Raw genomic sequence first — 72,089 nt, 5'->3', positions numbered from 1 at the left:
AATATGCACAAATTATCTCTCTGTGCCTCAGTTTTCTTACCTGAAAAATAGAGACAATAATACTACTATCTCATAGAGTTGTGAGGATTAAATGTAATGCATGTAAAACCCTCAGAACAGAGGGCCCTATTCCTCCCTGTATATCTAGATCTTATGCCTCTAGAGGCCCCTGGGATATTTCTCTCCACCTATTAATCCCTAGTATTTTGGCATTTTCAATCTCATTCTTGGCTTTAAAAAAAAAAAAGGATAGAGTACAGTCAGCTCTGCAGGACCCCATACTCCCTGTTCTCCCAGATAGCACATTGTGCCGGTACTTGATTACCTCACTACATTTAGTGGGCTCTAATATCTTGAATGAAAATAGAATCTTTTAGTTAAGACCAATAAATGCCTTGAAAATACAACTATAAACTGATCTTAGTTAATTAGCCTCCTAATTATTCTTTCCTGAAACCATTTATTTTAGTTCTTCTACAACTATGATCAGAAACAAAACATCAGAAAATAGTAAGAGTACTCTTTTCTTTGCTATCTTGGCAATTAAGGTTAATCAAGTACACAACTGATCACATAGAGATCAGTTACTAATATTTGGAAAGTATGTTTCAGCAATATCATACATAAATTTTCTACCGAGTTTTGAAAAATAGAAGCAAGGTGGGAGGGGAATCTTTCTGTATTCTCAATAATGATGTAATGATGAGTATCAGCAATCTAAGTTTAAATTCTAAAAACCCAAATTAAAATATCAGAAGTATACCTTTTTTATAATGTTAATTGTCCTCTTTATTGGGGTCTAACCAGCCAAGTATTTATTTTCACCAAGTGTTATTTTTAACAATATATTTTAGGATTGATGCTTCACCCCCAAATGCCATGTTGATGTATCATTTTACAGTAGTTATAGGAGCCTGTGAATTTGTACCTCTTGACCCTCCCATGAGGGCTAGGTCAGATTAATCATGGCACTATTATGTCATGCATTCTAACAGTCTGCCTCTGGAAGAAAGTCATGTCTGCTGCTGTACAATTATCTAAGACTGATGATACAGACTAAAGTCATTATATTGCATTTATCTGGCACAGATCCTCTCAGCCATAGTTCCAACCTCACAACCCAGTTAGTAGGCACGTAGGACCCTCCTAAGCAGGACTACATTTTCACCATGCTGGTAGAAAGCAAAGGATCTTCAATGGACATACTGCATGCAAAATAATATATTCCTTTTAGCAAGGGAAGACCGGGAATGTTGCTTACTGGAGATGGATCTACATCATGAGTATTATTCCTCCATCAGCTGGAGAGAGACCAGATCTGGTGATTCTTAAGAAAATCAAACAAAGACCTATCAATAACCAGGGTAGAAGAACCTCCATTTCCTAATTTCTCCACATTGAACCTCTAGACAGTTGCGAAATATTTGTGAAGTTCAGATATGAGAAAGTAAGGTGGGATGATAATCAATGGTCAGCAATGTGCTATTCCCCCATGGACATCATAGGAGGAGAAGGGCCTGAAAAACCACTGAGAGCACGAAGAGGGTTCACCTTGTTCTGGAGTTTCCTGCTCATCCCTTGACCCTCACCTGTTTCAATTTAACCCTTTATTCATTTCTTGTTGACTTCTATAATGCATTGTACTCTCCTCAACTACCAGCCCATCCGGGACCATCTCTCAGAAGACGTTATTTTTTGTTTGTGGAACATTTGAGGTTATCAGACATGGCTACTTCAGATTCTCATGAGTCCACCTCAAATTTCCCAATATCCTGTCATCACTCTCCAAGTCCCATACATCCACCTGTACTCTGGATTCCAAGCCTCTGGAACTTTCCCTTCACCAAAAATCCCCTAGAATTTTGGAATCTTCAATCTCTTCTTTCTCAGTTCTCTCTCTCTCTCTCTCTCTCTTACACACACACACACACACACACACACACACACACAGAAGCAATTATAATTGCATCCCTAAATCTACTATAGCAAAACAATAATAAGTAGGAGAACAGGCAATAAGCAAAGGAGTAATCAAGATTGAGTAGATTTCAGCCAGCAAGGAACACAGGAAGAAAATAATCCTTAGATAACTTTATTGATGTATAATTTATATATTATTAACTATCAATACATCCATTTAAAGTGTACAATTCAATGAGTTTTGACAAATATATGTATCCATGAAACTGTCACCACTATCAAGATACAGAAAATTTTCATAATTCTCCAAAATTACCTTGTGTCCTTTGACCAACCATCCCTCCCTCTACTCCTGGCCATAGGCAACTATTGATCTGGTTTTGATTAGATTAGTTTTCTGGATAGATTACATTTATATAAAATGCTATAGAGAATGAAAACTAATCATACAGCATGAAATCTTTTGTATCTGCCTTCTTTTACTTAGCAAAATCACATTGAAATTTATTCATATTGGTGTATATATCAGGAATTCATTCTTTCTTATTGCTGAAAAATATTCGATTGTATAGATATACCACTATTTGATTATTTATTCACCAATTGATGGACATTGGATTATTTCCAGTTTGGGGCTATTTCAAATAAACTGCCAGGAACATTACACACAATATTTTGTGTGGGCATATATTTTTCTTCCTTTTGGGTAAACACCTAGGGGTAGAAAGGCTGGTGGTATGGTAGGTATATGTTTAACTTTTTAAGAAACAGACAGTTTTTCAAAGTGGTGGCACCATTTTACATTCACACAACAACATATGTGAGTTCTGCTTGTTCCACATCCTTGCCAACATTTAGTATTATCAGCCTTTAATTTCAACCATTCTAGTGGGTACGTAATGGTATCTCTTTGTAGTTTAATTTGCATTTCCATGATAACTAATGATTTTGACCATATTTTCATGTGGTGAGGCCATTGTATATCTTCGTTTGTGAACTGTGTATTCAAACATTTTGCCTATTTTCAGAATTGGGTTGTCTTCTCATTGAATTATAAGGATTCTTCATCTATTCTAGATAAAAGCAGTTAAAAACATGCATTGAAAATATTTTCTTTCATTTTGTGGCTTGCCTTCTAATTTCTTTAAATTATCTTTTGAGGAGCAAAATTTTTAAATTTTAATAAAGACCAATTGTCACTTCTTTTTTCTAAAATCATAAAATAGTTTGAGCTTTGAAATCTGCAACTGCCTCAAGGTCCTAAAGATTTTATCCTATATTTTATTCTAGAATTTTTATAGTTTCATCTTTCACATTTAGGTCTATGGCTCAAAATCACTTAAAAATAATATTTTATGATTAAGAAAGTAGCAAAAGTTATTCTAGAAAAAACACACTAGTGACTCATCATTAATTTTTTATTAATGTTCATGCTTCCAAACATTCCAAAGTTCATGTTGAGTTTAGTTTAGTTTTGTCTTGGAGAAGATGTTAAAGGAGAGAAGAGAGTTGCATATACTATGTAAATCCTTTGGGTTTTTCTATTTAAATTTTTATTTCACATAATTTTTTAAGCAGTTTTTTATATTCCAGCATATGTTAAGGACATTTTCCCACAACTTTTCATATATGAAAATATGAAATAGGTGCAGAAAATCCCATCTTATTAATATACAAAAGTCTATTTAGCCAGTCCCTTTCTTTGGTATTTGTCTTGTTTCCAGCTGTTTACAACAACAATAATAGACCATATTGCTTTAAATATCTTTCAACATAAGTCTTATATCTCTGATCATTTCCTTAGGATAAATTTTTATATGTGGATTTATTAGTTTAAAGGATAAGAAAAAAATTAAAGCTTTTGGTATATATTTCCAGAAAGAATATACCAAATTACAGAACTCCCAGTAGTTTGTGAAAGCACATTTGCACCCTCCTCGATTTGGGGCATTGCCTTTTGTTTTAACCTTAAAAAATCTGTTAGAAATAAATAATAAATTATTGTTGCTTTCATTTGTGTTTCCTTGATTTTAGTAAGCCTGAATTTGTTTTCATGTTTTTCAATCCTTTGTGTTTCTTTTTTGTGGATTACTTGTTCAAATTCTTAGTCTATTTTTTTCTATTAAGATTTTTTAAATGTATTTATTAAGTGCTTCTTATATATTAACTTATACCAATCTATTAACGTATGTTAACCTATTTCTGTGTAAGGCATTTCAAATATTTTCTTTGATATTTGTTATTTAATTTTGCTTATGATACTTCTGCAAATGTTTAAGATTGTATAAAGTCAAATCTACCAAATTTTGGATTAAAAAGATTTTCTGCACCTCTGTATCATACATCTTTATAGATAGATACACTAATATTTTCTTTTTCATCTTTTATGCACTGTTTTTACGTTGTAATGCTCTAATCCATCTATGATGTATTTTAGTATGAAGTGTGAAGAAGGAATGTGAATGAGCCCCAGTTCCTTGTAAAGCAGAGCCTGAGGAAAAGCTTACATATTAGAGGTTTGGGCGGAAAGGAATCCCAGGGCATCAAGAGTGAGAAAAGGAAAATGAGGAAGTAAGGAAGGGAAGGAGGAAAGAAAATCAAACGTGGTGCATTGTTACGAGGCTAGCTACAGTTTCACAGGAAAACACAGCCATTGCCCAGATGCAGGATTTCAACAGAGGGAGAGGCTGACACAGCCAATGCATGAGTCCAATGGAGCAGAGGGGGATGAGGAGAGAGGAACTGATCTGTCCACTCTGTCTCCTTTCTTTTGATGGCCAAGGTTTGTGCTTCTGAGTTGCATTACCTAAACATTCCAGGCAGCTGCTGGGAAGTCTGGGCTCCATCGACTCAGTTGATTCTTACGTGGCTGCTGGAACTGCTATGTCTTCTGTGTGACAGAAAGAGCAATGGAGGCAGTGCCTGGAGCCTGGGGAAGCAGTGCTGTTAGGAGATGAGGGATGGCAGCTCAGGAGGAGGCAGAGGCCAGTAAATCCAGGCAGGCATTTACACTGGTCTAGTAGAGGCTATAACTTATAGTCAACCATTTATTCTGCTTCATCTAGTGGGTACTCCACCATTTTCTCACAAATTTAAATTTCAACTTTACCTTATTCTAGGTTCTTAATTGTACTAGGGTTTCTTTCTGGTTCTAAACAATCTATGGATATACAAATGTACATTTATAATAACTTATAGCTTTCTGATGGTACAAATTCCCTCTCATTTTTTTCAGTGCTTTTTCTTGGCTTTTCATACATGAATAAGCTCATGTATGTAGGTAAAGTTATAATTTTAACTAGTTTTATAAAACAATTGGGGATTTGTGTATAAATACGTCTGTTTGGAGACAATCAATATATTTATACTCTTCTATTTCACCATTCATGAAAACAGCAGCAGCATCAACTTTTTAAAGTTTTTTTAATGTCTCTCAGTAAAAATTTCCAGTTGTTTTTCATGTAGCTCTAACAGAGCTTTTATTAAATTTTTTCCTAGATATTATAACTTTTTGTAATTTTTGTTAATCTGGTGGGCAGAACTGTTTTCATTGTGCTTTTTAATTGATAATTTCTAGAATCTAGTAAATTTTTTCTATATTAATTTTGTAACTGATCATCTTTTTAAACCCTCTAACTAGTCCAAATAATTTTCAAATTTATTCTCATGAGCTTTCTAGATAGACATATAGTCTGTAAATAATAATTTTTCTTTCTTCTCCAATAATTATTTTTCTTATTTCTCTTTTCTGCCCTTTTCCATTGGCTATAACTTCAGAATAGCATAAAATGAATAATTATGATGTCATCCTTATCTTAGTCTTACCTTTAATAAGAATGTTTCTGTTACTTTACTTTTAAGTATTGTAAGTATTGGCTGTTGGTTTCAGAGAGAAATTTTATTTTATTTATTTATTTGTTTATTTTAACATCTTTATTGGAGCATAATTGCTTTACAATGGTGTTAGTTTCTGCTTTATAACAAAGTGAATCAGCTATACATATACATATGTTCTCATATCTCTTCCCTCTTGCATCTCCCTCCCTCCCACCCTCCCTATCCCACCCCTCTAGGTGGTCACAAACCACTGAGCTGATCTCCCTGTACTATGCAGCTGCTTCCCACTAGCTATCTATTTTACGTTTGGTAGTGAATATATGTCCATGCCACTGTCTCATTTTGTCACTGCTTACCTTTCCCCCTCCCCATATCCTCAAGTCCATTCTCTAGTAGGTTTGTGTCTTTATTCCCATCTTACCCCTAGGTTCTTCATGCCCTTTTTTTTTTTCTTAAATTCCATATATATATATGTTAGCATACGGTATTTGTTTTTCTCTTTCTGACTTACTTCACTCTGTATGACAGACTCTAGGTCCATCCACTTCACTACAAATAACTCAATTTCATTTCTTTTTATGGCTGAGTAATAGTCCATTGTATATATGTGCCACATCTTCTTTATCCATTCATCTGTTGATGGACACTTAGGTTGCGAGAGATTTTAAATTGTATCAAGTTAGTACATTTTTATAACGAGGTTACTAAAAGCTTTTTAAATTGATGATTGATGTTTAATTTCTATCTTTTCTCTTGATTAGGCTGGCCAGAACATTGTCTGTTTTACTGGGAAAAGGAGGTTGGAGCTTTTGATCCAATGTTCTTCTTAATTGGACACTGGCCTTCCATTTAGGGCTCAGATGTTTCTCCAGGGAAGGACCCTCTGCTCTGTCCTTCTGATACACAGGACACAAAAGCCCTCCGTTTGGGGTCAGAATGGCCGTCTACCATCTGACACTGCTCTAATGGCTGAGCTGCTAAGCATTCTCACAGCTGTTTAGATTTATGTCACCTCAAATTTATGGTCTGAAAACCTATCTTGCTACAAGCATAGCAGTACAATCTACACTTGGGCTTGGAGTATTTTATTATTTGTTTGTTAATTAGGGGGGCACAATACATTGATTTTTATCCATGGACAATGCTATTCTTTCCCTCGTCTTTGACATTTGGACACTAGTGATTCCAGTCCCAATATATCCTAATGTTTAGTTGCTTGGCTTTTATTTTGATATAAAAACTGTGGGTTTTCATACTTCATTAAAATAGAATATGATCTCTGTTTCACAATTTATTTAGCTGATTGCATGTCCTTAGGAAATTTTTTTTCTTTTTCTGACAGTCAGAAACAAATTTCCCTCAAGAAATTAGGAGGGACGTGGGATTCCATGAAATCCTTCCATTTCTCTATTATGCTTATACCTAGTCAAGCCTTCTCCCAATTCCCAGATTTGCTATTCCACCCCTTTATCCATTTTCTTACTCCTTTGCCACCATCAACCCTCCTCTTTCAGCAAATGAATTTGCCTCTTACTTTACTGAGAAAACCAAGGTTAACAGGTGGGAATTCCCATCATTGAATCTATAACTAATTCTGGAGTCTTCCTTGCCTGGTCGACAATTTGCCCCCTTTCCTCCAGTTTCATGGGATGCACCATCTGCCCTTCAGTATGAGCTCAACCCCTTCAACTATTCTTCATCCAATTCCATCACTTCTCTTCAGATACAGTATTTACCTCTGCTGGACTTTCCACTTGTCCCTCTTTGTTGATTTGTAAATTTTAAATTTAATTCTTCACTTTGTCTTTGAATCTCTCTAGTTCCTTACTTCTTTATCTTTTTCCTGCCTGGTCAAAACTGTAGAATCCCAGCAGTTCCTTCTCCGGCTCTTCTTCCCCTGCCTGTTACTTAATGTTGACACGCTCCCTCTATCCCAAGATTTTATTTTTCGTAATGTTTTTATTTCAGAATACATTGAATGAGATTTCTCCCAGGTAATCTCTTTTACTCCCTGAACTTCTACTGGTCTCTATGTTGCTGAGGCCAGTGTTGTCATTTCTATATCAAACCTCATTCCTAAACTGCATTCTGCTTACTGAACCATCTCAACCTGGTGTTCCACACACATTTCCAAACAATATGCACAAAACTTAACCAATCATATTCCCCTCCCCAAATCTGCTCCTTCTACCACCTCTTTTACTGTCATGAGTGGCATAACTGTCCACCCAGTCACCCAGGCTGAACTGGGAGTCACCTGACCCCCGCACTCGCCCACATATTCAGTTAATGCCTACACTCTGTCTTTTCTTTTTAAGTTCTCCAGTGTCACTTCTCCCTTCTGTGCCCCCTGCTGCAGCTTGACTCTAATCGTTTCTCTTTGGAACTCCGGGTATTGTCGCTCTGCTCTGAACATTTTTTTCATGAACCATGCTTTTTCTGATCTCTAGCTTTCCAACATTCTTCCAGCTGTTCCCTCTCCTTAAAACACGGTCTACTCTGATCTTGACCTCGTGAAAAAATTCCTGAATACAATCATTAACTGAGATCTTCCTTAACAACAACGCAAAAAGTAGTTTTATTTAAATCTCTTTTGTGTTTAAAACCCTCTAACAGACTTCCACTGCCCTTGAGATAAAGTTCAAACCCCTTAATTGGCATATATATTCTCTTCTCTAGAACCTTTCTCTCAACAAACTTCTCCCCGCAGCTTATGTTCTCATCACAGGAAACATCTCACACGTCCCATCTCTGTCATTCACAATGCTATTCTACATCACCATGATCCATACCTCTGCTCAACTTCATTTTTTTCTACCTGCAATGCTTCTAATATCCTCTCCTCTAACCCTGTCTAGCAAACCAACATTTATTTATCTTTTTAAAATTATCTCAAAAATCACCTACTTTTTAAATCTTCTTTGTGTCACCACCTACTTCTTAGAACTAATTACCTTTCTTTCTCACACTCCTTTGTGGACTTTAATCACATCACCTTTAATGGGCATATTTGTTTTCAAGTCTATTTGTCTCCCTGTAATAATATATAAACTTGTTATAGTCTTTCCCTTATTACTTTATCCAAAAAATGTATTTATTTATCCAGAAACTATTTTTAAGCACTGTGGTAAGCATTGGGAACACAAAGTTAGATAACATTGACTCTGCTCCAAAGGAGCACACATAGAGTGAACGCAGAGACCAGCACACAAATATAATGTAGCACGTACCATGATAGTGATAGCCATCATCTATCTATCTCAGCTGCACAGAGAAAGACCATCTAATTCACTTAGTATTGCTAGCACCTCATACTGTGCCTGACATGATACTTCAGTAAATGTGTACAGCTTATTGGGTGCATCCTGATTTGTTGGGAAGGAGAAAAGGAGTGGGCAGTCAGACCATGGAATGACCCAAAGGAAGCTTCCCATTGACTCAGTTCATTTTCCCTATAACTGTTACCTTCATAGTCATTCAATTTTGCATCTGGACCATCCCTTCTGGGGGGCTGATGGGTCCAAGGCAATTGCCAAAGTGTATAACAGCCTATCTGTGGTCTGCAGGTAAGTTTACAGAAGTTCCTGCCATCCTCCGCTTCAACCTGGAACTCAAATCCCTTGCTTGATATTGCAGCCAGAAGATGTGTGGTAAGAAATAGCTAGTCAAGCCGTGGCCTTCGGTTTCATGTTGGAGTCCAATAGGTTAACTACATCCCCCTTCCATCCCACTCAGAATCTGACAAACTATCCAAACCCAAGGGAGCCAAGATGATCTTTTCTAATCTGTGTGCATCTGAGTAACTTATAACCAAAGAGATCTATATCTGAATCTCAGCTTCACCACTTACAAGGTAGGACACTGACACAACCCTCAACCTCTCTGAGCTCCAAATGCTACATCTATAAAATAAGAATAATAACTTTCTTAAAGCTACTATCAAGAATAAAGTGATCTAAAATGCAACACTTGGTGGGCTTCCCTGGTGGCGCAGTGGTTGAGAGTCTGCCTGCCGATGCAGGGGACACGGGTTCGTGCCCCGGGCAGGGAAGATCCCACATGCCGTGGAGTGGCTGGGCCCCTGAGCCATGGCCATTGAGCCTGCGCGTCCGGAGCCTGTGCTCCGCAGCGGGAGGGGCCACAACAGTGAGAGGCCCGCGTACCGCAAAAAAAAAAAAAAAATGCAACACTTGGTATTTACCACACAATAATCACAACCTTCCTTTAACTGAGAGCTTATTCTGTGCTAAAAGAGAAAATGGTTCCCTTTTATGGGTTTGTGGGGATTTTTTGTTTTGTTTTGTTTTGATTTCACTCTGTTTCATTTTCCCTTAATGTTGACTATGACCTCTTCTACCTCTTTTGGCTTAGCATGTATCTTCTCTTCAAGACACATTTAATAAATATTGAATTCAACGTGGCCATAAATACCCACCATTACTTACAGTTCTTTGTGATCTTACTATCCAGCCTAGAAGGGGATTTAGATTGGATTGACCACTCTAGCTTGTCTGGAGCTGGCATAGGGCCAGATTCATTCCTGATGCTCTAAATTCCAATCCCAGCACCACATATTGCCTTACCTAGGTGAATCCACATGCTTTACTTGTGATTATACTCAGCCTTTCACTATATTTCTTTTTTACTCACCACAAATGACCCTGGATAGTTCAAATATATCACTAGCACTGAGAAAAAGGGGACTGAAATGCTTTCTTCCTGTGGCCCTGTATTAAAAATGATTCACTGCTCATTTTGTAAGAAGAGGCAATGAGCAAAGAAAGACAGTAAAGTAGAAGAAGGGAGAAAATGAAAACAAAATATCCAGAGGTAAAGTCATCAAGATGATGACATACGTCATTCCAAACTTCAGTTCCCCTCACAAGATCAAATAAAAACCATGCATAGATAATACACCATTGTGAAAATCCCAGAACCTGGGGGTAAGGCTGAAGTTCTCCACTGAAATTAGTTACAGGATACGTAGTATTAAAAATATGTAAAGTATAACATCAATAACCTAAAATATAAGTCCCCACTTATATTAAACTAAAATTATAGTTTCTGTAAGTTATCAAAAGTAAGTTATTACCAGCTTATATAGGGTGTAATAACTATAAGATTCTTTATGTAAGCATCATGGTAATCACAAAGGAAAAACTTGTAGTAGATACACATGATTATGATAAAGGAGTCAAAGCATACCACCACAAAAAGTCATCAAGCCACAAAGGAAGACAGCAAAAGAGAAAGCAAGGAATGAAGGATCTATAAGAGTCAGAAAATAATTAGCAAAATGGCAATAGTGAGTCCTTACCTATCAATAATTACTTTAAATGTAAATGGATTAAATCTTTCAATCAAAAGATACAGAATAGCTGAATGGATTAAAAAATAAGATCCAATGATATGCTGCATACAAGAAATTTAGGTTTAAAGCTATACATAGACTAAGAATGAAGGGATGGAAAAAGATATTTCAAGCAATGTTAACCAAAAGAAAGCAGGGATAGCTATACTTATGTGACACAAAATAGACTTTAATCTAAAAATGGTCAAAAGAGACAGACGTTCATTTTATAATGATAAAGGTATCAACTAATCCAGATGATAAAACAATTATAAATATTTATGCACCCAACACTGGAACACCTAAATATATAAAGAAAGTACTAACAGAACTAAAAGAAATAAACAGCAATATAATAATAGTTGAGGACTTTAACACCCCAGTCTCAACAGAGGTAGATCATTCAGACATAGAATCACTAAGGAAATAGCAGATTTGAACACTCTAGACCAAATTGAACTAACAGATATATACAGAACATTCCATCCTATAGCAGTGGAATACAACATTCTTCTCAAGTGTATGTGGAACATTTTCTAGGATAGATTACAGTCAGTCCCCTACATATGAATGAGTTCCATTCTGAGAGCAAATTCGTAAGTCCAGCTGGTTTGTGAGTCCAACAAAGTTAGCCTAGGTACCGAACTAACACAATCAGCTATATATAGTACTGTACTGTGATAGGTTTATAATACTTTTCACACAAATAATACATAAAAAACAAACACAAAAAATAAAGTAAACATTTTTAATCTTACAGTATAGTACCTTGAAAAGTACAGTAGTACAAGCTACATCATCACTGCTTTTATGCTTGCTTCCAGACATCCTGGGCTTGAAGTAAAGATACTGTACTGCTGTATTCTATACAGTACTGTACATTAAAATACACAAAAGCACAAGTATTTGTAGAGGATGCATGCATGTAACACTGTACACCAGACATGTGAAATAACTTACATGATTGGACATGTAAACACATGTTCACATCTTTGAAAGTTCACAGCTTGAAGGTTCGTATGTAGGGGACTTATTGTATATGTTAAGCCACAAAACAAGTTTCAAAAAATTCAAGAAGGTAGAAATTATCAAGCATCTTTTCTGACCACAATGGTATGAAAGTAGCAATCAAAACAAGAGGAAAGCTAGAAAATTCACAACTGTGTGGAAATTGAAAACACATTTTTGAACAATGAATGGGTCAAAAAAAATCAAAAGCGTATAAAAAAGATCTTGAAACAAATGAAGACGGAAACACAACACACAAAAACTTAATGGATGCAGCAAAAGCAGTTCTAAGAGAAGAGTTTATAACTATAAATACATATATTAAGAAAAAAAGAAAGATCTCAAATAAACAAACTAACATACCTCAAGGAACTAGGAAAAAAGAAAACAAAGATCAGTTAGCAGAAAGAATGAAATAATAAAGATTAGAGGAGAAATAAATAAAATAAAAAATAGGAAAGCAAGAGAAAAATTAACAAAACTAGAAGTTGGTTCTTTGAAAAGACATAATTGACAAACTTTTAGTTAGACTAACCAAGAAAAAAAGAGAGGGGACTCAAAAAAATTATAAACAGAAGAGAAGACATCACAACTGATATCACAGAAATATGAAGGATCATAAGAGACTACAAAGAACAATTATACACCAACAAATTAGACAACCTGGAAGAAATAGGTAAATTGCCAGACACTCACAACTTACTGAGACCAAATGATAAAGAAACAGAAAATTTGAACAGACCAATAATGAGTGAGGAGATTGAATAAAGAACCTCCCAACAAAGAAAAGTCCAGGACCAGATCATTTCACTAGTGAATCCTACCAAACATTTGAAGAATTAATGAATTTTGAATTAATTTAAAGAATTAATGCATTTTTTCAAACTCTCCTCCAAAAAATGAAAAGGAGGGAACACTTCCAAACTCATGATACAATGTTAGTATTACCCTAATATCAAAGTCAGATAAGGACACTATATGAAAAAAACTACAGGCCAATATCCCTGACAAATGTAGATGTAAAAATTCTCAACAAAATACTAGCAAACCGAATTGAACAGCACAATAAAAAGATCATATTCCATGATCAAGTGGAATTCAAGGAATGGCTCAATATTTGCAAATTATTAAATGCAATACATCACATTAATAGAATGAAAGATAAAAATCATATGATCATCTCAATAGATGTGGAAAAAGCATTTGACAAAATTCAACATCCTTTCATAATAAAAACTCTCAATTTGAGTATAGAAGGAACATACCTCAACATAATAAAGGCCATATATGACAAGCCCACAGCTAACATCATACTCAATGGTGAAAGGTTGAAAGGGTTTTCTCTAAGGTCAGGAACAAGACATAGGCACCCTCCCTTAGTACTTCTATCCAGTATAGTACTGGAAGTCCTACCCAGACTAGTCAGGCAAGAAAAAGAAATAAAAAGCATCCAAATCAGAAAGGAGGAAGTAAAATTTTCTCTGTTTGCAGATGACATGATCTTATACATAGAAAACTTTAAATTTTTTTCTAAGTGTTAAAACAGAAATTTATTAAAATCTATTTATATAGTGTTTTACATACAAAAAAAATATAGAGTCCTCAACATTCAGGCAATCAACTCTATTCTCAAAAGTGTTTTGTGAGGGCTTCCCTGGTGGCGCAGTGGTTGAGAGTCCGCCTGCTGATGCAGGGGACACGGGTTCGTGCCCCGGTACGGGAAGATCCCACGTGCCGCGGAGTGGCTGGGCCCGTGAGCCATGGCCGCTGAGCCTGTGCGTCCGGAGCCTGTGCTCCGCAATGGGCGAAGCCACAGCGGTGAGAGGCCTGTGTACCGCAAAAAAAAAAAAAAAAAAAAAAAAAAAAAGTGTTTTGTGAGAAGACAGATTTCTTTGCTTCCCCCCTAAAAAGATACTTCTGTTTATACTCCTAAAAATGATGCATTTATTACACCACTTCTCATAAGAACAGTCTGGCTGAGATCACAAAACTTCTGCAGAGAGTGAAGAGATATTCGGAGAGAATATTCTCCAGAATGCAATGCCTCATCACAGAGGTGTAGCGCAAGAGATAATAAAATAGTAGCTGCATCAGAGGAGTGTATGTACACGCAGCATGTGGGCCATGAGAAAAGCCTGAGGCCCAGCAGGGTGGCCCCTAGCCACAAAGCATGGCCAGCTGGGATGCATGGCCTCTAGGGCCTCTCCCTCCCTTTCATCTTCTGAGGTGGCCGTCACTCCTGGAGATTCAGGTTCCATAACAGCATTGGTCACTTTACTAGGTGCTTTGTCCAAGGCCCCTGCTGTAATTTCAAACAGAATTTTGTCAATTTCCATTTCTGCTGCTTTTTCCATTTCTTCTTGATCATCTATGCTTTTAAAGTGTTCTCTAACATCTCTCCATGTTCCCATCCTTCTTCATCTCTTTGGACAATGCCTGCATTTATTAATCTATTTATTTTATCTGCATTCTATAATCTATTTATTTCAACTGGATTTATATAATCTTCACAAGACTCTGAATAGCCTTCATCACTTCTGTGCTCTTCTACGGGAACCAGCCTCTCACAAGACCACAAGCTGGTTCTTCATCCCTGTGAGCACAGAATTCATGTGAGCTTTGGATGCATAAAGCTTGCCCACAACCTTCCTTGACCTGATCTCCTCTTTGGCCAGAACTACACAGATATCCTTCTGGCCCTTCTTAGCAGCATCTTTCAGAGATAGTTTTAGTTTTTCTGCTTCTCTTTGAATGTCCATATTTGCCTGTCAGCGACTCTCATTTCTTTTCTTAATCAATATGCAAAAATTGGTTGCATTTCTATATACTAACAACAAACTATCTGAAAAAGAAATAAAGAAAACAATCCCATTTAATAGCATCAAAAAGAATAAAAATACTTAGGAATAAACTTAACCAAAGAGGTGAAAGATCTGTATACTGAAAAGTATAAAACATTGATGTAAGATATTGAAGACACAAACAAATAAAAAGATATTCTATGTTCATGGAATGGAAGAATTAATATTGTTAAAACGTCCATACTACTGAAAGCAATCTACAGATTTAATGCGATCCCTACCAAGATTTTAATGACATTTTAAAAACAGAGATAGAAAAAGAAATCCTGAAATCTGTGTGGAACCACATTAGAGGCCCTGAATAACCAAAGCAATCTTGAGAAAGAAGAACAAAAGCAGGATGCACACTTACAGGTTTCAAACTATATTACAAGCCTATAGTAAATAAAACAGTATGGTACTGGCATTAAAAGCAGACACACAGACCAGTGGGACAGAATTGAGAACCCAAAAATAAGCTCATGCATTTATGTCAACCAGTATTTGTCAAGGGAGCTAAGAATACTCAGGGGGTAAGATAGTCTCTTCAATAATGAAACTACACCCCTACCTTACACTACTCACACAAATTAACTTGAAATGGATTAAGACTTAAATGTAATATCTGAAACTACAGAAGTCCTAGAAGAAAACATGGAGCTAAGCACTTTGACATTGGTCTTGATGATAATTTTCTTGGGTTTGACACCTAAAGCACAAGCAACAAAAGCAAAAATAAACAAGTGGGACTATATCAAACTAAAAAGCCTCTGCACAGCAAAAGAAATAATTACTAATATGAAAAGGCAACCTACAGAATGGGAGAAATATTTGCAAACCATATATCTGATAAGGGGTTAATATGCAAAATATAGTAGAAGTTCATGCAACTGGTTAGCAAAATAAACCCCAAACCAAAACTAAAACCCCAAATAACCCAATTAAATATAGTCAAAGGACCTGAATAGGCATTTTCCCAAAGAAGATATACAAATGGCCAACAGGTACATGGAAAGATGCTCAACATCATTAATCATCAGGGAAATGCAAATCAAATCCACAGTGAGATATCACCTCACACCTGTTAGAATGGCTATCATCAAAAAGACAAGAGATAACAAGTATTGGCGAGGATGTGGATGAAAGGGATCCCCTGTGCACTATTGGTGGGAGTGTAAACTGGTGCAGTATGGGAGAGTACAAAGTTTCCTCAAAAAATTAAAAATAGAACTATCATATGATCCAGAAATTCCACTTTCGGGTACATGTCCAAAGGAAATGAAATCACTATCTCAAAGAGATATCTATACTCCATGTTCAAAGCAGTGTTATTCACAATAGCCAAGGCATGGAAGCAACATAAGTGTCTGTCAATGGATGAATGGGGGAAAAAATGTAATATAGATAGACAGATAGATAGATACAGATATATATAATGGAATATTATTCAGCCATAAAAAAGAAGGAAATCATGCCATTTGCAACAACATGGATGAAAATTGATGGTATTATGCTCAGTGAAATAAGTCAGAAAAAGATAAATACTATATGAGCTCACTTATACGTAGAGTCTTAAAAAAAACCAAACTCATAAAAACAGAGATTGGTGGTTGGCAGGGATTGAGGGAGGTGGGATGGGATGGATGAAGGTGGTCAAAGGATACAAATTTCCAGTTTTGAAATGAATGATTTCTGAGGATCTAATGTACAGCAGGATGACAAAACAGTACTGTATTGTATACCTGAAAGTTTCTAAGAGTCAATCTTTAAAGTGTCTCACACACACACACACACACACACACATACACACACACACACACACACAAGGTAACTGTGTGAGGTGATGGATGTGTTAACCAACCTGATTGGTATAATCATTTTGAAATATACACATATATCAAATCAAATCATCACAAATGTACACCTTAAACTTACACATTATATGTCAGTTATATCACAATAAAAATGGTAAAAAAATTCAAGCAAATATGAACAAGGAAAAAAGAAAACAATAAGGCAAGAAAGCTGGAGATATGTTCCATGTAAGTCTGTAAGTCTTCCAGGACAAAGGGACAGAAGCCAGAGAACTTCCCCTTCCTTTCCCCCGCTGTGACACAAATAAAATATTATAATTTATCTCCTCTAGGAGACCAGAGAATTGCTGTCTCCAGCAGGAACTGGATTCCTCACTAATCTCTGAGACTGTACATTTTTGTAACAATTCTGAACAAATCACTGAATTAATTTCCTTACAAGAAAACTAAATTACTAATATTACCAAAATGTTCTTCCTCACTGGAAAATTCCCCTGATTCTAGTGTTTGGGTTTATATGACTCCATCTGGAGTTGGTTTTAGGAGACATGATTTTTTTTAAAAAGGAAATATTCAGTACTAAAGTTGGTCTAAGTGTTCTACTCCCTGTAGGCCAATATAAGCATTATTTTTTTGTTCTTGAGTTCTCCCTCTTGTAGTTTTTTCACGCTCTGCTTTTATAGTGCTACTTTCCATATAACATTTTTCATCTTTAAAAAAGTTTACAGACTTTTCAAGATAAATGCTGTGCCCCCCTCCCCACAAATACAAACCCTGGGACTCAGATGGATCATTTGGGGTTAACTCATCAGCACCATACGGAAAGCCAAAATTTTACAAACAGCCTCTGGCTTTACAGTCTTATCTGAGCACATTACAGGAAATCGAGCTTGCAGATACTTAAAGCATCTCATGCCCCCACACCCCCATCCCTGTCTTTGTCTACTGGGGCTGCTGTAACAAAATACCACAGACTGTGTGACTTAAACAACAGGAGTTTATTTTCTCAGAGTTTTGGAGACAGGGTAGTCGAAAATCAAGGTTCCGGTTCCTGCTGAGAGCTCTCTCCTGGCTTGTAGATGGCTGCCTTCGTGCTGTGTTCTCACATGGAGAAGAGAGAAAGAGAATGAGCTCTCTGGTATAGCTTCTTATTAGGACACTAATCCTCTTGGATGGATCAGGGCTCCATCCACCTTTATGACCTGACTTAACCTTAATTACTTCCTTATTCTAATTATAGGCACACTGGGGATTACGCCTTCAACATATGACTTTGGGGGGACACGATTCTGTCTGTAGCATCCCCCCAAAACATTATAAAGTTAAAATGGACAAAACCCCACAACAGATGTCCATTTCTTTAAGTCAATTACCCAGTGGCATAAATTCACTATGGAAAAGAATTAGCAAGTTATATCATCCACCACTACTCCTTCTGCCACTCAGTAGGTTGAAAACAATTTCTCTTGTGTTTCAAAGCACTTTAGGAGAATTCTTTTGCTATGTCGAGTCTAACTCTACAACCTTGGCACCTGACACTGCAGAGTGGCGGTGCCTGCTGTGGTTACAGGCAGTGCCACTGAATGCCTGCAAACTCCCCATCTTCTATAATCCTCCTGTCTGCAAGGGCAGAAGCCTCCAGGGAGCTGAGAAAATCTGAACCCCTGAGATGTGATTGGATGATGAGAGAGTCTGGCTGTCTTTCACTCCTTCTTCCAGGCTAAAGGGCACTGCCTGCTGGGGCTTTTCCTTTGGTGTCTTGAATGGGGCTGCTCACAGAACCAACACTGTCATCAGTCCCCTTTCACTGTAATTCTGTGGACCTTCTCCCCCGCATTGGGGGATATAAACATATGATCAGGATATGGTAGTTAGAATGTGTTGGGTTACTACTAGACCTTTCTCTGAAAAGTGCACACTATGAAGGAGCAGAAAGCATGAAGAAATATGAGAACTTATAATGAAAAGATGCTTTCATTCTTCTTCTTACTGCTTCTACACAAACACACACATACACACTCAACAGTTTCTATCTCCACCATCAAATTAGTCTCATATCTTTCCTTCTTTCTTCCTTTCCTCCCCCTTCTCTTCTCTCCCTCTTTTTGCCCTCCTTCCCTCTCTCTCTTTCCTTCCTTTCTTATTTCCTTCTTTCCTCCCTCCTTTCCTTCCTCCTTTCCTCCTTTCCTTCCTTCCACGGCCTCAGACCAATCACCAAGTTCTTGCTCTACATGATATAATCTACTTGCTTTGCATAATTTTTACTAAAATTACACATATACAAAAATAGTTGATGCCAAGTGTTGTTGAGCCAAGAATTAAGAGGCAGTCAGTTAAAGAAGCACCTTAAGTGGACATTCCCCGAATTCAATGTTTTCTTTCTTTTCAAAACCACTCATTACTTTTATTTTTTTATATCTTTATTGGAGTATAATTGCTTTACAATGATGTGTTAGTTTCTGCTGTACAACAAAATGAACCAGCTATATATATACATATATCCCCATATCCCCTCCCTCTGGAGCCTCCCTCCTACCCTCCCTATCCCACCCCTTCTAGGTCGTCACAAACCATCAAGCTGATCTCCCTGTGCTATGCAGCAGCTTCCCACTAGCCATCCATTTTACATTTAGTAGTGTATATATGTCAGTGCTATTCTCTCACTTCGTCCCAGCTTCCCCTTCCCCCCCATGACCTCAAGTCCGTTTTCTACATCTGCGTCTTTATTCCTGCCCTGTCACTAGGTCCATCAGTACCGTTTTTTTAGATTCCATATATGTGAATTGGCATCCGGTATTTGTTTTTCTCTTTCTGACTTACTTCACCCTGTAGGACAGACTCTAGGTCCATCCACCTCATTACAAATAACAATTTCATTGCCTTTTATGGCTGAGTAATATTCCATTGTATATATATGCCACATCTTCTTTATCCATTTGTCTGTTGATGGACATTTAGGTTGCGTCCATGTCCTGGCTATTTTAAATAGCGCTACAATGAACATTGTGGTACATGTATATTTTTGAGTTATGGTTTTCTCAGGGTATATGTCTAGTAGTGGGATTTCTGGGTCATATGGTAATTCTATTTTTAGTTTTTAAAGGAACCTCCATACTGTTCTCCATAGTGGCTGTATCAATTTACATTCCCTTCAACAGTGCAGGAGGGTTCCCTTTTTTCCACACCATCTCCAGCATTTATTGTTTGTAGAGTTTTTCATGATGGCCATTCTGACTGGTGTGAGGTGATACCTCACTGTGGTTTTGATTTGCATTTCTCTAATGATTAGTGATGTTGAGCATCTTTTCATGTGTTCGTTGGCCATCTGTATGTCTACTTTGGAGAAGTGTCTATTTAGGTCTTCTGCCCATTTTTGGATTGGGTTGTTTGTTTTTGTGATATTGAGCTGCATGAGCTGCTTGTAAATTTTGGAAACTAATCCTTTTCAGGATTATTTTCTCTCATTCTGAGGGTTGTCTTTTCATCTTGTTTGGATTGGAAGAATCAACATTGTGAAAATGACTATAGTACCCAAAGCAATCTACAGATTCAATGCAATCCCTATCAAATTACTAATTGCATTTTTCACAAAACTAGAGCAAAAAATTTTATAATTTGTATGGAAACACAAAAGACCCTGAATAGCCAAAGCAATCTTGAGAAAGAAAAACAGAGCTGTAGGAATCAGGCTCCCGGACTTCAGACTATACTACAAAGCTACAGTAATCAAGACAGTATGGTACTGGCACAAAAACAGAAATATAGATCAATGGAACAGGATAGAAAGCCCAGAGATAAACCCATGCACATATGATCACCTTATCTTTGACAACAGAGGCAAGAATATACAATGGAGAAAAGATAGCCTCTTCAATAAGTGGTGCTGGTAAAAATGGACAGCAACATGTAAAAGAATGAAATTAGAACACTCCCTAACATCATACACAAAAATAAACTCAAAATGGATCAAAGACCTAAATGTAAGGCCAGACACTATCAAACTCTCAGAGGAAAACAGAGGCAGAACACTCTATGACATAAATCACAGCAAGATCCTTTTTGACCCACCTCCTAGAGAAATGGAAATAAAAACAAAAATAAACAAATGGGACCTAATGAAACTTAAAAGCTTTTGCACAGCAAAGGAAGCCACACATTACTTTTAAACTGAGTCTAGTGCCTGCATGTGGTTTAATGGGCTCTGAATCTTTCAGCCTGGGTGGAATTCAGCTCCACCACTTCTAACTCTATGATCCTGAACAAAAGGCTATTAGTTCTTCACCTCTGAAAATGGTGATAATACTGCTATCTCATTAAACTATTGTGAGGATAATATTAATCAACACATATAAAGCAGTTATAAAAGGACCTGACATCTCTCAAGTGTTTAACAAATATTATATATTATCATTAAATTAGTCTTAAGGTTTTATTGAATACCTATTATGTGCCTAGAACTTTGCTAGGCAGGTGAGGTGTGGGAAAAATCTAATTATTGTTGAATGACCTTTCTTACTGAATTGATTGACCAGGTAGATGTTTCAGAGCCCTATGAACAAGGCCTTGCAGGGCACCCATTGTGCATCCCAACTGTGAGGCATGTGACACCAGAGTTTGAGATGCCATTGTCATGACTAGTAGCTGTCATCTTGAGCATCTGTGATTCCTTCCGATTACATTTGATTCCTTATGAAAACCTTAGAGACCACTGTGCAATAATCTTCCTCATGAAGCAACACTGAGATGTACTTATAAAGAATACTGGACTTGAATATATCCACACCTTCCCATCATTTTCAAGGACAGCCTTGATTCCTTCCATCTTTTCAACTTATGGCCAGGGGGAAGATCACTTCACCCAGCCTGCTCAAAGTGTACCCCTTGTGCACTGGTCTAGGGAAGTGGGAAAGCAATAAATGCCTGTTGAATGAAACCATTAGGCTCGCAGGCCAACTGAGGTAACACATTTTCAAACACACCAGGAAATTGCTTCTCTGTCCCATCACTCCCCCAGGTAGATGGCTCACATGCTTGCTGCCTTCTCTGGTAGAAATCCTCTTGCATTCCCTCACTGACTGCCTCAATACACAGCAAGAAGTGCAGTCCAGGCAGCATCCAGGCCCAACCTTGATTCTGCTCAGAAACAGTCCCACCAGCACACCTGCTACCTCCTCACTGGAATCAGCTCATCAGAACGACTGCTTACCAATAGGCCATTGGTCTCTCAAGGGTTTGGAAAAATGCTTCTTCTTCTTCTTTTTGATTTAAAATTAAATTCTCCACTTTTTAATTATTTTTATGATTACAAACCAGTTACTTTATTTATTATTACCTTGTGTTTTTATAATTTTTTTGAATGAAAGATTCTTTAAATTCTATAATTCTTCACAATTTTCAAAAGTTTCCCATCGATTTCATATAATCCCATAACAACCCTTTTTTGCCCCTACCCCTATAGTCCCTCCCCGCTTCCCTCGCCTCTGGTAATCACTAGTTTGTTCTCTCTATTTGTGAGGTAGCTTCTTTTTTTGTTTTATTCACTAGTTTGTTGTGTTTTTTAGATTCCACGTATAAGTGATGTCATACAGTATTTGTCTTTCTCTGTATGACTCGGTAGCTTCTTGTTTCAAAAATATTGGGGACTCTTGGTCAGAGAATCATGTTGAAACATGTTTTGACAGAGCCTCTGTATGCAATTACCCTTCCTTCCCACTGAAACAAGCATTCCTCACATATGCTGAGTTCTGAAGATTCACAGAGCACTTCAATATCAGTTATTTCATCTTCACCACCACCATGTGTCTTAAGTAAGATATATATATGAATAATAATGATAATAATAATATTAATAATAAAAACTTTTATTAAGAGCTTCCTCGGTGCCAGTTACTGCACCAAATGCTTTATATGGATTAGCTCAGTTGTCATAACAACAGCTCTGATTATGCCTGTCAAAAGATGAGGAAACCAAAGCTCAGAGAAAGTAAGTGACTTGTCCATTTTACAGACCCAGAACCAGGCTCCCCAAGGCCCTTTCTAAGGCACCATGCTGCTTCTCAGCGTCTCCAAGTCACCCATGGGGTCTGAGACCACTTTGGTGCCACTTTGGGAGCTCACTGGCCCAGCCTAGAAGAAGTCAGTCACAGTGGTCCATCAGTTGTGCCTGCAGGCCATGGTTTGTGCACACACACAAAGATATCTCATAACCAAAGCAAAGGGCATGATCCCAGTTGGAAATGACTAAGGGATCTTTTGCCTCTGAGGCGAGAGCTCAAATCTACAACTAGTAGTGCCAGTTACACTGGCGTGCTGTCTACATAATGCAAACCATGGTATTTGGCAATGGCTCTTAAACTTGGCACAGTCCACACTCCTCCTGGACCCAAGAGATAACATAACCAAATGTTTTCTGGGGTTGTAAGAAATGAGGGTTTTGCAGGTAGGAAGAAATACAAACATCATCCCTATGAGAGCTTGCTCCATCCAATCCCAAGGGCAAAATGGCTCACTCTCTGCTGGCCCTTCGAAAGGTTAAATGTGAGCAAGGGCCCAGGTAAATAGTCACAATGCAAACAAAGTCGTGTAAATAAATGCATCTCTGATCGACGCAGGCTGGTGATGCCAAATATACCATCTGCACCATTTCTCATGATGAGATTAATTTTTTTTCCCTGCATGTCCCAAGCAGTGAGAAGATGACCATCCTAATTCAGACCAAGGCATGCCTCGTTTGACACTCTTGGAAATTTTTTTAAAATTTCAGATCCACAGAGAATCAGTAGCATTTGTGTTTTTCTAGGTAAGGTTGAAGTTGGAAGAAAGAAATCTCACTGGAAAGTAAAAGGGCAAATGTCCAGGGCCTGAGAAGGTACTTGCCATGTACTGTGATTTTTAGAGGGTCTAGTTACATCTGCAATCTAAGGTTCCTCACCTTGCCCACTCACTCATTCACTTGACAAAAGCATTATTTGCATCTAATTATGTTTAGAGCAGTGTTAGGCATTATGGTTACAAAGGTAAGTAAAATATGGTGCTTGCCTTAGAGGGACATTCCTTGTGCTATGAGAATTTGCTTGGCACGATTTATGGATAACTTCTTGAAAAATAAAAATTAAGAGCCTGTACTCAGAATCACATGTGGAGCTTCTTGTATACACAAATGACCAGGTTTTACCCTTCCAATTACTAATCTATCTAAGGTAGGACTTGGGCATCTGTTTTATTTAAAAAAATGAAACAAAAACGAAACTTTTAGGTCAAATGTCAGCAAACATTTTCTGCAAAGAACCAAATAGTAAAATTTTCAGTCTTGTGGGTCATATAGTTGCAACTCTTCACCCCTGCCATTGCAGCCTGGAAGCAGCTATAGACAATTTGAGAATACAAGGGCGTGGCTGTGTTCCAGTAGAACTTTATTATTACAAACACAGGCAGCATGCTGGATTTAGCCTGTGGGCTATAGTTTTCCACCTCCCGTTCTAGATGATTCTTATGGGCAATAGCCTTAAGATCTGCTTGTCTAGAAAATATTGTGACTTTGGAAGGTGTATAACAGGCACTGCCATAGATATGAAATGGAGTAATGCTGCTTTTCCCATCTACATCACAGTACAGAAAACTATATTTTTAGCATTCCTTCGATGCAGTCTTTGTAGGCTTACATTGAATCTGATCAGACACTTTTCAGAGATCTATACTTAAGTGCCATTCTCGCTGGAGGTAGGGAGTTTTACTAGATACACAGTTTAAACCAAGAAATCAATCTACTTACATTCTAAGTTTTTCTAAGATCAGAAAAAAATTAGATATTTTTGTAATTATTAGATGTATCACTGCATCTTATGGTCTGGAATAGGAAAAAATATATATCCCCTGGAAGAAAGTTCTTAAATTTAAAGAATAGGTCTAAGCTCTTAATTTATGCATTTTTATATTTGATAGACAAGGAAAACAAACAAACTTTTAAATATAAACTCTTTGATGTTCTTTCAGTTCTAAGATCTTGAAATACTCTTAGTGTTTATTAAAGGGCAAATTCACTTCAACAAATATTTATGAAATTACAGCTTTGGAGTTAGTATTCCAACTTTTGCATAATACACAATTTTGTGGGAGAAACAACAACAAAAATACCTACAGTGTGAATGATAGTTGCTATAGTAGGGGGATCACAGCTATAGGGGTGAATAGTTCTTCTTGAGTGGGAATAGGGTGGAGGATGTGGAAGGAGGAGAGAGCACCGGGGGGTTCAGGAAAAGCCATAGAGATGAAGAGGCATTTGAGTTGGGCACTGAAGGATAAGTAGGAGCTCTCCATGCAGGCAAAGGGCAAAGGAGGGAGTGTTCTTCGAGCAAGGACACAGTGAAAGGAAAAGCACTTCTGTTTAAGGAGTGAGGTCTAGGCTGCTCTGACTTGAGTCCAAGGTGTCTGGAGATGATGGATGAAAAGGAAAAAGCACGGCCTGGGGGGTGGTCTGGGGTCAGAGAGTGAAGGCACGGTTGATAATGCTAAAGTTTTGGGATTTCTTTTAATAGGCCAGGGGAAACCATTTGTTACATTTTGAAGCAAGGAACTGTCCTAATCTTAGTTGAGTTTTAGAAAGGTTATACTGGGCTAAGAGCAGGGTGGGCCTTGAGCCTGTCAAAATGTTCATCATTTGCCCCCAAAACAGGGGTGGTGGAAACTTTCCCCAGGAAGTTAAACAAATTCCCCAAATGCCAGGATCCTAGGGAAATGTATCCAGGGAGCAGGCCCTTATCCCCCCACTCGCTCTAGGAGAGGGCAGGGTACCCACTTGGGCCCAGGGCTCAGCTCTGTTGCCTACCTCACTGATAGCCACCCATGGAGAAAAATGTTACAAAGCAAGGAAAACAAGTAAACCAACCAGAAATAAAACACCTCTTCAGTACTCTGAGAAAGAGACTTTTTAAACACAAGACTCTTTCCTGTTAGAAAGACAGGAGCTGGGCTTCCCTGGTGGTGCAGTGGTTGAGAGTCCGCCTGCCGATGCAGGGGACACGGGTTCGTGACCCGGTCCGGGAGGATCACACATGCCGCGGAGCGGCTGGGCCCGTGAGCCACGGCCGCTGAGCCTGCGCGTCCGGAGCCTGTGCTCCGCAACGGGAGAGGCCACAACAGTAAGAGGCCCACGTACCGCAAAAAAAAAAAAAAAAAAAAAAAAAAAGAAAGACAGGAGCTGTGGTCCTTGTTCTCTCTACATTCGAGCCCACTCACCTCCACAAATGTAGGCAGTTTTTGGATAAAAATGCATTCGCCACCAATGCTTCTGTCAGGCACAGGCTTCCCTGTTTTTCAACCTTTATGTTTTTAACACCCTCATTAACGTAACATGCCCTTAGCTGTAGGTATGATGCAAACACTCCACTGTCCAGCGGTGTTGTTTAAATAAACAGTGTTTAAACGCCACTTAAATAAATACTTTTGTTCTCTTGACTATCTATCCTGCCCGTGTTTAGCCCCGGAGTCAGAAGCCAATGGCTGCCCATTTCCCTTCTGCATGCAGCACCTTTAGCTCCTTCAGCGGGCAGCTGCCCCCGACCTTTCCGAGGGCCTCCATCACTCTCTGTATGTCCCTCACTCTCCATCTCAGAGGAGTCGTGGGACTCAAAGAGGCTGCCAAAGCAGGGACCCCTCTGCTGAGAAGGAGGGCCAGGTGAGCAAAGTTCTGAGTGGAAACCTGCACAACCCTGGCAGGCAGGCACTTAATTAGGGCTTTTAAAGAGATTCTTCCAATGAGCATTTATCGACCATTTGCTGTGCCTGTTACAAAATCCTAGTAAGGCCAGCAGCAATAAGAATCTGCTCTGCAGTGTCTACTGCTTTATCACTGAAGCCAAGAGGTTTTTCTAAAAACATGCAAAGGGAAGAATAAAATCCTTCCAGGCCACATTTAGCACCAGGGTCAGCAGTGTGGTCTCAGCAGAGGAAAAACAACGGGTCCTGGGCCAGAGAGCAAGCCGCTGGGCTAAGGAGAGACAAAACCCACAGAAGTATGTGCTCACTTGACTTTATTTCTGGTCATAAAACAGCCAATCACTTTACTAGGATAAAACAGCAAGGTTTTTCTTTTCTGCTTTCACAATCATCTTTCTTCCCTGTTTCTAAAATTGATTTCATTCCCATTTAGCTATGAGCCAAACAGAGCCCTCAGTCCACTGTCTCCCAGTTCATTTTCCATCATGTCATTTTATTTCAGCTTTAGAACCCAAATCCTTGTTTACATGTAAATAACTCAGTGTGATTTACACTTATTTAAAAACAAATAAGAAGAGACCACTAATCATCAATTGTTTTACCCTTGATCATTTTTCGTTATTAAAACATCATTTTTAGCTCTTTTTCTCTCAAGGACTGGGTTTGGATCATTGAGCTTTGAAGAAAGATTGAAAACTTTTTGGATATAAATTGAGGGGAAAGCCCTGAAATGTTAAGTACTAAGTTGTCGTCCACTATTGCTCTTATCTTTAATAATGGAAATACAGTTTAGTGCACCATGCAAAAGAGCATCCTTATATTTTTCAATTGCAAGTGTCCAATTATGCACAAGGGTCAAGGCAAAATTGATCTGAAGGAGCTCAATTTTAAAATCATTAAAAAAAAAATCAGGACAAAGGATGCCGTAGTATTAAGCTAAAATGTCTAAAAACGAAAAGTATTATGCATGCCGCATGGCGGAAGATCAGATTTTTGTTAATGCAAGTTTAAAATGCTGATTAATCCTCTCGAGAGTCAGTTTCCCAAAGCACTGGACTGTATTCAAGTCTTTTTCAAAACGGCGCATCACTTCCATTATTCTGAATATTAATTGAACAACATTATAACTAAGGATACAAAGCAAGATTTAAAACATGATTACAGCTGTCAGTGCTTACATCTAAATATGTCATTGGAAATTCAAGCTTAGAAGGAAAAAATGGTGTAAATCGGTCTTAGAACGGTGAAGCTCTCTCTTAGCTTTTTCAAAAATGAATTTGCTGTTTAGGACTCGAGAAAGCTTCACCTGTGACTTGGTCTTAATATATTTATCTGGGCAATTCTCAATCAGAAATCAAAGTTATGTTTTGACTTGAAATTTGGGACAATGTCAAGGACATTTTCTTTGGGGGAGAAGGAAAGGAAGAGCCAAAGAATATTATTAGTTCATAGAATTTTCCCATTTCCTTATTTTATATTTCTGTTTCAGTCTCTTGTCTATACTCAAAAATCAAAGAACTAACCAAATTTAAGCCAATAAGATATTACTATGGTTTCAAGACAACTCATTAAGCTCAGAGTCAAGCAATGGCAAGTAACTAATGATTTATTTTCACAATAATCAATTGTCAATTTCAACTTCTTTTATCTCCCTAATCCAGTTTGGGGATAGCTAAAATCCCCATTTCCCCACCAGAAGCAGTGTAAAATATTGACTTCTATTACAACCTTGGGGAATTTTAGTTTAGTTTAGTTTTGTTTCCTTAAATGGTTGCTGTGTATTCGAGTGATAGCTCTTTGTTCAAAAGGATGCAAAAGTCACTCTCACATCTAATTCTAGTGAGATAAATGGCATTATGAAGGGAATATTAAAAATTTACAGCCCTTTTTACTAAGTTTATTTGTCAGCCAAACATGCTGAATATTGCATAGCACACACACAAAAGCATGCCATCCTGATGATGAAAAAGATATGAGCAAATAATGATGCAGTGAGAACAAGTCTGATGGAGTTTGCATATCTCCGTTGCTATTTGGCATGTCATTTAATTGCATTGCACCAAACCAGCAGAATCACACAATATGTTAGTGTAAAGGGTCCACAGTTTAAGCGGAAAATCTAGAAGTGTTAACTATACACTGTCTAATTATACAACCCTACTGTACCGGAATGTGATTTCAGAAACCATTTCTGACATATGGGAAAAGGGTAGAACAGCTGGTCATTAAGGTTTTCTCAAGACTATTTAGCAACACACTTGAATGTAATTAAAGTGAGACACTAAATACTGCACTTGTGGTACAATGTATTTTTAATTTTTATGGCACGTGGTAAAAGTAAATAAATGCAAAGCATTCAAGTTTCTCCATTCGGCATCCAGCTTGTCAGAGATGCAGTGACTGTTTGGCTGATTGCAAGCCAGGTCCTGGTGTAAGTCACAGACATCCATTTGGGATGTTTAAGGCTGCCTTAAAGGGACTGAATTCGGCAATATTCAGAGGGATGTCTAATTGGAATCCCCGACAATTCATGAGATGAATTCGTTCATTTATTTATTCATTCATTCAGTCATCAAACGCGACCTGGAATAATTTTAGATGATAAAGACACTAGCCCTGCCCCGAGTTGCCCACAGCTTATGATACTTAAAATACAGAGTGATGCAAGGTGATTAAAGGGTACTACGGAGCCCCAGGAAGGGGCATCTGGCCCAAACTGGTGATGTCCAGCAAAGCCCCCTAAATTGGAATCATCTTAGGTAAGTAGAAAATGAGAGAGGGATAAGACGTACAGCAGGACAATCTAAGCAGAGGGAGCAGATTACGCAAAGGCTTGGAAATGAGAATATTGTATAATAAGAATATAATCTTTACATTTATCGAACACTTACAACATCCTGGCACTAGGCTAAGTCCTTCACACATATTATCTCATTTAATCCTCACAGAAGCACTGTGTGCTAAGTACTGTGATCTATACTTTACAGATGAGAAAACTAACAGAATAGTCCATGGCAAAGCAGTTTGTGGGTGACTGAACCAGGATTCAAACCCAGGTTTGCCTGAGTCCCAAATCAAACTTTTCTCCATATTGCCTTCCCCCAACTGACAGAAAAACAGCATGTCTATTTAGTTTTTAAAGAACTTAGTGTATAAACACATTAGTCCTTATTAAAGCCCTATGATTAAGAGAAAGGAAAAGACAAGCTACAGAGTGGGAGAAAATATTTGCAAATCACATGTCTAATAAAGGACTTATATCCAGAATATATAAAGAACACTCAAAACTCAACAGTGAGAAAATAAATCACCCAATTAAGTAGCTGAGCAAAAGATTTGACAGACACTTCTACAAAGAAAAATTATAATGCTAATTAAGCACATGAAAAAATGCTTACCATCATTAGCCATTAGGGAAATGCAAATTAAAACTACAAAAAAATACCATTACATTCCTAGTAGAATGGCTAAAATAATAAAAAATCATGACAATACCAAGTGCTATCAAAGATGTGGAGCAACTGGAACTCCTAGACATTGCTGATGGGAGTGCAAGATTGTACACCCACTCTGGAAAATTTTGACAGTTTCTTATAAAGTTAAACATACACTTACCATATGATCCAGCAAATCCACTTCTAGGTATTTATCTTAGAGAAATGAAAACCTCTGTGAATATTTAGAGCAGGATTATTCATAATCTTTGAAAACTAGAAACAATACAAATGTCCTTCAAGAAATGAATTGGCAAACTGTGTCACCTCTATGCAATGGAATGCTGCTTGGCCGTGCAAAGGAATGAATTCGTATACACGACCAACATGGATGAATGGCAGAGGCATTAAGTTGAAGAAAGGAGACAGTCTTAAAAGGGTACACACTCTATGACATTCTGAAAAAGGAAATCTTATAGGAACAGTTGCCATGGGTTAAGAGTTGGGGGATAGTTTGACTACAAAGGGAATTTTTAGGGGGAGGAAACTGTTCTGTATCCTGGTTGTTGTTGTGGGTATATAAATGTATGCATCAAGACTCATAGAACTACACACCAAAAATAAAGTCAATTTTACTGCATAAAATTTTTTTAAAAACTCTGTGAGGTAGATGTCTTAGTTTGGGTTCCCCCAAAACAAACCCTGAGATAAGAAATTAGGGACTAGAAATTTATTTGCAAAGTGAGTCCAGGAATCGTAAGTGAAGAAATGGGGAAAGTGAGACAGAGAAGGGAGAAATGTAAAAAAAAAGTTGCATTATTGAGTGGGTTTCCATGGTGGGTGGCTTCAGCTCAATCACACTGAGAATCTTCTGAGAAACCATGTGGAGTATGTCTCAGAATTGCTCCACCTATAGGCATCTTTCATTTGGTTGGGGCTGAAGTTGCCCTTGGAACATAAACTCTTATGCTTCTAGGTTGTGTAAGTGCCTTTGAATGCCCTTAGGCAAAGAAGAGGAAAGACCTAGGTCCCTGAGGTGGGAAGATGTCACCTGCCTATTGCAGCTACCTGTGAATTCTGGTGGGCTGAGGAGTAAGGGAAGGCAATCGACAGCATCTGCTAATGAGGTATTAGTAATAGATGCTCTATACATTTGGTTTTGCAATCAAGTGGGGGAAATTTGTCAGATGATTAAAATAAATATATGCAATGTTGATAATAAGAACTCTAGTCATCTGGGAAAATACTTACAATATGCCAGGTACCACGTTAGGCTTGCCAGACTTCTCCTAATTCTATCATCTGATTCTTCCAACAGCCCTATGAGATAAACATCAATACCCCCACTTTACAAGCAAGGAAACTGAGGCTCAAAGCAGTTAAGTAGCTTCCCCAAGTATGCACGCGCGCGCGCACACACACACACACACACACACACACACACACACAACTGGGTGATAAGATCAACTTAGAAGCCCACAGTTTTTCCATCATGCTTGGTCAGTGCCTACTTTGATTTACATTGCTACATAACATTCCAGAAGATATAGTAATTCTGAGAAAACAGTGCATAGCATGAGGAATTATGAATTGCGATTAAAAAGCCAGGTCTAGGGCTTCCCTGGTGGCGCAGTGGTTGAGAGTCTGCCTGCCGATGCAGGGGACACGGGTTCGTGCCCCGGTCTGGGAAGATGCCACGTGCCGCGGAGCGGCTGGGCCCGTGAGCCATGGCCGCTGAGCCTGTGCGTCCGGAGCCTGTGCTCCACAATGGGAGAGACCACAACAGTGAGAGGCCCGTGTACCGCAAAAAAGAAAAAAAAAAAGCCAGGTCTAAGTCACTCCAGGGCTGAGCTCTACTTGTGTGAATACTCAGGCCTTCTATTTCTGGGTAACTGTGGGCATTTCATTGTTCATTAGAATCTTCAATAGATAGTGGCTGAGAAAAAAAAAAAATTCTCAAACCAATTCACTTTACTCCTTACACAGATGTCTAGAAATGTTGAAACTTTGGCTAATAAGAAATTGAAAATTGGCTGTATAATAATCATCTGTGCAACTGCTATCTTCTTATTAGCATAAATGACCAAGTGATGCTCTAGCTGTGAGCATTGATCCTGTAGCTTCAGCCTCCTTACCACCACTGTGGAACTATACCTTTCATTTTCCTTACTGCTTCTTAATGGGCAGTCCTTCAACCCTGAAGATGACTTTGCCACAAAAGGACATGAACTTGTTTTCCACTGTAGGAAGAATAGGATTATAGACTCATCCACATTCCCTTACTCTCTCCCAATTGTCGTCTCTATTCTCATCATAGTAGCTGGACACAGTTAAAGGATATAGACTTTTGGCCAGAGAACAAAAGAAAGATAACAGACCCACGTGGGCACTGAACCCCTGACCTCATTAGCATTGTTTTCTCACCACCTCTGCTAACAGAGAGCCCAATTACGAACACTGAATCAAAGAGGGAAGTCACCTCTTCACCCGAAGCCAAGAAAAGCCTACGACAGCTGGTTTTTAAGAAGGGAATGCTTCTCCAGTCAAATAACCACAGTATGAACATGCACAAGCAATTTCTAAGCATCTTCCGTCCTTGCATGGCTCAGTATAACAAGAATTGCTGTCAATGTGGTTTCCAGTCTGGGAGGTGACGAAGGCTTTGGGAGCATCACCCTACGATGGATGTGACGGAGTATGCTGGGTGTACCTTCTTACAAAGACTCTCAAGAGTGAGCCAACTTGAATCTTCTGCAGTTGTAATCCCCCGATCTTAGTCCCCTCTTTGAAACCCTTCCACACTGTCTTTATTTTTAAACTTTTTATTTTATATTGGAGTATAGCCAATTAACAATGTTGTGATAGTTTCAGGTGCACAGCAAAGCGACTCAGCCATACATATACATGCATCCATTCTCCCCCAGACTCCCCTCTCATCTAGGCTGCCACATAACATTAAGCAGTGTTCCCTGTGCTATACGGTAGCTCCTTGTTTGTTCCACACTCTTAGTCTTGACACTGGAAGCTCTGCCTACTTCTTTTGACTGTCCACTGAGGGATCTGTGGCAGAGTTAGTTCCACAGTGGGTTTTACAATTGAAATGACTCATTACTCTATGGCATTATATAGATTCTTCAAAGTGGTCCTTAAACTGCTAATTACAACTTCCTTGTTCTGAAAGGTAGAGAATTTGTACGATTTGTGTCTCTGTGTGCATGAGTATATGCGTGTATATAGTTGTTTAGGAATTTTCTTAGAATATAAGTTGAGTTACGTCTAATTAGTTGTATTCCATTTTTTGAAAACTTAAGTTATTTCAATAAGCTCCTGGGATGCAATGACTGAATAGGTCGGTCAAGGCATGATGCTGATAAAACCAAAGATGACTCAATTCCCAGACCAGTTACAGGGCTTTTTAGTAGCCATGGACCACAGCTTTAGGCAGAGCCAACCAGCTCATACATGGTGTGATTTGCATAATGAGAACAAGGAGAGAGAGAGCATGGACAGTTCATTGCAGAAACACCTTCCCTACCGGAAAAAAAATACAGCCAATTCTGGTGGCAGTGGTTTAGCTTTATATTGTTCTCATATACTAAGGGTGGCACTACTTAATGAATTAGAAGACATATGTCCAGAAGCTAGAGTTGGCCCATCCAAAGGTGAATTCTTGCTCTAGACTCCAAATTGCAGTTATGTTTCAGAATATATTTTACTTTATAGAAGATTTTTGACACTAAGGATTGGGCTGCTAACTCTTCCTTCTACTCTACTCTACTCTACTCTTCCCAGCACCAGACAACAATGAACTTCCCCCCCCATTTCCCACCAAGCCTATGCGTATAATTTACAGGCATACCTCGGAGAATTTGTGGGCTCAGTTCCAGACCACCACAGTAAAGGGAATAATGCAATAAAGCAAGTCACACCAATATTTTGATTTCCCAGTGTGTATAAAAGTTACATGCATACTATACTGTGGTCCGTTAATTATGCAATAGCATTATGTCTAAAAAAACAGTGCACATATCTTAATTCAGAATACTTTATTTCTAACCATCATCTGAGCCTGTAGTGAGTCATAATTTTTTGCTGGTGGTGGGTCTTGCCTCAGCGTTGATGGCTGCTGACTAATCAGGGTGGTAGTTGCTGAAGTTGGGAAGATTGTGGCAATTTCTTAAGATAAGATGACAATGAGGTTTGCTGCATCAGTTGACTCTTCCTTTTCATGAACGATCTCTCTGTAGTGTCCAGTGGGATTGGATAGCGTTTACCCACAGTAACACTGCTTTCAGAATTGGGGTTGGTCCTCTCAAACCCTGATGCTGCTGCTTTATCATCCAAGTGTATGTAATATTCTAAATCCTTTGTTGTCGTTTCAACAATCTTCACAGCGTCTTCACCAGGAGTAGATTGCATCTCAAGAAATCACTTTCTTTGCTCATCCATAAGAAGCAACTCCTCATCTATTCAAGTTTTACCATGAGATTGCAGCAACTCAGTCATATCTTCAGGCTCCACTTCTAATTCTAGTTCTCTTGGCATTTGACTATATTTGTCATTACTTCCTCCACTGAAGTCTTGAACCCCTCCAAGTCATATATGAGTGTCGGAATCAACTTCTTCTTCTAAACTCCTGTTAATGTTGATATTGTGACCTCTTCCCATGAATTATGAATGTTCTTCATAGAATCTAGAATGTTGGATCCTTTCCAGAAGGTTTTCAACTGACTTTACCCAGAGCAGTTTGAAGAATCACTATCTATGGCAGCTATAGCCTTATGAAATTTATTACTTAAATAGTAAGACTTGAAAGTCAAAATTACTCTTTGATCCATGGGCAGCAGAATGGACATTGTGTCCAGGCATGAAAACAGCATTAATCTCATTGTACATTCCATCAGAGCTTTTGGATGACCAGGTGCATTGTCAATGAGCAGTAATATTTTGAAAGGAATCTGTTTTTCTGAGCAGTAGGTCTCAAGAGTGAGCTTAAAATATTCAGTAAACCATGCTGTAAACAGATGTGCTGTCATCCACCTTGGTTGTTCCATTTATAGAGCCCAGGCAGAGTAGACTTAGAATAATTCTTAAGGGTCCTAGGACTTTCAGAATGGTAAATAAACATTGGCTTCAACTTCAGGTCACCAGCTGCATTAGCCCCTAACAAGAGTGCTGGGGGGCTCTTTGAAGCTTTGAAGTCAGGCATTGACTTCTCCTCTCTAGCTATGAAAGTCCTAGATGGTATCTTCTTCAAATAGAAGCTGTTTCATCTACACTGAATATCTGTAGCCACCTTCCTTAATTATCTTAGCTACATCCCCTGGATAACTTGCTGCAGCTTCTACATCAGAATTTCCTGCTTCACCTTGCACTTTTATGGTATGGAGACAGCTTATTCCCTGAAACCTCATGAACCAACTTCTGCCAGCTTCAAACTTTCCTTCTGCAGCTTCCTAACCTCTCTCAACCTTTTGAATTGAAGAGAATTAATCCTTGCTCTGGATTAAGATTTGGCTTAAGAGAATGTTGTGGCTGGTTTGATCTTCTATCCAGACCACTAAAACTTCCTCCATATCAGCAATAAGGCTGTTTTGCTTTCCTTTGTGTTCACTGAAGTAGCACTTTAAATTTCCTTCAAGAACTTTTCCTTTGCATTCACAACTTTGCTAACTGTTTGGCCAAGAGGCCTCACTTTCTGCCTATCTTGGCTTTTGATGTGGCTTCCTCACTAAGCTTAATCATTCCTAGCTTTTGGTTTAAAGTGAGAGATGTGTGACACTTCCTTTCACTTGAACACTTAGAGGCCATTGCAGGGTTATTACGGTGCTTTGCGACCACCTAGAGGGATTGGATAGGGAGGGTGGGAGGGAGACGCACGAGGGAGGAGATATGGGGATGTATGTATACGTATAGCTGATTCACTTTGTTATACAGCAGAAACTAACACACCATTGTAAAGCAATTATACTCCGATAAAGATGTTTTAAATAATAATAATAATAATTGGCCTAATTTCAATACTGTTGTGTCTCAGGGAATAGGGAGGCCTGAGGAGAGGGAGAGAGATGGGGGAATGGCTGGTTGGTGGAGCAGCAGAACATGCACAAGAATTATCAATTAAGTTAGTTCTCATATGTGAGCTTAATGGCGCCCCCAAACAATTACAACAGTAACATCATAGATCACTGATCACAGGGCACCATGACAAATCTAAAATAATAAAAAAAGTTTGAAATATTACCTCAATTACATAACTGTTACACAGAGACAAGAAGGGAGCCAATGCTGTTGGAAAAACGGTACAGATAGACTTGCTCAATGCAGGGTTGCCACAGACCTTCATTTGTAAAAAACACAATCTGCGGGGCACAATAAAGTGAAGCACAATAAAGCGAGGTCTGCCTGGATAGCCATAGAAAACCCAGCTTATGAGTCAATTCTGACTCTGATAGGCATTGCTAGTATTCCAACATCTCGTTCTCCTCTCCTTCCAGGTACAAAGAAGATTACGTAGCCCTACTCTTTGAAGTTAGGTGTGTAGTTACGTGAGTCGTTTGGGTCAATGAAAGGTGAGCAAAAGAGTCCAGAACATTTAACTGCTTAAACTCAACTCTCCAGACTTCATGGCAGCGAACCCAGAGGCAAACCTCAGAGGCAAATTCCCCAGCCCAGCCTCCTGGTGATATATCAGCACCAGAAATGATGCTACCTCGTCAGCCTGTGAGCCTGAGTGACGTCTCTGTGAAGCAGAGCTGCCCCTGACCCTACATCACCACGTCTAGATGGTAGGAAAGCAAGCAATCAACCTGTGATGTTTTAAGCCACTGACAGTTTGAGGTTGTTTTTTTCCCCAGTCTATCCTGACTGCCTCACTAGAGAAGAAAATATTTCAGCACCTCAGCCTTTCTGACTTGGGGACTGGGTATCTGAAGTTTTGCCAAGAGTTCTGGGATCCGAAGGGCTCACCGAGGCTCTTCCTACAATATTGGCCTTGTCTGTGTTACCGGGTTCATGCCTCAGTTTCCCCTCTGAGTAGGGACCTGACTCTACCGTGGTCTAGCTCTCTTAGGCCCTCCATAACATCATGATTCATGTAGCTGTACGTATCTCCTGCCTCCACCTGGACTGTGACAGCAGCCCCTCCCACTTGGTTTGAGCTCAGAGTCCAACTGAACCTCTCCTGGTTACCAAGCTCCCCGTTACGTCTTCACTGCACTGCTCTCCCAGGGTTCACCCACAGACTCCTCCTTTCCCCGCCTGTCCTTCACTTCACGTCTTGGTTGTCAAGTTGTCAATGTACCTCATGCTGAACCTTACTTGAGTTTTGATGACATTTGCTCTTATTATTTCCCAGCATATGGTTAAGTTACATATTAGAGACCAGGACAACCTGAGAAGGATGGAGCTCAGAATAAATCCCACTTGTATGCTAAAGCAGGCAGAGTCCAGATTTTACCACAGGCCTGAAAGAAGTTGACTCCAACAGATAGAGTGTGGACTTAGGTGGGAATTAGGCAAAAGACTGGTGTCAAGACATTTAATATGATTTTAAAAGGGAAGCCAGTTGAGGGCAATACCAGGAGGACAGAGAGGGAGGCAGAAACAGGGACGTGTGCAAGGCAGTATAAACCCTCTAAAAGACAGATGCTGGAATACTGGTTGCATTTCTGAGACAGAGAATAAGACAGGATCCAGATCTCAGACCTAGAGCGAATGTGGAGCTCAAGTCTCCAAAGTAAGGCCAGGGTCAACTATTTGACTTTCCAGCCCAAGATTTGGAGGATTGGAATCACAAAGGACTGCTGTCATTCCTTAAATGTGTCATGGGAAAGCGTATGCTTTTTCTTGGAGTTTGGGAGATGGATGTGCCTATAAGTGGGGTTAAGGACGCTTGATATGAGACAAAGAGGCTGAGAACCAAGCGGCATCTGACAGATGTCGTTAGTGAAGTACATTGGCAGCATGGTCAAACCACTGTGCAAAGCAGGAAGTCAAGATTTCCAAATTGGTGGAAAAACTGACAACTCATGGTCTTACATAAGGGTTGATACGTCTTTCGATGCATAGAACTTTTCTGGATTGGGCGGAAGGGGTGATAAGTGTGGACTTTGATTTATCCCTCAGAGTATGTGTGGGGTTGTACTACTAGCTTAGATGGTTTTGGCTGAGGGATAAGGAAAGAATAGCTCCATCAGCTAATGTTCACCAACAACTGTGTGTGCCTATCAAAACTGTAGGAAAGGGCTTCCCTGGTGGCGCAGTGGTTGAGAGTCCGCCTGCCGATGCAGGGGATGCGGGTTCGTGCCCCAGTCCGGGAAGATCCCACATGCCGCGGAGCAGCTGGGCCCGTGAGCCATGGCCGCTGAGCCTGCGCGTCCGGAGACTGTGCTCCACAACGGGAGAGGCCACAACAGTGAGAGGCCTGCGTACAGCAAAAAAAAAAAAACAGAAAAATGTGTAGGAAGATTAGGACTCCTTCATTAAGAATCCCTTATTTTTTAGGGCAAAAACAGTTCATGCACATGAAACACTATGCAAGCTTCATTAAATAGGTACTTCATTGTCAGCTTGCATTGATATGCCTCTGGCTACCAAAGGATTGCAGAGAAGCGAAAGATGAATCACTGGGAAAAGTCAAACGATTTTCACACAGAAGGTAAAATTTTATGTGGAACTTAAAGTAAGGGTGGAAATTGGATAGCGCTAAGGAAAGAATAAATCTGACAAGAGAAAGAGAACGAGCAAAAGCCTTGAAGTAAGAAGGGGGAGGGAGTCATGTTAGACAGCAGGAAGGCAGCCAGTGAGAGAATAGGGGTGCTGAGCAGTGAAAATAATTTGAGGTTGGCGGGGAGGTTGTCTAGAATGTAGCAAAACTTGGCAAGTAGCAAGCAGAGAAGTTTACACTTGCTGGGGTAGAAATTGAAAATCCCTAGTACAATTCACACAGAAGACAGAAATGTAACAAAAGGAAAGGAAACGGATGTGAAATAAGGTACCTAGATCACAGTCAAGGGAGACCTTGGGCAAGTAACCACGCTGCTCCAAGGGGTGTTCTGGCTCTTGACATCCCATGCCTCTGTGACTGTGAGTGACTTACACGGTGCTATGAAATAAACATCTGTTGAAGGTCCACTCTCAACTCAGACAACAGCCTCACGAAGATGCTCAGCAATTCCAGAGGCCACTCTTCCTCGGACTGAGAACAGGCCTGGGTTTTCAGCATTCGAACCCATGCTCTTTCCATTCTTGCCTAGCCCTCTCTAGCCTCTGCATAACCTCACCAGCCATGTGTCCCTAGGCAACTCCTGTCACCTGCACTCTGACACCACACCCTAGACTGAGCAGAGTGACTGTGCCCTGATATGGAGGCTGTGACAAGTCAGAAACTCATTCTCACCTCATTCACTCTGCGCCCCTATTCCTGGGCACCTACAAAATTCACCTTTCCACCCTTGTTTGGAGCCCCAGGGCAACCCAGGTCCTCCTTTTGCTTCCTGTTTTCAGAGAGTAGGCAGAAGAGATCCATACCAGCCTGTATGGCCAGAGTTACACTGGGCCCTGGGGACTTTCCGAGAGGGAATTTTCCTCAATTTGTTGTGAAGTTCTTTGGTTTGTTGATTGAAGTCTGTGGTCTCTAAAACATACAAATCTAAGTTCCAGAATTCACAAACGCTTTATGTGCTAGACATCATGTAATTCAGTTTAAAAGTTAAAGTGGCAAAAAATCAAGCAATCACTTGGCTAATTAGTCTTTACCAATTTTCAAATATCTGAACATTTTTAGAAATGATTTAAATCTAAATTTTCCTGCAAATTTGTGAAGTAGAAATCCCAGACTCTGGTGGCAGATGGTGGACAAAGGGACCAAAAGGCTCAGAGAGCTGGAAATGTTAGAGTGGCTTTCCTAGGTATCGTGGATGCTGTGATGCACCTCCCAGATCCCTCTTTGGGCATGAAGGGCTTATTCCCCAGTCGCGTGGAGTGTACAAGCAGCTGACTGCCCCCAGCCGTCTGCTTTTTCTGGAATTGCCCACAGAGCTGCCCTTTCCCAGGGCCGTGGCCCCTTCCTTCCCAGGACCAGTCTGCACACAGGACTGAGGTAGGAGTATAAATGTCTGGCCCACTTGCTCCAACTCAGGACGACTCAGAAGGGCAGGCCCTACCTCAGCACCACATGAGGAGACAGCCGGGTCTGTTTGGAAACTGCGTCAGAGGCAATTTCTCTCTCCCATTTGCTGATCCCAGGAGCATCTTGAATAAACTTCCTATGCACTGAATTCCATCTCAGGGTCTGCTTCCTGAGGATCCCAACTTCTGATACTAGGTAAGTGTAAAACACCTAGTTGATGGGAGATCTAGAGCAGACTCCATTCACAGAAACGATGAGGAATACATTAGTGAGAGGGGCACCAGTGTCACTGGGGAACCCAGTACTGGCTGTCCTCTGTTGACCAGAGGAGAGAGATAATAGGAATTACTGTTATAAAACTGGGCTCCCTGTTAACAACGGGGATGATAGCCCGGCTGGAGCATAGAAGTCAGGTGGTCATACGTAATGATCAGAAGCAAGGTGAGTCCAATTATAATAATGAGCCTGCAGGTCAGTAAGGCAGCCGGGGACAGACAACTGTGAGAGGACTAGTAGAACATAGTGTCCCCAGGCTTCCCATACTGTATGAGCAGCCAGCAGGGTACTGCTGACTTTATACAACCAAAAGAATCAAGGATGAACAATGAAGAGATTGGGCACGGTTTCCTCAATAAAAGGCACGATTCCTTGCCCAGTTTCTACATCTGAGCCCCTGGTCTGAAGGAGAGACCAGGCCCTTTGAGAAGGATCCTGAAACACCATGGCAAATGCTGACAATAATCATTCCCCCAGCCCTTCCCTAAAGGTACCTCTAAGGTCATTGATTCAGGCAGCCATACACTAGAGAAAGGGGACTGTCCAGCTATTTAAGGACTGTCGGACAGACAGCCTGGGTGGTATTGATAGTTGGGGGCCCGAAGTGTCATGATCCCTGTTAGAATGGGAGCAGATGGGGGCCAGGGAATAAATGAAGCCCCTGTCGGGCCCAGCTCACAGTGGGCCCACTGGGTCAATGGATCCCCCCTGTGGTCATTTTCTTGACTGCTGACTGTATAGTTGGAAGGGACACACTTGGTAGTTGAAAGAACCCCCAGACAGGCTCCTTGGCCTATGGAGTAAGAGTTATTGCAGTGGGGAAAGCCATGCAAAAGGCTCTAAAACTGTTCTTGCCTCAGGCCAAGATAGGAAATAAAAGATAATATGGTTTCCTATGTGGGAATGGCAAAGACTAAAGCCACCCCTAAAATCTAAAGCATGTATGAGGTGGTGGTCCCCATCACATCCTCATTTAAGTCTCCAGTATGGCCCCTACGAAAAACAGAGGGATCATGTTGGATGATGCGATCTCCCCAAAACTCAACCAAATCATAGCCCCAGTTGGAACTGTCACACTAGAAGTAACATCTTTCTACAGCAGGTTAACACAGCTTCAGTTACATGGTATAAGGGCATTGACCTACATAACGAGTTGACTCTTTTCCATCTCTATGAGCAAGGAGAATTAGAAGCAATTCAAATGAAACTGACAATGGTATACATTTATGGTCTTGCCCCAAGGTGACGTGAACTCGCCACCCTCTGTCTCAGTAGAGTCTGAAGAGACCAGGACCTTCTGGGCAGTCTACACGTATAGAGAACATATATGTTCACTATATCCACACTATCTTGCTAATCCACCTGGATGACTGGCAAGGGCGTTGGAGACTTTGTGGGAAAAAAGTTCAATCTATCAATAGGTAGAGATAGAGAGATAAAGGGCAAGGGTGAGAGTACTAGCTAAAGGGAGAGAGAGAGAATGCTAGCCAGAGACAGAGAGAGGGAGAGAGAGAGAGAGAGAGAAACTAGCTAATGAGAGAGATGGAGAGGGTGGAATACAAACTTTATGTCAATATCAAATAATCTGCAGCATTCCAGGCCATCCCACCCCCTGAAGATATTATTGTATCTTATACCTCTCACAACTAAGAAGAAAGCACCATGCTTGCTTGGTAGTCCTCTTTGGGTTCTTGAGAGACAATACATTCCTGACTTGAGAATACACAAGTGACATGTAAGGTTGCCAGCTCTGAGTGGGGCTCAGAAAGAAAGGACCGGGCAACAGGTTCAGAGTGTGGTAGGAGCAGCCTGCCACTTGATCTAGTCAACTCATTGGATCTTATGATACAAAAAGATGTTGTGCAGAGTGTATGGCAAACCCCACAGGAGAATCAGAATTTAGAACTCTAAGCTTCTGGGGCAAGGGTATGCCATCTATAGCAGAGAACTAAACACCATTCAAAAGAGGGTTCCTTGCATGCTCCTGGGTCCTGGTAGAGATGGAACATCTGACCATAAGACACCAAGCGACCATGCAGCCAGAGCTACCCATTGTGGGGGGTTTATCAGACCCACCAAGTCATAAGGTTGGTCAGGCATAAAAGCCATCAATTGTAAGGTGGAAGTAGGACATCCAGGATCAGGCATGAGCAGGGCCAGAGGGTGAAAACTGCAGAAGCCCTTGTCATCCACCATTGTTGCACTTGCCCTTAGCAAACATCTATGACCACATAGGAGGCCCCTTATGACCACCTGATGAAGGTGGGAAAAGGCCAAATTTGGTTTATGGATGGCTCAGTGTGTGGGTACAAGCTGAAAATGGACTCCTGGTGAACTGCAGCCCCGTTAAGTGGTGGCCTGCATGAATGAGGGGAAATCCTCCCCAAAGGCAAAGCTTTAGGTGGTATATCTGATCATACACTGTGTATGGAAAGAGGAGTCAGCCGAGGTAAGAATTTCCCTAGACTCATGAGTAGCGGTGAGTGGCTTGGCTGGGCAGGGACCTGGAACCAAGATGTTTGGAAAATCAGAGACAAGAAAATCTGAGAAAGAAGCATGTTGATGGATCTATAAGAATGGGTGTGAAACATGAAAATCTTTTTATATTATGTTAATGACCATCAGAGAGTAAACACCGTGGAATAAATAGTCAACTAAATATCCAACTACACATAATAACTAAGCCAGTTGATGTCATCCAGCCTCTGTCCTTAGTCACCCTAATCCTGGTGTGATGGGTTCATGAATAAGATAGCCATTGTGACGGGGATAGAGGGCATGCCTGGGCCCTAAAGTACAGGCTCCCACTTATCAAAGCCAACTTAGTTGTTGTCACCACCAAATGTCTCATCTGACACACAAAGACTGGTGTTGAGCCCATCCCTTGAGATCAACCACCCACTTGGTGGTAAATTGATCAAAGGAGATTCTTTTTACCCTGGATGGGGCAGCAATTCTTCTTAATCGAAATCAACATATATCCTGTTTGCAAGGTTGTGGCCTGCTCGACTACAGACGTTTAATCTACTGACATCCACTTAATATGTCACTTACTATCCACTTAATAGTCCACTTAATGTCACCTCCGACTAAGGGACCCACTTTATAGAAAAGGAGGTGTGGTAGTGGGCACGCAACCAAGGGATCCATTGGTTCTGTTAAGTATGACAACACACAGAATCTGTAGACCTGATAAAGCAATGAAATGGTTTTCTGAGGGCACAGCTGAAGTGCTAGCTTAGAGATGATATCTGCAAGAACTGGGTACCATCCTCCCAGATAAGAAATACATCTTTAATCAACAACCAACATATGGTGCTGTGCCCTGATAGGGGGAGTTAATGGGGATGGGGACCAAGAAGTGGAAGGAGGAGTGGCCCTGCTCACCATCACTCCCAGTGGCCCACTTGAGAAATCTGAGTTTTCCATCCCCACAACTTTAGGCTCTAGAAGTCATGGTTCCCAGAGACGGGGAGGGGTCCCCTGCTCCGGAGCAGAGATGGCCTTGAAATATGGATGGGTCTGACCTACTCACATGATAAGCACATAGGTTATCCAGTGATTCCCAGTGATGTCCAGTGATACCCAGTAATAGCTAATAATGTCAGGCAAGTCCCCAAAGAATCCGTATGTAACTAAATTTCCCTAGAGTAGAAGATTCTTGTGGTTAATTTCTTGGGCGCTTTGGAGACAGCCCTAAAAGAGCATCAGAGACAGGCTTGCAGTCAGACATTCAGAGGTTTGAGTAAAGCAGTGTCCCTCTCCTTTCAGAGAGCCACCCCACAAGCACACGGGGGTAGAGGAGAGCCACGCTTCCTCACAGGTGTGTCACCACACACCCAGGTTCCATGAATGGGTTACAGGTGTGTGGGGGGATTCTGCTCTCGGAGCCTGCAGGGCAGCTGGGCGGGACCTGGGGCAGCCAGAGAGAGCCTCCAGCAGAAATCAGCCTCTTCCAGACCTCCTCACTAGGTTTTTCTAAAGAAGCAAGATCTGATGTTGCTTCCGTCATGAAAAACTCAACAAGCATCTGAGTAGAAGAATGAAGGATATGGGAAGCCAGGTGGGTCCTAGAAAGATCTTGTTTTGACGTTTGCCAACTTAACGCATACTTCGTGGTGGCCATATTAGAAGGGATCAATGTGTGAGTTCTCTGGACTTTATTTAGATTTCCCTAAATAATCCTCCATAGAGCTGTGTTGTTTCTCTATTCTGTGGCCAATTAAATCGGCCATCAGATCTTACTATGAAGAAAAATTCACCTGAAAGGGCGTCACCCGGGTAAACATCCTTGAACAGAAGTGCTGAGTCAGTTTAGAGCTGGTCCTCACCCAGGCAGGTATTCTCCCTTCCTGGGGTGAAGGGCTGTTTCGATATTGCTCAAGAAATGAGAAAATATCTTCTTCTCTCATAGTAGTTGCCCTTGAGGTATCCAGCATACTTTTGAATCTTCCCAGGCATCCTTCTTCCCACTCACCCCCCCTTGATGGTGCCGTATGCTTTCATCTTAGAAAGAAGTGCTGGTTTTTTACTTTCCCTTTATTTGCTGCAGGGAAGTGTCAGACAGTGCATCTATCCAGGGAGTGAGGTTCAAGGAGACTGTAGGGGAGAGGTATTGTTTCTGTCAGGAAGCCACGCTTGCTGAGTTTGTGGTCTACTTGGACCCTCCATCGTGGCCTTGGGCAGATCACTTGGCCTGGGCCTCAGAGGAATTCAGTCACCAATGTAGAGCTGGTGGTGGCTTAGGGTGAGCTATTCTGACACCCAAAGAGAAAAGAAGCCTTGCAATTACCAAGAGCTTCTGCTGTGACAGGCTCACATGGAACTCCCCAACTCATAATAGAACATTTCTCACTTCTTTGTGTGAGAGTTTTTTGGTGTTTGAGTCAGAAGCAAATACAGGCAAAGTTACACTGGTTCCTCCAGTCTCACCAGCATTGGCTCCGGGAGCAAAGCAGTGACCGTTCCAGATTTTCATCTCAAACCAGTGCCAACTGTTTGTCTTCCCGCTGCTGGGTGGGAGGCCGAGCAGGGGGCAGGATGCTGAAGGGTCTTTTGTGTTTATCACCTCTTGTTTTTTATGATAACTTTATATGGTCGTTCCCAGCTACTAAACTCATACAGAGATCAGGACAAGGTCTCTTTGCTTCTACTTTTCTCCTTTATAACAACAGAGTCTCCTGAGACTGGAAACATTTGTTTTCTCAGCCCACTAACTCCAACTACAGTACATTTCCTCCTTATCATCACTATTTAGTTTGTAATTATTCCAGTCTACGAACTCCCACAGAGGTTGGGGATATCCGTGGCTAAATTACATGAATCACTGATTTGGGGTCCTTCATTGTCATTAATAAACTCAGGACATAGGAGTCCCTAGAGGTCCAGCTCCTCCAATTTGATGAACATTTATGTTTACACTCCAGGGACAGAAATGGAAGCTGTTGGCAAGGACCTTGCCATGAAGATCAGAAGTTTCATTTAAGTCTATCATGATTGCAGGTTCTGTTTATTCTCTTGCTGTAAAATGGCTAATGAGAAGCTGATCTGGCTAAGTTATGAGAATGGCATCTAAAACAATGAAGAAATGAAACTCTAATCAGGCACATACCACCTCTTCCCAAAGCTACCGATCACCAGATCTCAAGTTACCCTGACTTTCGGCTCTATAGGGAATTGAAAGGAATCAACCTAAAAGACAGCTGCTAAAAATAGCTCCTCCCCAAATATTTTAAACTTACATATGAAAGCTATGTTTCATTGAATGGCTGTGAACATCAATAATTGTTGGTGGCAGTATGGGGGATGGGGAGACCTTTAGAGTTTGCCCTCCGTCTTAATTAGAAATCATATTGGCTTGCAGGCCTACATTAATTTACAGGACCAACTAAGCTATGTATGACTAGATGTGCACAGGTAGAGGCACCAAAAGGAGTGTTAAACAGTCATCTTCATCATCAGCCAGCCAACACACAAATTGCATTAAAGCCCTGGATACACAGAGAACAAGAGCTACACAACACCCCAGATGTTTTAGAATCAGTTATCCTGCAGGAAGCTATGCAGTTTTCTGGTGTATCTTAAGTGAACTCATCGGCTAGAAATCTAGTTGTTGTGGATATTAGGAAATAGTGGTACAGTGGCAGAGACCTGGGCTGTTGCTTGGCTTTGAGTTGGTGATCCATAGTGGGAAGAAGGTAGCCTAGGGAGTCCCTGCAGGGCGCCGTGGAAGTCATTTACATATGCTCTTTAGAAGTGCCCCTCTCTCACCAGCCCTTGGGGACATCACAGATGGCAAACAGGGAAGGCTCACAGAACCCCAACATCTGGTCAAATGGTTCCACATAAGGAAAGAGAGTTAAATCTCTTTGATTAGAGTAGGTTACACACTCCTCTAGGACCTCCATTCTCTCTGCTTCAGGAACAATGATCTTAAAGTTTCAGACAGATTTTGAACCCATTCAAAACCCAAGAATAGGGCTTCCCTGGCGGCGCAGTGGTTGAGAGTCCACCTGCCGACGCAGGGGACGCGGGTTCGTGCCCCGGTCCGGGAGGATCCCACATGCCGCGGAGCGGCTGGGCCCGTGAGCCATGGCTGCTGAGCCTGCGCGTCCGGAGCCTGGGCTCCTCAACGGAAGAGGCCACGGTGGTGAGGTCCGCGTACCGCAAAACAAACAAACAAAAAACCCCAAGAATAGCTATCTCAGTAGAAGAACTTATTAACACAGAGATTTACATGAGTGAAACTAGTCAATAAGAGAAGAGACTTAGGGAGGATGAAAGGAAATGAAGAGAAAAGGGAATGAATAACTAAGCAGTTCAAGTCAGAGTTTGATTTTATTTCCCATCCCCTAATCTTCATAAACCAAGATTTTTATACATTGGTTCTATCGATAAGAACTAGTTAAAAAATAAGGGAGAAGAGAGCCTTAAATAAATAATAAAGCTAACAGAGACCCAGGGACAGATCCTTTCCTCAAATGCACAGCTTGCTGCTCCACATATAGTATCTTGAAAAATCTTTACTGCCTTCAAAGATACAGCCCTTGGCACCGAGCACCATGCCTCCAAGTTTAAAATGTGGACCTCCATATTTATGTTCCCCAGATGGTGGGATTTATAAATGCACCATGGGGTGCTATTGAAATTAATAATTTAATTCATTTCTGTGATTGTGCCGTGATTGCTAGTCATTATGGCAATAGCATAGTTAGCAGAGTCTCTCAGTTCTGGGATGTAGCTGAAGGGTAATCTCAGTGAGAGTAATTCCTCTGTCATCCTATTTCAAATGCAGTCAATCCCTTCTGAATGGGGAATAGCCAAAAGTTTCTGGAATTAAAATGAAGACAGCATCAACCTAGTTAGATGAAGATGGCTTCAATTTATGTGATTTCAGAAGTTTGAAAGCAGTTCTCTAAGGACCAGTGAAATGATCTGTGATTATTTAGCTTGGAGAAGGAACAGATAAGGAGAGACCCCAAGCACTGTCTCCAAACACACAAATCTCTCACTCTCTGTCTGTGGACAATCTACATCCAAACGCTTGAGAATTAACTGCGCTTTTACTTTCTATTCCCACTTGTCTGCTTATCAAGGGAATATATTGGCAGCTGGGCTAAATGACTTCTGAAGTCTCTTCCAGAGATTCTCAGAGATTCACCGAGTCAATGGGGGGGTGGAGGGAATAGTGGAAAAACAGTTCTGTATTTCCTCAAGGGAAGTCCTTGCTTCTCTCAGCCTAACGATCTGGAAGCCTAAATGTGTAAGAGGGAAAATTATTGGGCAATGGCACACATAAGTTTGGCCAATGTGAGCCCATTGGAATTTTGAACCCAAGAGGCTGTATGAAACTGCCTTGGATTTATAAAGTGCCTCTTCTTCTTTGAGAAACCTAAACCTATTTCCATATTTCCCTTATTATCCTCAAAGTTTTTGTTAATCATAGAAGTAAGGCCTGACCTATAGATCCTCATTCAATAGCTAAAGGAACTAATCCATGAATAATAACATAATCCCCCAAAATGTTGGAAATAGATTCTGCTACCTTCACTCCTCTCCTTGGCTCCAACCATTCGATTTCGCCTTTGGATGACTCTATTTCTGCCCAACGCTCAGAGCCTGAATGAGCAGGAAGAGAAGCAGAATGATTTCTTACATCACTTCCACCAGCAACAACCCTGCACAGGGCACAGGCTCAGACTCTGCCCACCACTGCATTCAAGAGAGGGGAAGAGTTAGTTAGCAAACAGAAAGCAGAAGATGAACACAGATACCTCCAACTCCCAAGAGGAGGAATGGGACCTAGCAACTCCATAAAGACCAGACCCTTCTCTTTTGCTTCACACTCCTGTCTCATGTGGGTCAAGGAGCTCTCAGGATGGATCCAGGACACAGAAGCGTAACTACCTTTTTGTCCCAACCTGGTATCAAGGAAAGCTTTAAAAAGGCTGTGGGTTTGGGGAAATGGCAACAAAAATTTGCCCTACTGTTGTTTTTCAGAAACTACACAGTAAACGTCACTGATGAAGTAGGTACATGGTGACTGCAGGCAGGACACCCCAGTAATTGTTCTGAGTGATAACGGTGAACATTCCATGCTAAATGCCCAGGGCTCCTTCCTTATCTCCCTAACTGCCTCACCTCTTACTTTCCTGACAGTTGTACCTCTTCTATAGTGCTTCTCATACCATGTTTAGACTGCAGACTCTGAGAAAGTCTGCCCTACTCACCTCCATAGTTGTCTCCATGACACCAACACAGGGGTCCCCACATAGGAGAAGGTCGGGAGATGTTACTGAATCACATTCATCTGATTAGTGGAAACAGTAGGTATCACTAAAGGGTGGGTGGTGGAATTTGCTCTATTTTCTTTCTGGTAATGAAAAGAAGAGGTAAGGAGGACCCAGACTCCTTAAGTATATTGCACCTTACCTATGTGACAAAAGAGAATGAAGTTAAGGTGGCATTTTCCACAGAAATGAAGGAGCTCCTCTACTTGGCAACATTGAAGATGTTGAGGGACAGCTGGGAGATTTGGAGCCACTGATTATTTTTCCTCTTCCCTTTGCTCTCATGCAGTTGTTATGGTGGCTGCTGTTGGTGACATTTCACAGGGCATTACTTACTCTTGAAAATGCCTTCCAGTGACCTGGCAAAAGTATGTAGTAAACAGGCCCTTGGACTAAAAGTCAAGTGAATTATGTCCTAATCCCAGCACTTTCCCCAACTTGCTGTGTGAACTTGTGCAAATCTTGGAGCTGCCCTTGTTCTCGGCGTCCTCTTTTTAAGGGTGCCATAGTGGAAGGAGAGTGGGCTTGGGGGTTAAACAAACATGGGTTTAAATACCACACCTTACTTTTATAAGTTATGTGGCCTTGGGCAAGTTAAGTCACTCGCATAGTCTCAAGTTCTTCATTTTTAACATGAGGATAGCCTGTCCTAATACAGAGAACTTTAAATGAGCTCATACACGTAAAACGCTTCACCAAATACCTGGCATAAACTAGGCATCCAAATATGTTATTTGCTTCACTTTTCTATGAAATGGGTGTTATAGGCTGAATGTTTGTATTCCCCCCAAAATTCATATGTTGAAACCTAATGCCCAATGTGCTGGTATTAGGAGGTGGGGCTTTGGGAGGTGATTAGGTCATGAGGGTGGAGCCCTCATGAATGGGATTAGTGCCCTTATAAAAGAGGCTCTAGAGAGCTACCTCGCTCCTTCTACCCTATGAGGACACAATGAGAAGTCAGCCATCTACAACCTGGAAGAGGGCTCTCACTAGAAGCCGACCATGCTGGCATACTGGCCTCCAGAACTTTGAGCAATAAGTTTCTGTTGTTTATAACCACCTGGTTTGTGCTGTTTTGTTATAGCAGACTAAGACAATGGGGTTTCATCACCTCCTTGTCAAGTTGTTTTAAGGATCAAATGAGATTATAGATGATAAAGTTCACTGAAAACTGCAAAATACTGTGCATTTGTATTCACATGGGAATGAGAGAAACAGAACATAAATAACTACACACTATTGTATTATGTTCCAATATCCAAAGAAAATTATCTAGTGTTTTCAAAGTTGTTGTTTTTTGTGTGTGTGGTAGACGGGCCTCTCACTGCTGTGGCCTCTCCCATTGCAGACCACAGGCTCCAGACGCGCAGGCTCAGCGGCCATGGCCCACGGGCCCAGCTGCTCCACGGCATGTGGGATCCTCCTGGACCAGGGCACAAACCCATATCCCCTGCATCGGCAGGCAGACTCTCAACCATTGCGCCACCAGGAAAGCCCTTCAAAGTATTTTTAAAACAATTTTTAAGAAGGAAACCAACATGAATTGTTTTTATTATAAGAAGCCATTTGTGGGGTTGGGCTAGGGAGAGGAAATGAAACTCCAAGTGTGATAAGATATAGAAGGATGACAGAGGTGGCTCTAATTTACACCTATATTCTGGCTCATCAGCAAAAGTGAGTTCCAATCCAAACTAAATGTGTCAGCACTATTTACAATAACCAGGACATGGAAGTAACATAAGTGTCCATCAACAGAGGAATGGATGAAGAAGATGTGGTGCTTATATACAATGGAATATTACTCAGCCATAAAAAAGAATGAAATAATGTCATTTTCAGCAACATGTATGGACCTAGAGATTGTCATACTGAGTGAAGTAAGGCAGACAGAGAAAGACAAATATCATGTGATATCGCTTATATGTGGACTCTAAAAAAAGGCTACAAATGAACTTATATACAAAACAGAAATAGAATTACAGATGTAGAAAATAAACTTATGGTTACCAGGGGGGAAGAAGGGGAGGGATAAATTGGAAGGTTGGGATTGACATATACACAACTACTGTATATAAAATAGATAACTAATAAGGACTTACTGTATAGCAAAGGGAACTCTACTCAATACTCTGTAATGGCCTATATGGGAAAAGAATCTAAAAAAGAGTGAACATATGTATAACTGACTCACCTTGTTGTACCCTGAAACTAACACAACATTGTAAATCAACTATACTCCAAAATTTTTTTAAAAAACACACACAACAAACTAAATGTGTCAGAATAGAAGGATTAGTCCAATGACCATTTCAGTCAATCTTGAGTGATTCATGCTCATTGGAGACTTTGTGAAGATGGATAGTGGCTAAAGTTCTTTGTTATAGCCTCCTGCTAAGTGTGCCAGGCATATAAAAACACCTTGGCCGCTCTAATTCAGTAGGACAACTCTTTCCAAACTCTGATGCAGGGAGCACTTTTCCACAGAATGTTTATGGTGCTCTGGAGTCAAATATGTTTAGGAAAATCTTTACCTTTATCTCAGATATTCACAGCACGCATTTCTAGAGTAAAGTTTCTGGGAGGTCTTGGAGAATTAAGTACATTTGTTTAACCCAGAATTTCCCAAACTAATTAAACCATAAGATTTTTCCCCTTTCCTCTGCAAAGTCACAATTCATGGCTGTTAGAACAATGTTTTATGTAAACACAAATCCAAGAAGAGATCTGTCTCCCAACCGTGGACCCTGTTCTGTTATACAGCGGCCATAGTCAGTATGCCGCAGAGTGAGGTTGGTGGGAAAAAAGAGCTTCAGGGCCTTTGCTAGATAATTGTGCATATTCTTCCATCAGTGTTGTGGAACCAGGATGTCACTTGGAAGAGCAGAGATCATAGATGTATATTTCAGTATGGCAAATATTCACCACCACATGGATGCTGCAGAGGGTCTTGGGTGAGGGAGGTCTATGTAGCACCACCCAATGCCAGAGCACATTTCATTCTCAGATCGAGCCATCAGCAAAGGGGGGTATGGAGAGAGAAAACTGAGGCACTGCCCTCATTCCGCAATGATGCAGCAAATGCACTAAAAGTCAACCCCCACCCCTTACTCTCCCTCCCCTGCTCAAAACCATTTCAGATCCAAATAATAGCTAAACTTGTCATTGAGAGAAATCTGGCATCTTCAAGGTGGTTATACAGTTTCTTAATTCACTCTCTGAACATGGTTCTAGCTTAAAGAGCAGAAGCTTAAATTGAGTAGTAAAAATCATACGGAGTAACAGGACACAGGTTTCACATCCTCTTCCCGCAGCGCCCTGTGCCCACACACACACACACACACACACACACACACACACACACTTATTCTTCTATTTATTTTCCTCCACTATTCAGATTCATTGGCATCATCCTTTCCTCCCAGCGATGATCTACACCATTGTCTTCTTGCCACACAATCCAATTCAAGACAATTGTTTCTTATCCACTGTGTGCCAGGCACTGACTTAGAGTCATCCGTTCTCGGGGTCATCTTGGAGCAGACTCATCTTGGCTTCTGCCTTCTCATGCACGGTATTTAACTGATTACAAAATCCCATCGATTCTACCTCTGAGATATCACCCTACTGTTACCAGATCTACTTCCTTAACTATCCTCCCACGGCCCTCCTTCTGGTCCTCATCAGTTCTCACCCAGAAAAATGCAGCAGCCTGATGGGTCTTCCTGCCTCCAGAATTAATCCACTTCCATGCTTGGGCAGCCAAAGATCTGACCATGAACTAATGATGCTCTGCATCATCTACAGAAAACAGCCTCAACTTTAGGCAGCAGCATGAGGGGTCCTTCATAGTCTGGCCCCTCACTACCTTTACAATTCCAAGTTTCCAGGACTCTTGCCTTCTCCCTTTCCTCCATCATACCTCCCCCAGCAACAATGGAGTCTTATTCATTATTCTTAGTATATAATGCTAGGTCTGGCACAAAGCATGTACTCAGCAAATTCCTGTCAAATGATATGTGGCATAAATGTATGAATGAATGGATGAAAAAGTAAATATATTACTTTCGTACTGCTGCTGTAAAAAGTTACCACAAATTTATTGGTTTAAGACAGCGGTCCTGGGACATCCCTGGTGGCCCAGTGGTTAAGAATCCACCTGCCAATGCAGGGGACACGGGTTCTATCCCTGGGCCAGGAACATCTCACATGCCACGGAGCAGCTAAGCCCGTGCACCACAACTACTGAACCTGCACTCTAGAGCCCGTGAGCCACAACTACTGAGCCCGCGTGCCACAACTATGGAAAGCCCGTGCGACTAGAGCCCCTGCTCCACAACAAGAGAAGCCACCACAATGAGAAGCCTGTGCACTGCAATGAAGAGTAACCCCCACTCGCCACAACTAGAGAAAGCCCATTCACGGCAATGAAGACCCAATGCAGCAAAAAAAAAAAAAAAAAAAGACAGCAGGAGCTTCCCTGGTGGCGCAGTGGTTGAGAGTCTGCCTGCCAATGCAGGGGACACGGGTTCGTGCCCCGGTCCAGGAGGATCCCACATGTCGCAGAGCGGCTAGGCCCGTGATCCATGGCCGCTGAGCCTGTGCGTTCGGAGCCTGTGCTCCGCAACTGGAGAGGCCGCAACAGTGAGAGGCCCGCGTACCGCAAAAAAACAAACAAACAAAAAAAAAAAAACCAAACAAAAAACAGCAGTCCCCAACCTTTTTGGCACCAGGGACCGGTTTCGTGGAAGACAGTATTTCCACGCAGGGAGGGTGGGGGGTGCGGGTGGGGGGATGGTTGTTCAGGCAGTAATGTGAGCGATGGGGAGCGGCAGATGAAGCTTCCGTCACTTGCCTGCCGCTCAGCTTCTGCTGTGCAGCCGGTTCCTAACAGGCCCCGGACTGGTACCGGTGCGCAGACCGGGGGTTGTGGAAAACTGGTTTAAGACAACACAAGGTCATTATATTATAGTTCTGGAAGTCAGAAGTCCAAAATGGGTTAACAGGGCTGCATTCCTTCTGGAAGCTCCAGGGAAGAACCTGTTTCCTTGTCTCTTCCAGCTTCTAGAGGCCACCTTATTCCCTGGCTTAATGCCCTTTCCTGTATCTTCACATCACTCTAAACTCTGCTTTGATCATCCCATATCCTTCTTCTCTCTATATCTCTGACTTTGATACTCCTGCATCCTTCTAGTAAGGACCTTTGTGACTACATCATGGAGTCTATCTGGATAATCCATAATAATCTCCCTGTCTCAAGTGGTATAACTCAGTCATATGCAAAGTTCCTTTTGCCGTGTAAGGCAACATAGTTAACAGTTTTGGAGATTAGGATGTGAATGTCTTGGGGTGGGAGGCATTCTTCAGCCTTCCACAGTGAAGCAATAGATTTTTTTTTTTTTAATGAGAAGTATCGTAGTATAAGCTGCCAGGGAAAATATAAAAAGGTGAGTCTAAACTCTGCCTAGAAAATCAAGGAAAAGCTTCACAGAGGGAATGGTGCTTGAGCTGAGTTTGACGCATATGCAGAAGTTCTAAAGGGACACAGGGAGGCAGCTCTTCTATGTGGAGGAAAGGGCATAACCAAAAGCAGAAGCATGGGGACAGGGGCCAGTGGAGGGTACAGTGAAAGGGAGAGTGGACTGGAGGGCAGGATCTTACATGCCAAGCTAAGGAGTTTGGAGTTTACTCTGAAGTATGTGGGGAATCATTTGGGAAGCAAGCAGGGATATGAAACGATTACGTTCTAGAACAGCACTAGCCAATAGAACTTTCTGCAATGATGCAAATGCTCTCTATCTACACTGTTCAATGGGCAACCATGAGCTGCATGAGCTATTGAGCACTTAAAATGTAGCCAGAGTAACTGAATTTTAAATTTTATTTAATTTTAATTAATTTAAATGTAAGTAGCTATATGTGGCTTGTGGCTACCATATTGGACAATACTGTTCTGGAGAGATCACCTGGAGGATGGATTGAAGGTGATTTGTAGGCATGGGAGACTAAAGGCAGGGAGCCCAGAGGCATCTGCCCAGATGAAAAGCGAACACAACCTAAAATACTGGCAGTAGTGATGACAGTTGGTGGAGACATTAGAGAGGGTTGTCATACTAGGAGTGTTTGATTGATTGAATGTAGGTATAGTCAAGTCTAAGAAGAATCTCAGTATCTCATGTGGGTGGTTGAATAGTCTATTCAGATTAAAGGAGCAGAGTTTAAATGTCATGATGATAAATTTAATTTAACAGACCTACTTTTAAGCTTCTTATTAAATGGAAACATTCTAAAATAAATATGTCTACAGCTCACGAGACAGAGATCTAGGCTGAAGGTATAGGTTTGGAAACTGTCAGCACATAGGTGAAGGCTGAACCCCTGGGTGTGGATGGTTTTACCCAGGAGGAGTAAATAGCCTAGAAAAGCAGAGGATACAAGACAGAACCTCAGGGAGAACGAGCATAGGCTGGGAGGAATGGATTCTTGAGCTATGAGGAAAACTAGGAGAGAGTGGGGTTGTAGACTCCGAAGGAGGAAGAAATCAGGAAGGAAATGATGAGTTTTTCTTACGGAGCTCAGAGGCAATAGTGACTGAAAAGTTGTCATGGGATTTGAGACAGGTGACTTAGCAAGAGCAGTTTCAGCAGAGTGGGGATGGAGGTTGATGGGCAATGGAAGCCGGAGGAGTCATGGGTAATTGTGAGGGAAAAGGCAGAGGCACCATGGTAGACCCTAAGCGTTAACTCTTGTCTCAATGAGCTTGACTGAGAGAAAAGGAGAAGGAGACCAGAGGGTAAAGGGGAATACAAAGGTGAAAGATAGGTGAGATTTACTCCCATTTACATGCAGAAGGCAAAGAGACTAAAGCTCGGGGGATGCTGAAAATATAGGAGAGAGAAAAATGGGGATGGATAACGCTGCCAGCTGTCCAAACCAAGCAGTCTATACTTTAGTTTTCCACATGATGAAAGCAAACAAAAACACATAGGTGTAGATTCCATTTTAAAAATTCCATTTGAAAAATATAATTATATGTGCACAAGTAGTACAGTCTAATGTAAAATGTAAGCTATAACACAGATTTTTATCAGTATGCTTTCCCTGTCAGGCCATCTTTGGTCCACAAATTTAATTAAAGAGCCTCTGGTATTTCTGTCGAAACCTCTGACACATCAGAGAATGACTGATAGAGCAAGGTCTCTGCATCTCAGAGAATTAGCCCCTTGTCATTTGCTGAGCCAAGGCCAGAATGACCTTCTTTCCAGAGGCATCAGAGGTGACTATAGGAGCAAAGTTACAAAAGTATAAAATCATTCCCAACTTGCCCCTCAGGTTTCCCCACTGTTCCACTACCAGCACCCTATACACACACACACACACACACACACACACACACACACACACGCACACACACACACTTACACAGACACACGCAAACCCTACTTTACATAAGGATAGCTGTCTTAGTCTGTTCTGGCTACAAAATACCATAGATGGGGCGGCTTATAGATGACAGAAATTGATTTCTCCCAGTTCTGGAGGCTGGTTGGCTTCCTGGTTCATAGATGGTCATCTTCTCACTGTGTACTTACATGGCAGAAGGATCTCTCTGGAGCCTCCTTTATAAGGACACGAATCCCATTGATAAGGGTTCTGCCCTCATGACTAATCACCTCCCTAAGGCTTCACTTCAAACGCCATCACATTAGGGCTTAGGCTTCAACATATGAATTATGGAGGGGGTGGGAGGGACAAAAACATTCAGCCAATAACAATGGGATAGTTGTGACCTGGGCTTATCTCCCACCTTCAGTCTGATAGCCACCAGTAGGTTTAGAGTTGTCTCTAAGAAGTGGCCTCAGTAGAGTCAGGGCAAATGAAAGGAAGAAGAGAAGGGTCAGGAAGAAAAAGAAGATGGAAATACAGAGGTTCCTGCAGGAGAGAGTGTGAAAGTAACACTCATGACACTTGAGGACACCTGGACATTTCATTAGCCATCATAGATTTTGGTCTTGGGAGTGTCAAGCACATACAAGAGTCAGATTAAGTAATATGGGAAGAGTGACTATAGGCCAGCGCTTTGTAAACCCTCTGAGGAAGAGGAGTGGGGCGGGAAGAAGGAGAGGAGAAAAGGGAAGGGGAGGGGGATAGAGAAGGTGAGGAGAAGGCTGCAGAAAAGGCCAAGGCAACTATGTTCTGCTACTCCCTGAATTCTTCACATATCCCCATGTCATCAGCCCATAGTCCCAGTCAAATGCTGGGGTTGAAAATCTGTTCAATGCTAATGGCGCTCGAGAAATCGAGAGATTTCTTTCTCTTTCCTGGCACTCCAAACGGTGGCAGCCTGGCCCTGTCTATTCATTAATGCCTGTTAGTCAATACTGAAGGAGATGACAGAGTACTTGCAAATGACGCAGCCAACATGTGTTCCTGTGTCTCCAAGGAAGGGAGAATTTGCCAAAAACTCAGATCTTTTTCTTCGGAAAGCTAAACAATAAAAGAGAAGAAGAAGAAACTGGGAGCTGGAAATTTCAGGTTCATTATCGTTTTCAGATAAGGAATATGTGGCCCACAGATACCTAATGAATTGCCCAAAGAAACAAACCAGAGACCAGGTCTCCTGACTCCCCAGCATGTTCCCTTTCCACTGCTTCAGAGGCTTTCAGATTCAGTTCCCTGGAGGCATCCTGGAAAAAAGGGTGGAAGGAAGCCCAGTTGAGTGGGCAGACTCTGGTTCCCCCACCCCTTCAACCACATTTAAACATAGTGATTCCTTTTGTCTCCCCTACACACACACACACACACACACACACACACACACACACACACACACACAGGACTTCTACATAATATTTCATTTGAAGCAAATTTCTGTTCCTAAAACTAAGTTAAAAAACACTGCGTATACCATACTTCTATTTATGTTTTACATACAACAAGAAACCAGTCCTTGTTCTAAAGACTCATTATCAAATACAGAAGGCTTTTTTCAATATGAATATGATGTGAAACTGATGAGGGAGTGAACTGAATAGTGAGAGTGGGTGGAAAAAGAGTTAGTGCAGAAAGATTCCCATGCAGCAGGCAGACCTTTCTCTGGAGAGTGTATGACAATGTTTCTCAAACTGTTTTTGTACATTGAAATCACCCAGAGAGCTTGTTAAAGCACACATCTCAGACCCCACGCCAGAGTTTCTGATTCAGAAAGTGTGGGGTGGAGACGAAGAATTTTCACTCCTTACAAGTTCCTAGATGCTGCCGATGCTTCTGGTCCAGGGACCGCATTTTGAGAATCACTGGTGTAGAGTATAGACGGTTGAACAGGAGTAAGCTTCTACAGGAGGTCCTCACGATGCTCCCAACTGAACTTTTGGTATAAAGCAAGAACTTCTTTCTGAGGTAGTATGATTCAATTGGTGCAAATAATATCTGGGACTTTTTTTTAAAATATCTTTATTGGAGTATAATTGCTTTACAGTAGTGTGTTGGTTTCTGCTTTATAACAAAGTGAATCAGCTATACGTATACATATAGCCCCATATCTCCTCCCTCTTGCCTCTCCCTCCCACCCTCCCTATCCCACCTCTCTAGGTGGTCACAAAGCACCGAGCTGATCTCTCTGTGCTATGCGGCTGCTTCCCACTAGCTAGCTATTTTACATTTGGTAGTGTATATACGTCCATGACACTGTCTCACTTCGTCCTAGCTTACCCTTCCTCCTCCCTGTGTCCTCAAGTCCATTCTCTATGTCTGTGTCTTTACTCCTGCCCTGCCTTTTTAAGACAAGGAAAGATGCTTATGTTATGATGTTGAATAAAAAAGAATATGATTTCAATGAGAAAAGATAATAGGAAAGAAACTGAAATGTGCTAATTATTTTCCCTGCTGCACAAAGCAGACAGTATTTGATCTCTAGACATTATGTAGATATGGTAGTTGGTGGTTGGTATGGGAATAAATGCTTATATCTATATGTGTATCAGAGGTACTCATCCATTTAAAAACCATTCATAAACATTGGGGTTTGGGGTGGAAATAAATTTCTATTTATACGCATATGAGTGTCGTATGCACTCATTCCTTCCACAAATATTTATAAATGCCTACCAGATGCCAGGCACTGTGCCAGGCACTGGGGAAGAGACACATGTTCATTGCCTGCAGTCCCATGAAAGAAACAGGAAGTGAGATAAGAACTAATAGAAGTTTATGGAAAATTCTGTGGAGAGGGAACCATTTGGTTTGACAGATATTGAGCTCCATTTTGGACAATTTAAGTTTGGGTTTGCGGGACATACAGGGTGAGAGATCAAGTAGGAAGCTGGAAAATGTGTAACTCTTGAGGAAAACCTGGGTTGAAGGTGTAGATTGGAGTCTCTAATTACAGCTATAGATGATTCCTCCATGAACATGAGTGACATATGAGGAAAAGAACAGCAGCTAGGTAAGGAGGAGCCCGTAAAGAAGCTTGAGAAGACAATGCATAAAATTAAGGACATATTAATACTTCCTTTTTAAACAATAGTGATTTATTTGCTTGTTATAAGATTCCTGTAGTAATTTAGTCAGTATACCCTTCAGGAAAGAGATGATATGCTGAACTATTCATAACATGTCTAATACTTCCTGGTGAGAATCAAACCATACTCAGTATTTTCATGTAAATCATGGTGTCTTATTTAAGTGAGCAAAGGTTTAGCCTCACAAACATAATGCTAAAATCCTTATTAATAATTTTTCTAATAGTTTTCTCCTTAAGGCCATTAGCTTTCACTCATTTAGTCATATATATGTGTGTGTGTATATATATATATATATATAGTATTGGTCATATGCAAAAAATAAGTCAATTTCCATCAGTCTAGGGCACTAACGGATTTGTAGTGCAACCTCACACGTGCTCATGTGTGTGCATGCACACACACACACACAGACACAATCTTTTACCTTCTTCCTTATTACCTCATCTCTCTTCGTGTATTTAAGGTACAATTACAATGCTGAGACTGTCACACCTCTAGTTATATTTGTCATGAGCTTTTACAATTTTAAGTAAAAATCACTCCTCAGTCTGTGGGTTAATATTCAATTCAATGTACATTTAATAAGTTCTTTTGTCCATGTTGATACAATAGTGGGTTAGAGGACTATTTCTGCGCTCACTGAACTTACTGAGCAATAAGTAGCCTTTTTGACAAAAGAAAGTTGGCTTTCCAGTTATTTATGTATACAACAGTATATATATATTTAAAATGTATAGATGATGTTTTTGTTATTTTGTTATATATATGGTTTCAGGTTGTCATTTTGGTCAATGTGCAGGTTATACATGTGTCATACTGTATTTATAAGAATTTAAGATTTTTAAGGTTTGGGAGTGAAAGATTTGACTACAAAGAAACAACGCAAGGGATTGTTGAGGGTGATGGATCTGTTCTGTATCTTGACTGTGGTAGTGCTTACACAATTCTGCATTTGTCAAAAGTATAGAACTCTACACCCCCAAATTTACTGTATGTAAATTTAAAAATAAATTTAAATGCTGAATCTATAATAGTTGCTACTTTAAAGGATATTGTTTAAAATAAATTCAACTTGTCACTTTATGGTCAAACCACTGATACACACACACACACACACACTCTTCTCTTTATAGAACTTCCACACAAGGTTATTTATTTGCTTGTAATCTTACTCCAGGGAAGTTCGGTTGACTTTCCCAAGATACAGTGGAAGGGGGCTGTTCAACAATTTTTGCCTGCGATACCTCAAATTTCTACTTGTTTGTTAAGAGAATTCTCCAGAGACAGATGTATTACAGCACTTTGAGAACAATATTCACACCCACTGATGAAGAGTGAAAAGAGAGAGCTCAGGGTTCAACTCTGGGAAACAATTTAGTGGCTACATGTGTTACTTAGGAACTAACTTGGAGCAGGTACTTGGGAAGAAGCAATTAAAAATGGTGACAAATACCTCCCAGAGTATATGGGGATTAAGACTTGTGCTCAAGTCTTCCATCGCTGCCTCTGTGAACACACTGGACTTCAAGTACACATCTCTTTATCCACTCTATTACCTCATGGCCGTTACTTGCGGGCGATAGACGCTGGTGTTCACAGAACAGCGTGCTGATGCATTTTTTCCTGCCATTGTATGTAACATGTTTTCTAATTCTTTTGCTCTATTCAGCATTTGACCCCAACGATAGGGGATTATGGTATTAACTCTCTACCCAGCACACATTCTTTACAGACTCTCACTAAATACTGTAAGCCTGCTGCAGATAGGAATAAAAGTGAAAGCATACCGTCTGGTCTTAAACTGAGCACACAGAGGGTCGTGATCCAATTGGAAGGGAAGCAGAATTTTTAAAAAGAAAGAGGTTTGACCAAATTTTAATCCTTGTCATTTTCATTTCTCTTACCCTGTGGATTTGGGTGATTTTATTTACACTGTCAGCTTGAGCCTAGGGATTGGAAATCAGGCTTTTATGGAGATTATTAAAAGTACATAGAGTACACTAAAGGTTGGGCTAACTGATAGATGCTGCTAAAAATATGAATGTGAATGCCCTGGTATTAGATGCCACTGGCGTACATTTCATCCTCCTTAGAAGGTTATTCTTGGGAGCTGGACCTGCTGCAATGGTAATGAGATGCAGGCTGTCAGGATATTTCTAATAGGTAGTGAATGACCAGGGATGGAGACGAATTAGCATTACTCAGATGAGAAGGTAGCTCTTTATACCATTAATTCCAATGCAAAGTAATTCCACCTCCGTCTCCTAAAAGAGAGGGTATTGTAAATTGGGGGCCAGGGGTGGGGATAGGAGGAGGGCAGGGTTAAAGCTTCAAGGATTTATTGATGGTTTGGATGGGCTGTGATGTCATCCAAGTCTCTAGGCTGGGTTTTTTTGGCCTGAGCTTCTCTAGTGACTAGATGCATGACTAGTGACTTGGTTACGTAATGTTATATAGGCCTAGATGACAAAGATAAAGCTCTAGACCTCAGTCACAGTCTTTAAGATCTCAGCAGATAAAAATGAAATGGTTTACTCAATCTCAAAATACTAGGAGCATTCATGCTTTGACAAAGCAGGTTTAGGATCTCAAAGACATGGAAATACCACGTTACAAAGTAGTTGACTATACAAGACTGGTGTCCTTGCAAGGTTATCGATTATGATAATCTTAACAGGGTTAAGAGGGTTTTAGATAGATGCATGGGTCACAGCTCTATGCTGGCCCACCATGAGAAAATGGGGTATTTTAGGGACTTATTTCCAATTATGAGGGCCAATAGCATCCCCAGGCCTGCTGCATAGCCTCCTTGGGTGTCACTGATAGATCAAGAGTCACTGCTATGCTGAAGCTTTGAAGTGTGATCCACACCTAGAAATGGGGAGGAAAGAAAATGGCTGGAAACAATGGACCATGTGTTTATTTCACCTGGTGCTCACAAGTTCCAAGACCTGGACCATGATGTTGAGCTTATGAACTGAGGTTTGTATCTCTTTGTCATGTCCTAGACGGCTATGTATTAAAATGTGCTATCCAGGCCGCAGAAAAGGGACCACTGTGAAAGGTGGACCTTCAGTGCCTTCATTGCCTGAAACCTTAGCTCTGAACAACTTGTCCCAACTCTCTTACATTCTACATCCTGACTTGTTCCTCATCCTCTCGGCTTCACATCTGGTGATTTATTTTCCATTTTACAGCCTTACCCACTCACCCCCCAAACCAGCCGCCCTCTGACTAAAATGTTTATTTCCCTCTTAAACTTTGATCCCAATTCCTGCTGTGATGGTACTGCCCTCATGCATACTGAGTAAACAGCCCCACCTGCCCACATGGACCGCTCTAATCAGTGTGCATGCATCTCCCAAGAGAGGCTCGCCCTCCAGGTGTCCCACAGTCCCCTGGTAAGATCTGTTTGAGGACACTGAGTCAACTGCTACCAGAAAGAATTAAGATGTGTCCTTTAGTGTGATGGCATACAAACTGCTAAGACTCTGACTCATACCAGCCCAATCCTCCCTCATTAACTGTCCTTTGAAAACATAAACGAACATGTTATGCTATTTATATGTTTTTTCAAATCGGGTTTCACACGTTTTATTTACTGGATTTGCATAAGTCAGGAAGGATAAATACGAGTTCTCTCTTTAGTACGACAGTACTAGTGACATCATGACAAGTCCAGTGTCCTGGCCCATATTTCATAGCAAGTGAATTACAGAGCTTAACGCACTTGGTCATTGCTTCATCTGCTACCTATGTTCCCTTGGACTGAGATCCTCCGGAAAACAGGGATCAAATCCATGTGGTCCCTCTCTATGAAAATTAACACATAAATTAGACGATAGGATGATAAAATCGATGCTGACGAGAGTGATAAATATGCTTTTCATTTCTAACTGTATAAATCAATTTATTTTCCTGATTTTCATATCTGCATGCCTTTGCACTGCTTTCTCTACTTCGAATGCCCTAGAGCAGCGGTCCCCAACATTTTTGGCACCAGGGACCGGTTTTGTGGAGGACAATTTTTCCACAGATGGGGAGGTATGGTTCAGGTGGTAATGTGAGCAATGGGGAGCGATGGGGAGCTGCGGATGAAGCCTCGTCCGCTTGCCTGCCGCTCATCTCCTGCGGTGCAGCCGGGGTTCCTAACAGGCTGTGGACTGGTACTAGTCCATGGCCCGGGGAACTGGGGACCCTTGCCCTAGAGATTGTGAAGTAAGTCAGACAGAGAAAGACAAACACCATATGATATCAGTCATACATGGACTCTAATTTAAAAATGATACAAATGAACTTATTTATAAAACAGAAATAGAGTTACAGGTGTAGAAAACAAATTTATGGTTACCAGGGGAAAGTAGGGGGAGGGATAAACTGGAAGATTGGGATTGACATATACACACTACTGTATATAAAACAGATAACTAATAAGGACCTACTGTATAGCACAGGGAACTCTACTCAATACTGTGTAATGGCCTATATGGAAAAGAATCTCAAAAAGAGTGGATATATGTATATGTATAACTGATTCACTTTGCTGTACAGCAGAAACTAACACAACATTGTAAATCAACTATACTGCAATGAAATTTTTTTTAAAAAGGTAGTCCTTTTACACTCACTTTACAACGCTAAAGTTAATAACATCATAACAATATATTAATAATGTATAATAGTATAATAGACAATATATGCTATATATAAAAAAGAAAGAATGCCTTCCACCTGCCTTATTTGACTAGAAAATCTCTCTTCATCTTTTAGAACCTGACACCTGCGTAACCTCCTCTCTGAGATCTGCACCTGTCACTGCCCCTCCCCACCTCCAAACAGAATTAACTATGTTATAAGCTGTTACACTTAGGATATAATTCTTTATGTCATTTTTGTTTATCTGTATGCTTTTCCCGCCAGATAATGGACAAGGCTAGCCTCAGTTTCATAGTCCTTTTTGCACTCCAATCTCTGCCATGGTGCCCAATAAGTTACAGATACTAAAAAAGGATTTTTGGAACCAAATGAAGATGATGGTGATGAAGATGATCAGGCAGGAGGACGATTTCACTCCTTTCAAGAGAAATAAAGAGCTTTTCCAGCTTTATGAACTAGTTTTCCATTTAGAATAGTATATTAGTCAAGATAATCAATGCAGGCTGCTATAAAAAGTAATTTCCAGATATAAGTACTATTGCCCAATACAAAGCTATTACTTACTCGTGAGCATCTGGTGTTGCTTGGGCATCTTCCATTGTGTGGTTCTTTCATCTTAGAATTCTTTGCTTCCAGCTATTTAGATGGGAGAAAATGTAAAGAAGACACATGAGATTTTAACACACTTGGCCTCAAAATAACAGTCATCACTTCTGTTCCTGTCCCATTGGCTGGAGCTTGGGAATCACATAGCCCATCTAACTTCAGAGTGACCCAGGAAATGTCATCTTCCTGCATGTCCAAGAAGAGACTCCAAAATTGTGGACACTAAAGTTTCTTGCAATAGTTTAAACTTCTGGACACCAAACATCTATTTTACTTTCCTCTCACTCACAGAGCGTGCTCACCTCACCCCATGGAGGATAACGCAAGGTCTCATCCAGTCACCACCACCATATCAGTGTCCAGAACACCCGGGGAATGCAGCACCTTCTCCATCAGTCTTATGTAGGATCTCTAGGTGTAGTAGCCTACATATTAAAAAGACAAGTACTCTGTATCCTACTTCCTCACCAATCACAACCCATTTATAATGGGAAAAAGAACAGGAAAATAATCCCGTTTGCAAAGGGAGATAATAGGTAACACTCAGCGTGATGGCCCACAGCCACGCTGAGCCCCTCCGGGTCAGCACTGTGAAGCCCATACCTTCTGGGCAGGGTGGATGTGTGTGAAGTTGGCTCTAAGAAGGACTCCATTTTTTGTTCTTCTTCTTGGCCACATATGAAGTGGGCTTGGTGGTGGGGGGCTACCCTTCCTTCGGAACAGTGCACCTCTAAAAGCTTGACTTCCGCTCAGTCTGGAACGGGTTGGCAACTCGAGAATTGTTTTAAGCCTTGAGCAGGGAAAGACATTTCAAGTCCAGGCCCCTGGTTTCTTTGGCAATGCAATTCTAAAAATTAGAAGGCATATGATATATTTGCTTCCAGTCAGGTCCTTGTGCCAGTAAGCACACCCAGAGTTATTTTCTAGACATCGTTATCAAATCTACTTTTGTTTTTCCTCTTTCCCTCCATGCATTTCTCTCTTTTAACGTAATTACCTAAATGAATTGAGGCTATCAGAAACAATGGGTGGGAAGGCCATACCCTTGATTTGATATTTTACCTCAAGTAACTTCATTCAATTGAGAACTTTTACTGGATATTTGCCACTTAAAGCCTTCCTTTAGTATCACGTCTTACTGTCGGAGTCTAAAATAAATTTATTTTCTCTAATCTGATAGCCCAAATTTCTGGACTCTGTATTCTGTTTTTGCTAGCAAACTCATGAATGCTTTCCTGAGTCATCTCTTTCCTGTAGTACATATATCTAGATTAGCCAAAAACACTACTAAGACTCTGTTTCCTAACCATTTCCTCTGATGATAAAAATTGTGATGTGACTACCTTCTAATTAATAGCAGGCAATAATTGTAGCAAATGATTTGTCACTGCATAACCTGAGTTTCCATCTTTCCAGGTTCTGGTATTAGGGGATTGGCCAAAAAGTTCGTTCAAGTTTTTCCGTAACATCTTACAGAAAAACCCAAATGAACTTTTTGGCCAACACAATAGTTTCTTTTCAGCCTGTTGCTAAGCTCCTAAACCAATGATATACATTAAGTCTAGTGTAACAGTCAAAGAAATCGATTTGGTTATGTCAATACCCCACTTCCGGTACCAATTTCTGTATCAGAGCAATACATACCAGTTGCTATAACAACAATCTCAGTGATCTCACACATAGGTTTTTTTCTCCCTCGTGTCACTGTCCAATGCAAGTCTGGCAGCTCTCCTTAGAGGCTGTCTTCCAAGTGGTTATTCAGGAACTCAAACTCCTTCCCTTTCGTGATGCTGGAATCATAAATCAGTGGCTTCTAAACTCACTGTGGACGGGGAAGCAAAAGCCAGAATATTGTTTAAGATACTTCTAAGGGGCAGAACTAGAAGTGGCTTATATCCTTCAGTCCTAATTTTTTCGGCCACATGACCCCAACGCAACAAGGAGGAAATGAAATGTTCCTGTGTGCTCAAGAGCAGGAAATGGGACTGAGGGGCTTACAGCTCTCTCTCCCGTATTAGAAAGTGTCATTTACTTGACACTTTACTAATGACTGGCCAAACTGAGAAGAGAAGCCCTTTCTTTTCTCAGTTATCAACTAGATGATTGGATAATGATGACTTTTTATATTAAAAATGTAGGATCAAAGTACTTTGAAATTATGAGAAATTTAAGGCAAGTATAATTTTTTTACCACTTAAGATAAAATGGAAATACTAAGAGGTTCCAAGGGATTCACTGTGAACCATCTGACAAGCCACCAGATCTTTGGCTTTGAAAACTCAACTTCTCTGACCAAATCTTCATAACACAGGCAAAGTACTGTGCAAACTGGCTATAAATGAGTGTTAAGTATCACCGCGCAGTTCCTCACAATGGCGGTGGCTCAGTCTAAGTGAACTGATTACCTATATGCTCTAGTCAGACTCAACAGTCACCCAACCCCCTCTCCTTTGAAAGGCACATCTCAGCCCAAGGAGACAGAGGACCTGATCCACCACCAAGTAGTAATCAGAGTAGTAGTACAGTAGAAAGAACACAGGTGGTGAGTGCAACAAATCTAGGGTTTTCCATTGGTTGTATGTCCTGAGCAAGTAATTTGAGACTTCTCTGAAACTCAGGTCCCTCATCTCTCATCTGTGAAACGGAGAGTAATATATCCATCCTGCATAATATTGTGAGCATTACATATAGATGTGTGTGTGTGTGTGTGTGTGTGTGTGTGTGTAAGTGTGGCTGATATTCAGACAATATGAATTGGTCAGAGTACTCTCAATGGTCAGTGTTCATGCTCTACTAGGTATTAATTATTTTAGCACCATCACCTGCCTATTTATTTACTTAGGCCTACAACATGCATATAATTTTCCTAAGCGTTATGGAAAATACAAGGAAATTTAAGACCTAGATCCTGCCATCAGTATAGTTTTGAGATCAACTATGTGAATCGAACTAGAAATATGACAGAAATTCAGAGAGAGAATTCGTGTCAGCATTGGCTGGAAGAGTCAAAGAAATTTCCATGAAGAAGGTGACCCCATGAATTTGGAGGACACCAGGTTGTAGACAGTCAGAGCAGGTGAAATGTTTCAGTACAAAGCTTGGTAAAGTAGAGAACGCTGAGGAGATCAGGACCAGTCGGACTGGAGAGGAGAGCAATTAAAGACAAAAGAACTTTATCACCAGCACTGCAAAGTCATTCTGAGTAAAATGATACTTAATTTTATGATTAATTTATGATTAATAAAATTTATTCATTTTTAATAAAGGGCAATATTCCAGTTACTGAGGGTCCATTGTGTTTCCAGAAGGTACTGATATGGGTGCAGTTGTAACAGATTCCACTGATTGCAAAACTTTTGCAGAGAGGCAAAATCATCATCATGATTTTGATGATGTATGGTGTGTTTGGTGCTTTCCCAATGCAATTAATCCTGCCCTTTCTATTTCTCTTCTCCTCAAATTGTTCTCTTTTGCTACTCCTCCATACTTGGTACTACAAGAGAGACATGCCAAGTGCCCAGAACAGTAGCTTGGCACGTAGACACTCAATGAGTGTTTGTTAAAGGGATTCAAGAAAGCTCTGAGAAAGTTCTGCTAGGCAGGATTGCAGCTTCTTATGGTCTTTAAATCAAGCAAGGTGAGTAGAAATTCACCTCCTAAAAACAAAGACAAAGAAGACTGCTGACCAACTCTTACAATGAGTTTATATGAATCCATAAGGAAGGAAATTAGTAAATGCTTCTAATGATGAGATATAGTGACCAGAAAAGGCAGACAGCCCAGAAAAGTCCCCACCTTTGGAGGCTTCAGTGTAGGCATTGTGTAAGTGCCAGTTGCCCGGGCTCAGCACAAACTGGTAATATGCTTATAGCTTTGATGGGCCCTTCAGCAAAGCACCTTCCTTCCCCAGTGCTATCCCTAAACTCCACTTACATAGTTGAATGACAGCAGATAATCAAGGTGACATAATCTCCAAACCATGCCTAACAGGTATTAATTTTTTAAGTTAAAGTGATATAATCTTCCTTTTCCTTTAAGTCATGATTCCTTATGGTTTCCATCCATCAAGTCAATGTTTCTTATTCTTTACGTGATGAGTAAATACCTGCTGGAATAAGGAAGGCATTGCTCAACTTTCACCCTGAAATTAGTATTTTTCGGGTGCTTAATAAAATGATAATCTTGAAAGCTAAGCTTTGAGAAAAAGGGATTTCTAAACTTCAAAAACTCCCTTTATGTAAGCAAAGCAATACATTGAGTGACAATATGGAATTTTACAGGTGTAGAGAATTTAGAATATGGCGTAAGGGGCATTCCCACCTGCCTGGAGTGCAAGTTGAAAATTGTTCTGGAGCTGGGAGGAGGAAGAAATGGAAAAAGTGAGGAAAAATGAAACTAGCCAGTTATGTGTGCTCCTGACGCCCACACTGTGCACGCAAGGAATTCCCCTGAGCAGTGGGACTTGTTCCTTGCTTTCCTGTGAACATACCAGGACAGTTTCAATCCCAACCTCCCCCTCCCTCCAGAAGCCTGCATTTTTACTGAAGCTTCAGCAATATGGTACCATTGCCAGGTAGGTTAACCTGGCTGGGGTCGTTGTTTAGGTGCCCTGAATTAGAGCTTCTGGCTTCCCAAGGCCTGCACTTGGTACACATGGAATACAGAAGTTTCTATATACTCCTGTGGGATGATACAGCGGTACTAAGAAGCCAGAGGATTTCCAGGTGCCTGGACTTGGAACAAGATGGCCACAGAGTACAAGGATTCCACCTCCAGAGCAACCAGCCAGGACCATGGGTGGGATTAAACACTAACCCCAAAGGACCAGATGAAAGAGCCACTTCTCTGTGCCACCAGTCCAAGGTACCCAGGGAGTGGACCAGAGTCATCCCACAGCAAAGATGAGCAAGGAATCAGAGGTGACAAGCTGACCCAAGGTCCCCTCCCACACCCCCATGAGGGTACATAAGCATCCTCCCAGGCCCAGATGCTACCCAGCTGACAGGTAGAAGGAGAGATGTGAACTCCAGGAAGACTGGGCATTTACCCCAAGGAGGCTGATGTCAACAAGAGAAGGGGTTGTCTTTAGTTGTCAAGTTTATTTGGTCTCCCTCCACTTCCCTATGAGAGAGAGATGAGAGGTCAGAGCAAGATGAGAAATTATATTAAAAATACAAAATGCTCTATGCTTTTAACTCAGCTGAGTGTAATGCATGTGATTTTTAACCCCAGACTGTATTAATGATGCAAAGTCACTGGTCAAAATACCCAGAGGCCCTCTCCCTGCTTTAAATGGTAGAATGCAGTTTGGATAGAAATAAGTGTAAGGCCATCTAACTTGTATAGCTTTGCAAGGTTTTTCATCTGTTATTAAAGTTTTTTCACATCATAGGTCCAATGAAGGGGTGGGATTTAGTCACTACATTTTTATCTAAGACATGTTATTTCCTTACCATCAGTGGAGAGACTATAGAAAACATAAAGTTGCTCACATTAGTTGTGCTATGAATCAATATTTGGTATTTAGAAAGATAACAGGACAGAAATTTATGGGAAAGACATCATTTGCCAGGTATTGTCAGGCACTTTACATACACTCACTGTCTTTCATACTCCTCAAACCACCATTGTTCCCATGTTACAGATGAGGAAACGGAAACTGATTAATAAATCAGTCAGTTTGTCCAAGGTCACCGAGGCTAGAAGGTGCAGAGCTAGAACTGGAATGCAGCTGGATGACTGTGGCAGGACCCTTGTTGCTTCCCCACATGGTCCAAGGTCTCTGCCCGTCTGCCCAGCACGTCACACACAGACCTGCCTAACAGCCACACACCCAGTGAACACACAGGGCTGATGCCTCCTGTTCTCTGGAAATGGACTCTGGAACTTCAAACGGCCAACCTCAGACTTTATTTGACCTTAGTGAAGACCAGCAGCCCGGGCTACCTCCCCTCCTAAGACAGGAGACTTGCTTTTCTCACCCAGGTTCCCAGTTTTGAAGCTAGATTGAAAGATTTCTTTTCCTCTCTGGCTACTGCATTTTCAGTCCCTCCAGTTAGCACATTCATTCTTTAAAGAAATGCCCAAGTTGCTCTTCTGGTTTCTCAGCTTCTCAGGCTCCTGATCTGAAGCGTCATTGTCTTGACAAATCAGGAGTGTGGCACCTAGCAGCTGGGTTACTCAGCCTGGCCCAGGTGCCTTCAAATAACCACCTGTTCTTTTAGATACTACAAGAAGCATGCAGGAGCCAGATGGTCCCTGGAACACAGCAGCCTGAAGGAGTACTTAGAGAGAGGATGCTGGTCTTCAAACACTTAAAAAAACACTTTCTAATATGCAGGCATCAAATCCTGTGGAGCATGAAGCATGTGGTAGGACAATTACGGTGGGCTTCCTGAAGTCGTGGAAAAAGACTAAAAATGGCCCATTCCTTAGGACATAAGGAAAAATAGGCATTGAGCCAGTGGAAACCAAGAAGTAAGCCAGAAAGGAATGGAAGATTTTCTGCTTTTCTTTGCTAGTTCCTTTCTACAGTAAAAGCCAATTTTACTAGCATTTTGTCAGCCAGAGCCCTTTGTAAACAAGCACTTGCAAATTCTCAGACCAGTAAAAATGGAGATTCGTAAAGATGTTTTGAGGACTGTAACCCTTAAATGCTTTTGTGAATTATTAAGACAAATTAAAGAGTGTCTGCTTTTTTTTTTTTTTTTTGCGGTACGCGGGCCTCTCACTGCTGTGACCTCTCCCGTTGCGGAGCACAGGCTCCGGACGCGCAGGCTCAGCGGCCATGGCTCACGGGCCCAGCCGCTCCGCGGCATGTGGGATCTTCCCCGACCGGGGCACGAACCCACGTCCCCTGCATCGGCAGGCGGACTCTCAACCGCTGCGCCACCAGGGAAGCCCAGTGTCTGCTTTTTTAACCATTGAGTAATGCTAGCTATTTTATGAAAACTAGTAATTCACACTGAGAATGTTTAGAACATTTTGTTAACCAGAATATTTAACTTAGGGGAGAATTTGGTACTAAATTGGCTAAAAATTTTCATAGATCGTGAAAATCTATGTAGTTCAGAATTAGGAGGAGGAGGCTGCCTCCCAAATATGGTAATTTATTAACTGTGTGACCTTCAGGTCCTTTCAGTTCCCTGTGCCTTTTATTTTCCTCTTTTTTAAATGAGTATAATGACATC

General features: G+C 40.9%; 1 pseudogene; it reads right to left on the bottom strand.

Annotated features, from left to right (window-relative positions):
- Positions 1-14,205: 14,205 nt before the first annotated feature.
- On the bottom strand, positions 14,206-34,336 carry LOC136118018 (charged multivesicular body protein 3 pseudogene; annotated as a pseudogene).
- Positions 34,337-72,089: the final 37,753 nt, after the last annotated feature.

This window comes from Phocoena phocoena, chromosome 1 (genome assembly GCF_963924675.1).
Source record: "Phocoena phocoena chromosome 1, mPhoPho1.1, whole genome shotgun sequence".
NCBI classification, from domain to species: Eukaryota; Metazoa; Chordata; class Mammalia; order Artiodactyla; family Phocoenidae; genus Phocoena; species Phocoena phocoena.
The sequence above is the reverse complement of the archived record's forward strand: the minus strand, read 5'-3'. Positions and strand labels throughout refer to the sequence as shown.